This window comes from Oncorhynchus masou, chromosome 5 (genome assembly GCF_036934945.1).
Source record: "Oncorhynchus masou masou isolate Uvic2021 chromosome 5, UVic_Omas_1.1, whole genome shotgun sequence".
Classification (NCBI taxonomy): domain Eukaryota; kingdom Metazoa; phylum Chordata; class Actinopteri; order Salmoniformes; family Salmonidae; genus Oncorhynchus; species Oncorhynchus masou.
The window spans coordinates 40,910,098-40,982,186 of NC_088216.1; the positions used below are offsets into that span (position 1 = coordinate 40,910,098).

The 72,089-nt window shown below is 42.4% G+C and overlaps 1 long non-coding RNA gene across 2 annotated transcripts; it reads right to left on the reverse strand.

Annotated features, from left to right (window-relative positions):
• Positions 1 to 29,813: 29,813 nt before the first annotated feature.
• On the reverse strand, positions 29,814 to 46,836 carry LOC135526773 (uncharacterized). Of its 2 annotated transcripts, XR_010453351.1 has the most exons (6): positions 46,397 to 46,836; positions 40,506 to 40,557; positions 40,292 to 40,388; positions 30,860 to 30,898; positions 30,540 to 30,713; positions 29,814 to 30,438 (listed from the first exon to the last, which is right to left on the reverse strand). It is a non-coding gene; the product is annotated as an uncharacterized LOC135526773 (long non-coding RNA). The 2 variants fall into 2 exon arrangements; XR_010453348.1 differs by lacking the exon at positions 30,860 to 30,898.
• Positions 46,837 to 72,089: the final 25,253 nt, after the last annotated feature.

Genomic DNA, 72,089 nt, shown 5'->3' on the forward strand with positions numbered 1-72,089 from the left:
TCATCAGTCTCAAGTCAAAGTCTAGAAACAGCAGGGTTTCAAACTGTAGAAACCAGTTCCTGTATTTGAATACTAAAATAGGAATTTTTCAAACAAAACTATGCTACATTTTTATCTCTGGGACCCTCAGGATGACACATCGGATCAGAATTAATGTATAAAACCAGTTGCTATGATAAAAGTTTTTGTTGTTGTTGTGCACTCTCCTCAAACAGTAACATGTTACTTTTTCCCTGTAATAGTTACTGTAAATTGGACCGTGCAGTGAAATTAATAATAATTGAAGCTTTCTGCACATATAAGACATGTCTATGTTCTGGAAAGTTGGATTTTATGTACAACGTCATTCTAGTTACCTTAGCAACGTTAGCACGTTAGCAACAACCGTCCCGGTATAGGGACACTGATCCCGTAGAGTTTTTTGACCAGCATGGCTACCACAGCATTCTGCAGTGATACGTCATCCCATCTGGTTGTACTTAGTGGGACTATCATTTGTTTTTCAACAGGACAATGATCCAACACACCTCCAGGCTTTGTAAGGGCTATTTTACAAAGAAGGAAAGTGATGGAGTGCTGCATCAGATGACCTGGCCTCCACAATCACCCAACCTCAACCCAATTGAGATGGTTTGGGATGAGTTGGACCGCAGAGTGAAGGAAAAGCAGCCAACAAGTGCTCAGCATATGTGGGAACTGCTTCAAGGTTGTTGGAAAGGCATTCCAGGTGAAGCAGGTTGAGAGAATGCCAAGCGTGTGCAAAGCTGTCATCAAGGCAAAGGGTGGCTACTTTGAAGAATCTCAAATAGAAAATAACACTTTTAACACTTTTTTGTTGCTACATGATTCCATATGTGTTATTTCATCGTTTTGATGTCTTCACTATTATTCTACAATGTAGAAAATAGTAAACATAAAGTAAAAACCCTTCAATGAGCAGGTGTGTCCAGACTGTATTTACATATAAATATATACATTTACAAAAAAATATATGGGGGATTGAGAATGCTGCAGACAATTACCTTGATGGAAGCTACAATATATCTGCAATGTTAAAGCTAATCTACCCCCAATTTTTTTTAAAGATATGTGTGACATGTTGGGGGGGTCAAAAAAGCCAACATCCTGTTGACACCACCCTGTTTGATACTCGGCGGTTGGAAATGTGTGTTTCACACATTCATGGTAAACCTACGCACAAATGTACAATTATAGTCTGCAAGGATGAGTCACGATACACACTGTATAGTCACATTTCTAATAATCATTTACACTTCTCAGTAGTTACAGTAACTTCAAAATTAAGTTTGTGAGATGCTTTCAGTAGTCAAAAGCGGTCTAATGTTGAGTAGTAGTACTACATTAGGAAATAGTGTTTTAGTGTGGATGACAAGTACAACACCGTATGCAAACTGACAGGGGTTTATTGGCAGCACTGACACATGTGACTTGTTGTCATTCCACCATATTCCCAGCCTACTTCTGACCCCAGCCTGTGAAAGACAAAAATAAATAAATCTGTAATGCAGTATATGATATCACATATATCACAATTTATATATACTGAATATAAAATATAAATGCAACTATTTCAAGTATTATGCTGAATTACAGTTCATATAAGAAAACCAGTCAATGTAAATAAATTCATTACCCCTAATCTATGGATTTCGCATGACTGGGCAGGGGTGCAGTCATGGGTCGGCCTTGGAAAACTCATCCACTTGGGAGCCAGGCCCAGCCAATCAGAATGAGTTTTCCCCCCACAAAAGGGCTTAATTACAGACAGAAATACTCCTCAGCACTCCCCCGCAGGTGAAGAAGCCGGATCTGGAGGTGCTGATTACCACAAGTGTTATCATCTTTAAGAGAGTGTTTCATCTTGAGTGCACTATCTTACAAAGAATGTTTTCGTCACGTGTGTTATCCTAAGGAGTGTTCAAATACGAGTTTTCTATCTTACAAGTGTGAATATACTGTAAAGTTTGCATGTTTTCTCCTAGAAGTGCTTTACATGCCAGGCTTACATCCTATGTTCTTATACATATTCTCGTCCCGGTGCTGATTCATTTTGTGTGCTCTGTAGACCCTAGTCCTAGCCGGTGGGGGGATACTAGTGACTCTTTATAAATTCTAATTTATTGCTCTTGTTGTAATCAACCATGGCCCTTTTGTTAAACCTATTGATGTCAGTTATTTGACGTACATGTGTTTAACTTGTCCTCAGGACCTCCCACTCGTGTGACAAAAAGGTGGCGTTGTACAGTTCACGCAATTATACACAGCATTACAGGTGTTGCTTTTAACAACCTCATAGGATTGAATTATAAATCGGATGGATATGTACTGAATAATATACCTGCTCATCGTCTACTCCTTTCCCATCCATCTTTGCTTGCCCCGTGTGTACAATGTTAAAATTGTACAAATTAAACTATAGATATATATGAAATAATGACACAATAATGATGAGAGATCTGTTCAACATAACCCAACATGTCTTTAGGCAACTGCATATTTCATTAAGTATACATTTTAAAATAAAATAAAATATTTGCGTAAGAATGGAGCAGAGTAGTTGAAGATAGTTACAAAATCTACAAATACATACTTTGTATTTATTTAATCATATACAGTATTAAACTTTATCAATCATGAATAAGCAGTGGTCAAACCCCAATTCTTCCAAATAAACCCAGGACAACATGTGCATGCAACAAGTACATAAAACATCTTAGTCAAAAAGCCATACCTTTTCATTTGTAGATCCAACAGGCACCGATAGAGGAGTGCAGGGCAGCCATAGCAAAGATGACATAAAGGGGACAATATAGCCACCATCACTGATCAGAGGAAGGGGGTAGCTAAAGACAGGAAGAGCATCAATAGATTGAGAAGGGGAAGGTGTCTTTGACCCCCTGGATTGATCTGTTTCAAGGAAATACACTGAATAAACAATTGAATTGATTGTCTTGTCTCATCGAGCGAATCATAGAAATAGTGTGAAAGCTTAAAGGTCCAGTGCAGCTGTTTCTATCTCAATATCAAATCATTCCTGGGTAACAATTAAGTTCCTTACTGTGATTTTTTTGTCCATTAAAATGGACAAAAATAATAAAAAATAGCTACTCCGCAAAGGGCAATTTCTCAAGCAAGGATTTTGCTAGGAATGTCTAGGAGTGGGGAAGAGATCTGAAAATTGCGCATTTTGTTGTGTTACAGCCTGAATTCAAAATTGATTAAATATTTGTTTAAATCTGACTCATCTACACACAATAACCCATAATAACAAAGTGAAAACATGTTTTTAGAAATGTTTGCAAATACATTGAAAATGAAATACAGAAATATCTCATTGACATAGTCTCTAAGAGCTTTCCACACCGATTGTGCAACATTTGCCCATTATTCTTTTAAAAATTATTCAAGCTCTGTCAAATTGATTGTTGATCATTACTAGACAACCATTTTCAGGTCTTGCAATATATATTTTTAAGTAGATTGAAGTCAAAACTGTAACTCGGCCACTCAAGAACATTCACTGTCTTCTTGGCAAACAACTCCAGTGTAGATTTGGCCCTGTGTTTAAGATTATTGTCCTGCTGAAAGGTGAATTAATCTCCCAATTAATCTCCCAATGTCTGGTGGAAACTGCCGAGTCCTTAACAATTACAACATCTGCTAACCATGTGTACGTGACCAATAAAATGTTATTTGATAACCATAATGTGATGCAACCACCACTATGATTGAAAATATAGAGAGTGGTACTCAGTAATGTGTTGTATTGATTTTGCCCAAAACATAACACTTTATATTAAGTTAATTGCTTTGCCACATTTTTTGCAGTTTTACTTTTGGAATATTTCTATTCTGTACAGGCTTCATTTTCATTCTTGTCAATTAGGTGGAGTAACTACAATGTTGTTGATTCATAATCAGTTTTCTTCTATCATAGCCATTAAACTCTGTAACTTTTAGTCAACATTGACCTCATGGTGACATACCTGAGTGGTTTCCTTTATCAGGACAAGACCCAGATGCAGACAGTTTGAATCACAGATGTTTATTACAAAACAAGGGGCAGGGAAAAGGTAAGTAAAGGCAAGCAAAGAGTTGTAAATCCAAATCAGAGTAAGGCAGGTACAGGACGGCAGACAGGATCAGGACAGGCAGAAAGGTCAGAGCTGGGAAGACTAAGAAAAACTACTGCACAGGAAACACGCTGGTAGGATTTGACGGGACACAACGAACAGGCAACAGACAAACAGAAAAAGCAGGTATAAATACACAGGAGATAATGGGGGACAAAAAGTGAGACACCTGGTGGGGGGTGAAGCTAAGCATCACACAGGTGAAACAGATCAGGGTGTGACATCCTTCCCCTTCGGCAACTGCGTGACAGCTTTATCTTTGTAGTGACTGGGTGTATTGATACCCCACCCAATGTGTAATTAATAACTGCTCTAAGGGATATTCAATGTCTACCAATAGGCGCCATTCTTTGCGAGGCATTGGAATACCTCCCTGGTCTTTGTAGTTGAATGTGTTTGAAATTCACTGCTCGACTGAGGGACCTTACAGAGATGAGATAGTCATTCAAAAATCAGAGCGAGTCTTATGCAACTTATTATGTGGCTTGTTAAGCACATTTTTACTCCTGAACTTATTTAAGCATGCCATAACAAAGGAGTTGAATACTTATTGACTCAAGACATTTCAGCTTTTCATTTTTTGTTCATTTATAAAAATGGCTAAAAACAATACCGCTTTGGCATTATGGGTGGTTGTGTGTAGGCCAGTGACCAAATCAAATCTATATTTATCCTATTTTAATTCAGGCTGTAACACAAAAAAAATAGTTTAAAAAATCAAGGGGTGTGAATACTTTGAAGGCACTGTATATACAGTAGGCCTACTAGTGATTGCCATTGGCAGTAGAACAAAAATATAGCAAGTCAAAGTTGCCTAATAAGTAAAGTACTCTGTGCATTCTCAGATCACCTTGTCAACAACATATCAACAATGTGCTAACAAAAACAAAAATCATCAACGTCAACATCAACATCTCTCGCCACTTTAATAATTAAGAATTGGGTGTAATAAATGTATCACTAGTCACTTTAAACAATGCCACTTTATATAATGTTTACATACCCTACATTATTCATCTCTTATGTATATACTGTACCCTATACCATCTACTGCATCTTGCCATCTTTATGTAATACATGTATCACTAGCCACTTTAAACAATGCCACTTTATATAATGTTTACATACCCTACATTATTCATCTCATATGTATATACTGTACTCTATACCATCTACTGCATCTTGCCTATGCCAAGCGGCCATCGCTCATCCACATATTTATTTGTACATATTCTTATTCATTCCTTTACATTGTGTGTATAAGGTAGTTGTTGTGTAATTGTTAGATTACTTGTTATATATTACTGCATGGTCGGAACTAGAAGAACAAGCATTTCGCTACACCCGCATAAACATCTACTAACCATGTGTATGTGACCAATAAAATTTGATTTGAACATCACTATGTATGACGCTACAAGCTTGGCACACCTGCATTTGGGGAGTTTCTCCCATTCTTCTCTGCAGATCCTCTCAAGTTCTGTCAGGTTGTATGGGGAGCACAGCTATTTTCATGAATCTCCAGAGATGTTTGATCGGGTTCAAGTCCGGGCTCTGGCTGGGCCACTCAAGGACATTCAGAGACTTTTCCCGAAGCCACACCTGCGTTTTCTTGGCTGTGTACTGACAGTCATTGTCCTGTTGGACGATGAACCTTTGCCCCAGTCTGAGGTTTTGAGCTCTCTGGAGCAGGTTTTCATCAAGGATCTATCTGTACTTTTCTCCGTTCATCTTTCCCTCGATCCTGACTAGTCTCCCACTTCCTGCCTCTGAAAAACATCCCCACAGCATGATTCTGCCACCACTATGCTTCACCGTAGCGATGGCGCCAGGTTTCCAACAGACGTGACGCTTGGCATTCAGGCCAAAGAGTTCTTGGTTTTATCAGACCGGAAAATCTTATTTCCCGTTGACTGAGAGTCCTTTAGGTGCCTTTTTGCAAACACCAAGCAGTCTGTCATGTGCCTTTTACTGAGGAGTGGCTTCCGTCTGGCCACTCTACCATAAAGGCCTATTTGGTGGAGTGCTGCAGAGATGGTTGTACTTCTGGAAGGTTCTCCCATCTCTACAGAGGAATTCTGAAGCTCTGTCAGAGTGACCATCAGGTTCTTGGTCACCTCCCTGACCAAGGCCTTTCTCCCCTGATTGCTCAATTTGTCTGGGCGGCCAGCTCTAGGAAGAGTCTTGGTGGTTCCAAACTTCTTCCATTTAAGAATGATGGAGGCCACTGTGTTCTTGGGGACCTTCAATACTGCCTACATTTTTTGGTACCCTTCCCAAAATCTGTGCCTGAACACAATCCTGTCTCAGAGCTCTACGGACAATTCCTTCGACCTCATGGCTTGGTTTTTGATCTGACATGCACTGTCAACTGTGGGACCTTATATAGACAGCTGTGTGCTTTTCCTAATCATGTCCAATCAGTTGAATTTACCACAGGTGGACTCCCATCAAGTTGTAGAAACATCTCAAGGATGACCAATGGAAACAGGATGTACCTGAGCTCAATTGAGTCTCATACCAAAGGGACTGAATACTTATGTAAACAAGGTATTCAGTTCGGTTTTTTTTGTATATATTTGCAAACATTTCTAAAAAACATTTTTTTCACTTTGTCAATATGGGGTATTGTGTGTAGAATGATGAGGGAAATAAGCAATGTAATCAATTTTAGCTGTAACGTAACAAAATGTGGAAAAAAGGGAAGGGGTCTGAATACTTTCCGAATGCACTGTACATATGACCCCTGGGCTAAAGCTCTGTTGTAGCACAAGCAAGGATCTGGCGCCCTCCTGTGTCTCTCTGAATAAACAGCAAGCTGCATACCATTTTGGGGCACCATTTGGATAATGTCAGACAAATTCAGAACATTCTTACTGAAGGTATTAGACTGGACTAAGAAAGATAGAGAAAATTGAGAGCCACTCTAGTTTTGGAAAGCCCTGTCTTAAAACCGTCAATTAATCCTTTGATTAAACTGACATCATGGATGGGACCATGTTCATGATCTATAATAGTTACTATAATGGAAAGTAATTGCAATCTTTAATGATGTGTAACACCTTTCAGAAACATTTGCTAATAGCCTAGTATGTGAGTAGAGACTTCCTGTTATTTGTGATGCTCCCCTGGCTGGTTGGAAAGTATATTTTGGCTTGTGGTTTCACACGTTCCACATTCACACATTCAACAACAGATTTACCATTAACATATCATTGATATTTCTAATGAATATGTTCCAAGATTCCACTGAGTTTGTTTTATATACATTGCTATAAAATAAATGGTCAACTGCATTTTTTAACAGACCACAATCACTGGATTGTAGAAGACAACAGATGTGTGGTGACATAATAGTACAATCGAAGTATGCACTGACGAATGAAGTAGCTGAAAAGTATAGCGGTACAAACACAGGTCACGGCAGAATGCTGTAGATAGCCAATGCATTATTGGACTTCATAGGAAGAAACAGTACATTTTACAGGAGAAAACAGAGGTGGGACCAAGGTCACTATAATTCAAGTCACAAGGTTCAAGTCTTAAATCGAGTCCCAAGTAGAACTTGGGTCAAGTCTCAAATCAAGTCCAAGTTGTGCATTCTAAGAGCAAGTCAAGTTTTTTCAAATGAAGGTAAAAAAAATCTATACAGGCAATGACTTATTCAGCTACAAATCTTTGTCTTTTTATTGAGGCTACCAGACAGCCCTTTTTATTATTTTGTCTAGAACGCATTTTGATGATGTAATAATGAATTGTAACAGCAAATTCCAAATGCAAGCTTCATATGTAAATGATCAATTCCAAGCAATGTTGACATACCGAAAAAACAGTAGTCTTATGCGAGTAATTATTGCTTGATGCCCCCATTGCTGGTGAGCTTCCAGAGTAAACGGTTCATATTATTGATTACCAAACAGTTTTTGGAGCTGCATAATCATTTATGGTAATCATCTCTTCCCTACAATTTCGAAGTTTGCGCTGCACCCGATCATATAGCTAGCTGTATAGCAAATCAGCAATCTGTTCTGCTAGGTCAGTAGCTTTCAAATCAAAAAAGGTGTGGTTCAAAACACCCGGACACGGGTGCACAATAGCTGCGCAAATGTAATTCCAGCCATAAACGTCATGCGTTTCAAATCGCAAGATACAGAAATAAACTGCGTTTTACACCTGCATTTTGAGCTGCATGTCATTAATGTTAGCAGTCAATATCTACTTGGGATATCTTGTCACAGTGTCCATTCTCTGGAGTTCAATCCCATAAGTATTGAAGGTCGTGCGATTTGTTACAGCTATCTTCAGTCATATAGCCAGTAGCACCACTGAGTCTATATAATTATGACCCACTCAAACTAGGCCTATCTGAAATATGAAAATGATCAATGACATCACCAGGTAGCCTATTATTGTGACAAAGATGCGTCCGTAGTAGATTGATAGATGATATTTTATACGGATAATATTGACTTAGGTTGGCTACTCTGTTTTTGTCCAGGCAAAACCAGATAATATTGAACAAGCTCTTGCTCGTCACTTATGTGTAGCACTATATGTGCGACCACCTTTGCGCGCCAATGCTGATGACTGGTCATTGGTCAACAGTAAAGACGTCCTACTTTTTAGTTCTGAAGCACAGATTAGATGTTTTTGACACAATAACTAGCACATGAATGCGACATCTGTACCAGTGGTGTAAAGTACTCAATTAAAAATACTTTAAAGTACTACTTAAGTCGTTTATTTGGGTATGTGTACTTTACTTTACTATTTATATTTTTGACTACTTTTACTTCACTACATTCCTAAAGAAAAGTATGTACTTTTTACTCCATATATTTTCCCTGACACCCAAAAGTACACATTACATTTTAATTGCTTAGTAGGACAGGAAAATGGTCTAATTCACACACTTATCTGGCCAACCCTACTGCCTCTGATCTGGCGGACTCACTAAACACATGCTTCATTTGTAAATTATGTCTAAGTGTTGGAGCATGCCCCTGGCTATCCATAAATACATAAAAAACAAGAATGCTTAATATAAGGAATTTGAACGGACTTTTACTTTTTACTTTTGATACTTAAGTATATCTAAAACCAAATACTTTTAGACTTTTACTCAAGCAGGATTTTACTGGGTGACTTTCCCTTTTACTTGAATCATTTTCTATTAAGATATCTTTACTTTCACAAAAAATATAATTGGGTACTTTTTCCACCACTGATCTGTGTCACAAAATGAGTTACAAAAGTTACAAAACCTGGCTAGATAATTTCAAGTCACCAGTCACAAGTCAAAGTCAAGTCTTGATGCTCCAAGTCAAGTCTCAAGTTATTTTATTTGTGACTTGAGTCAAAGTCATGTGACTGGAGTCCACACCTCTGGGAGAAAATCTAACCACAACAACACAGTACCAGATCAACAATATCTGTACCAGCTGGTATACAAACTTATAGAAATATCACATCAGCATGTTCCAGCTACAACTGCAGCTGCTAAAAAATACATAGGATCACACTAGTTAGGTGTGTTTTCCTTTGCCTCTGCGATCTCCATTTGAGAAATGTAAGGCGCTGTAAAGTACTCCTTCCTCCCCTCCCTGTTAAAAATGAAAATAGCATAGGTTTGTGTATTCTACTATTACAGTACATTTTTAAACATATATACAAAATCCAAGGCCTTTGCATTTAACTGTTAAATAGACCTAGCCATTAGCTAGAATACAAAACCTTATTGATGTGGACCGAGCCTAGTTTTTGGACAGTACAGTTTAACATTGTGATCAATTAACAAGATCAATGATCAATTTACCAGTAATGTGTTTGCTTGTCCTGTTGTTTTCTGTGCTGCTATGCATATGCACATTGTCTGTTTGTATTGTAATTTCATTTGTTTTAAATGAGCTGCCCAGGCAGGGACTGCAGTTACAAGTTCGTCGGCTGGCTAAAACTGGCACTTTTACAATAATGTTGATTAATGTACACTGTCCCTGTAAAACTACATTTAGTAAAGTAAAGGTAAATACCTACATACCTGCACATCGTCGTTGCGTCGCTGATCTATTTTCTGTCTCTCCTGTTCATTGTTTCCTGTGGGTACAAAGATGTGATTCAACAATTTTCATACATTTTCATTTCTGTCAAACAACTGATATACTGTATTATTCAGTGGGGCCGGAACTATTGACACCCTTGATAAAGATGAACAACATTTACTGAATCAAATAAATAATTCAAATATTGAACAACAAAAACTAACCCTAATACAATTGTTCAGGGAAAGAGATGTTGTTGATTTTTCTTTTTTTTACCTTTCAAAAAATGCTTTAGGAGTTGGAGAACACATTGAGAGGGATCTTAGACCATTCCTCCATACAGAATCCTTTATGGAGAGAATCCTTTATTGATATCCTTTGACTGCACTTATGGACTGCGCTTATGGACTGCACTCTTCAGATCCAAAAATGTATTTTGTAGCCAGTTAACTATTTCTTTGTGGATTTTGATGTGTGCTTGAAGATCCACTTGCAGCCAAATTTCAGCCTCCTGGTAGAGGCAACTAGGTTTTTGGCTAAAATGTCTAGGTACTGGGTAAAGTTCATGATGTTGTTGACCCTAAAAAGAGCCCCAGGACTAATGGAAGCAAAATTGCCCCATAACATCAAAGATCCACCACTATATTTTACAGTAGGTATGGGGTTATATTCTGCTCATGCATTCTTATTTTGATGCCAAACCCACCACTGGTGTTTGTGGCCAAAAGAGCTCTATTTTCATGTCATCGAACAAATGTAAACGCCTGAAGTTTTCTAAACAGTATTGGGACTTAGATTGGAACCGGTGGTTTGGTCAGATGACATGAAAATAGAGCTCTTTGCCCACGCACACCAGTGGTGGGTTTGGTGTCAAAATGAGAATGCATAAGCAGAAAAGCACCCCATAGCTACTGTAAAATATTATGGTGGATCTTTGATGTTATGGGGCACACATGAAAATCCACAAAAACTGTTAATTGGCCACAAAATCAACATTTTGCAATGGCCATCTCAGTTTCTGGACTTGAAACCCTTTGAAAACTTGGTATGAATTAAAGAGGGCAGTCCATAAGCGCAGAAAAAGGATATCAAGGGTCTGGAAGGATTCTGTATGGAGGAATGGTCTAAGATCCCTCCCAATGTGTTCTCCAACTCATAAACCATTTTAGAAAAAGGCTCAATGCCGTTATTCTCGCAAGGTGAGTCATTGAAAGGTAGTGAAAATATGGGTGTCAATAATTTTGATCCCTACCTTTTTGAGAGAGCAAAAAATTACTGAGCAAATGGTATTAGCATAAAATAATATCATTTCCCAATTTTTTTTTGCATACTGTACAATATATCTCAGTATTTGAATTATTCATTTTATTTAGTTTATCTTTATCAAGGGTATCAATAATTTCGGAACCGACTGTATATATGAATAATATTGGTGTTAGGGTATAGTAGTAAAGTAAACTTATAGTTATATTGATTAACCAGTTAACAACAAAAAAACTATTTTTACATATTTGGTTAAAAAATATCTAAATAATACATAAAGGTTGTTTGAAGTTTTGAGAATGATTTTTTGCCTTTTCTGTGAAAAATACAGGTACAAATAAAGGTGAGCAGAGCAGCTACAGCAGCACTGAGAGAACACAAAATGCCCGTCAGCACCCAGCATTGCCCAGAAGACTCATCCAGTTTCTCTGTGTAAATGCAACACAACATTCACAATATTCATGCCTTTGTCTATAATTGAGAGAAGCAAACATGAAACCATAATGGGATGCTGAAGAAAACATACCTTCATCACTTTTAGATGCAACACTGGCATTCTTAAATGTAAGAACGTAACCAAAGACGCCCCCCCCCAACTCCTGAGGTACAATAGTAAAGAGCTAGCAAAGACCCAGTCATGTTGCAGATGATCAGACTAATGGAGCTGTTGTCTTCAAATTTTATGGTGAATCCAGAGGTACTGCCTCGATAGAATTTGTTTAGAACATCCTTTTGCCTTGATTGATGTCTTTGGGCTGAGATGATGATGAAGGGAAGCTTGTTGCTCTGTTGTCCATACCACACTGTCTGGTTCTTGTGCTTTACGCTGCAGGACAGAGTGACATTATCCCCAGGTTTGACGACTCTGGTCATAGTTTGAACGGAGGAATCCTGTGGCCTGGAGGACACTGTAGAGACTGGGAGAGAACAGTTATGATAGAGCCTACTGAAAAAAACTCTCAAAAGCCATTTTTTATATCATTGTTTTCAGGTTAGGCCTCTAACATCAAAACAACTCTAAATCTCACATATTTTTGGTAACAATTTACTAAACGCAGACAGGCCTAATGTGGTCATTATACCTTGTAAAATGTGTTATAAGTACCTATAATGTACTATTATATTGTAATAATCCTGAATAAATAACAACTATGTTCAGTTCATTGGATAATTGCCACATACTGTCAGGACCCGGTTACGAACCTGGGTCTCCGGAGTGAGAAACAGTCACTTAACCAACTGAGCCACGAATAGTCAGCAGAACCCAGAAGATGAGGCAGACACAGCAGTACTTAAGACGGTGTATTTAATAAAGTAAAAAAGGAGAAGTCCTTCAATACAAAAATGGTAAATCCAAAAGGTGGTAGGAATAGCACAAAAAAACCTAAAGAGATACTCAAAAACAGAATTCCACAAGAGCATCCACCGGAATCGACAAGAATACACAGAACACTAGGGCTGGGTGCTAACATACAAACACAGAGCACAGAACTGAGGGAAACTAAGGGTTTAAATACAATCAGGGAAAACGAGGCACAGGTGCAAATAATAATGGGGAACAAGGGAAAAAACATAAGGTCAAAAAGCACAATGGGGGCATCTAGTGACCAAAACCCGGAACAACCCAACAATAAAGTCCAATGAGATATGGGACCAGGGTCTGTGGGGAACAGGTAAAGGGTGAAGGAGTCCTTGAGGGCGGAGGTGAGAAGATTTGCCCTGGCAGCACACGGGACAGGCATTGACGAAAGTGGCAACGTCTTCTCTTATGGTAGGCCACCAGAACTTACGCTGGATGAACTCCAAGGTGCGACCTACGCCCGGGTGACAGGTGAGGCGAGAGGAGTGCCCCCACAGAAGGACCTGAGTCCTCACTGCCTTGGGGACAAACAACCGATTGGCAGGACCTCCTTTCGGGTCCGGTTCGCTAGCTTGAGCACGTCTCACGGTATCCTCAACTTGCCACGAGATCGGAGCCACAATCTTAGCAGCAGGAAGGACAGGCATGTCCGTGTCATCTCGAATGGCAGGAGCGTAGACTCGGGACAGGGCATCCGGTTTGAGATTCTTCGACCCGGGCCGATAGGTGAGGATAAACTGGAATCGATTGAAGAAAAGAGACCATCTAGCTTGTCTAGAGTTCAACCGCTTCGCCTGCTGGATATACTCCAGATTTTTGTGGTCCGTAAGCACTTGAAACGGGTGAGAAGCCCCCTCGAGCCAGTGTCTCCATTCCTTCAATGCCATCTTAACCGCTAGGAGTTCACGATCCCCACATCGTAGTTCCTCTCAGTCGGGGTAAGCCGGTGTGAGAAGAAAGCGCACGGATGAAGCTTCTTGTCTTCACCCCTCTGAGACAGGACAGCTCCAACACCAACCTCTGATGCGTCTACCTCCACCACAAATGGTTCATCCGTAGTTGGTAGTATCAGGATGGGAGCAGAGAACGCGCTGCTTGAGTCCTTGGAAGGCCGTCTCAGCTTCTCTTCCCCACAAAAACCTTGCATTGCAACCCTTGGTTAAAGCTGAGAGAGGGGCTGCCACCAAGCTGAAGTTCTTGATGAACTTGCGGTAAAAGTTTGTGAAGCCCAGGAAACGCTGAACTTCCTTAACGGATTTGGGGGTGGGCCAATCCGCTACCGCCCCTACCTTCCTGGGGTCCATTTGGACTCGACCGGGTTCCACTACAAATCCCAGGAATTGTACTCGGGATGAATGTAATTCACATTTTTCCGGCTTAACGTACAGATGGCTGTCCGGGAGGCGTTTGAGTACTTGTCTGACATGCTTAGTGTGTTCTTGAAGGGAGCTCGAAAAGATGAGGATGTCATCCAAGTAAACGAACACAAATATGTTAAGCATATCCCTAAGCACATCGTTTATGAGCGCTTGGAACACCGCTGGGGCGTTGGTCAGGCCGAAGGGCATCACCAAGTATTCATAGTGACCAGTAGGCGTGTTGAAAGCGGTCTTCCACTCGTCACCAGGTCTGATCCGCACAAGATGGTATGCGTTCCGCAGGTCAAGCTTAGTGAAAACAACTGCTTCCTGGAGCAGCTCGAAGGCTGTGGCCATAAGGGGTAGCGGGTAACGGTTACGGGCGGTTATGGCATTGAGTCCCCGGTAGTCGATGCAAGGACGTAATCCACCGTCTTTCTTGGCCACAAAGAAAAACCCTGCTCCCGCCGGGGAGGTGGATGGACGCATGAGGCCTGCTTCCAGAGCGTCCTTGATGTAGGTATCCATAGCAGCTCGTTCGGGTGGAGATAGGGAAAAGATCCGACCCCTGGGGGGCAAGTGCCCGGAAACAGGTCGATGGGGCAATCGTAAGGTCTATGGGGTGGTAGCATGGTGGCCCTCTGTTTGCTAAACACCAGTTTGAGGTCATGGTAACACTCGGGAACTCGGGTCAGGTCGATGGATTCTAAAGACTCGGGAGTAGAACTCGGGGAATTCTGGAAAATACAAGTAGCTTGGCACGTAGGACCCCACTGCTTGATAGTGCCCACAGACCAGTCGATGTGAGGGTTATGGCTGTGAAGCCAGGGGTATCCAAGGACGAGAGGGAACTCGGAACAGGAGATCAAATGAAAGTTCATCAATTCCTGGTGTTGTGAAACTGAAAGTCGCAAGGAGGTAGTGACATGAGTGACAAGTCCAGATCCCAAAGGGCTTCCATCCAATGTAGTGACCCTCATGGGTTCACTTAGAGGTTCAGAGGGAACGCCATTCTCCTTCGCCCAGACACCATCCATGAAGTTACCTGCGGCTCCAGAGTCTACCAAGGCTTGAAGGTGAAGCTTGTGGTTGTCCCAGGAGAGGGTGACTGGAATGAGCAGACGGGAGTTGGACGGATGGGAGGAGGTTATGTTTCCCGTTACAGTTCCCCCCGGTCTGTACGGGACAGAGCGTTTCCCTGGAGCCCGGGACACGTGGAACGGAAATGGCCCGGTTTGCCGCAATATAGACAGCGTCGCTCCCTCATCCGGCGGTCTCTCTCAGCCTGGGAGATGCGTCCAATCTGCATGGGTTCCGATGGAGCCAGCGAGGATAAAGGTGGGGACTCGGAGCTGGGACTGATAGGGGCTAGAGGTCTACGGTTGAGTTCTCTCTCTCTCAGACGCTGGTCAATGCGTGAGGCCAACTTGATCAGGGACTCGAGATTGTCCGGTGGTTCCCGAGTGGCCAGTTCATCTTGGATAGTGTCGGAAAGGCCTTTCAGAAAGCACACCGTGAGCGCCTCGTTGTTCCAGCCACTTGCTGCTGCCACCGTGCGGAACTGGATGGCATAGTCCGTCACGCTGCGCCAACCTTGGTGGAGAGTCAGGAGCTGTTTGGCTGAGTCAGAATCACTGCTTGGGCCTTGAAACACTCGTTTGAATTCCTCAGCAAAGGCAGAGTAGCTGGCACAGCAGGAACTATGGGCATCCCACACAGCAGTAGCCCAGGCCAGGGCTTTTTCCGACAGCAGGGTGATGATATAAGCGATCTTAGACCGGTCGGTGGGAAACGACGAGGGTTGTAGCTCAAAGGAGAGAGAACATTGGGTGAGAAACCCTTTACAAGCACTTGGATCACCTGAGAACCGTTGGGGAGGTGGAAGACGAGGTTCAGCCAGGGGGTTAACTGCCATGGGTACGTGAATCTGAGGTACTGGGACGGGAACTGTTGCCGGGGTAAGACGATCAGATATTTGCTTAATGGAAGTCAGCGTCTCCGACAGAAGATGAGAATGTCTAGCCATTAACCTCTTGAAACTCCCCATCCCGGATCCGGGATCGTGACTAAAGCCTCAGGCTCATTAGCATAACGCAACGTTAACGATTTCTGAAAATCGCAAATAAAATGAAAATAATGCGTCTGCTCTCAAGTTTAGCCTTTTCTTAACAACACTGTCATCTCAGATTTTCAAAATATGCTTTTGAACCATAGAAATGGACTAATTTGTGTAAGAGTATGCAAAGCTAGCTTAGCATTTTGAGTAGCATTTAGCACGCAACATTTTCACAAAAACCAGATAACCAAATAAATAAAATAATTTACCTTTGAAGAGCTTCGGATGTTTTCAATGAGGAAACTCCCAGTTACATACCAAATGCGCAGTTTTTCCTGAAAGCGTCTGTGTGTAGGAGAAATCGTTCCGTTTTGTACATCGCGTCTGGCTACCGAAACGAACCGAAAATTCAGTCACCTACAACGTCAAACTTTTTCAGAATTAACTCCATAATATCGACCGAAACATGGCAAACGTTGTTTGGAATCAATCCTCAAGGTGTTTTTTCACATATCTCTTCAATGATATATCGTTCGTGGAAGCTTGCATTCTTCTCTAAATTCCATGGAAAAATACTTGCAGCTGACTTTTGCGCACCAATTTCGGCGCAGGACACCGGGCGGACACCTGGTAAATGTGGTCTCTTATGGTCATTCTTCCAATGATATGCCTACAAATACGTCACAATGCTGCAGACACCCTGGGGAAACGACAGAAAGGGCAGACTTACTCCTCTCGCATTCACAGCCATATAAGGAGACAATGGAAAACAGAGCCTCAAAAATCCTGCTCATTTCCTGGATGCCGTCTCATCTTGGTTTTGCCTGAAGCTCACGTTCTAGGGCACGCACAGAAAATATCTTGGTAGTTCTGGACACGTCAGAGTGTTTTCTTTCGAAAGCTATCAATTATATGCATAGTCGAGCATCTTTTTGTGACAAAATACCTTGTTTAAAACGGGAACGTTTTTCATCCAAAAATGAAATAGCGCCCCCATAGCATCAAGAGGTTAAGGCCTCTTGCTGAACCAGGGCAGCTTCGTGGCGTTGGACAGTCTCCTGGTGGTGGGACAGCATGGCAAAAAGGTCCTGGGAACTGGCTGCCTCTGGGTTCATTTTTGGCTCTGTGTTTCTGTCAGGACCCGGTTACGAACCTGGGTCTCCGGAGTGAGAAACAGTCACTTAAACAACTGAGCCACGAATAGTCAGCAGAACCCAGAAGATGAGGCAGACACAGCAGTACTTAATACGGTGTATTTAATAAAGTAAAAAAGGAGAAGTCCTTCAATACAAAAATGGTAAATCCAAAAGGTGGTAGGAATAGCACAAAAAAACCTAAAGAGATACTCAAAAACAAAAACAGAATTCCACAAGAGCATCCACCGGAATCGACAAGAATACACAGAACACTAGGGTAGGGTGCTAACATACAAACACAGAGCACAGAACTGAGGGAAACTAAGGGTTTAAATACAATCAGGAGAAACGAGGCACAGGTGCAAATAATAATGGGGAACAAGGGAAAAACATAAGGTCAAAAAGCACAATGGGGGCATCTAGTGACCAAAACCCGGAACAACCCTGGCCAAATCCTGACACATACAAATGCATGATAAGATAAGACATTATAAGGGTTTATACATGCTGATACCAAGTAATAAAGAATTAGGTCAATACAGGATTAGGATTATAGCCGTGTAGATAGGCAGGGTACTTACAATGTAGGACAATCAGGACAATGAATATTCTCCCCATATTTACAGATGTTAACTGTGAGGTGAGTGAGACACTTGCGTTTTCTACCCAAGGGTCTTTCATTATGGTTACCATACATGGACAGATACACAGAGCAGCTAAGTTATTGGTTCACTGTCAGAAATGCCCCCTCCTCTTTTACGCCCCACCTGATTATGAGTAGATTCGTACAAAAAGCAAATGCCAACCACCAAAGTCTTACGTTTTTCTAATGAACCCAGCCAAACCAACCAAGATCACTGGACGTACTCCATAATTGACGCTGATGGCATAGCTGAAATATGTAAGTGTGCCATGTTTTAGAACACCCTTGTGGACATACCAATTTAAAAATAATGGTATTATACCTTTTACTGAATTACTTTTCAGCAAGAACCCCTCCAAAGAGCATCTTCTAAATTATTTTCTGCCTCACAAAAGCAGCCATCCTGCCATCCCACCACCGGCTGTACCATTTAGATAGTGACATGGTGCTTAGACAGATGATAAACAATACATTTGTTAGATCATTGTAGCTAAAGTATTAACTCTCTGTGTCACTAACTAAGACCATGTCACGTTTTTACCCCTCAGTCAGTTGCAGTGCTCATAATAGGTCAAATAATGGTAAAACAGTGACCTCTATCAGTGTTTTTTGGTTTTGCACAGATGTTTCATTGCAATACAGGGTAAAGCATCAAATCAAACTTTATTTGTCACTTGCGCAGAACACAACAAGAGTAGACCTTACCGTGAAATGCTTACTTACAAGCCCTTAACCAAAAGTGCAGCTCAAGAAGAGTTAAGAAAATATTTACCAAATAAACTAAAGTAAAAAATTATAAAAAGTAACACAATAACGAGGCTATATACATGGGGTACCGGTACTGAGTCAGTGCGCGGGGGTACAGGTTAGTCAAGGTAATTTGTACATGTATGTAGAGGTGAAGTGACTATGCATAGATAATAAACAGCGAGTAGCAGCAGTGTACAAAACAAATGGAGGGTGGGGGTCAATGTAATAGTCTGGTGGTCATTTGATCAGCAGACTTATGGCTTGGGGGTAGAAGCTGTTCAGGAGCCTTTTGGTCCTAGACTTGGCGCTCCGGTACCTCTTGCCGTGCGGTAGCAGAGAAAACTGTCTATGAGTTGGGTGACTGGAGTCTCTGACAATTTTATGGATTTTCCTCTGACACTGCCTATTATATAGGTCCTGGATTGCAGGAAGCTTGGCCCCAGTAATGTATTGGGCCGTACGCACTACCCTCTGTAACGCCTTACGGTCAGATGCCGAGCAGTTGCCATACCAGGCGGTGATGCAACCGGTCAGGATGCTCTCGATGGTGCAGCTGTAGATGTTAATGGGGGCCTGTTCGGCCCGCCTTTTCCTGTAGTACATGATCAGCTCCTTTGTTTTGCTCACATTGAGGGAGAGGTTGTTGTCCTGGCACCACACTGCCAGTTCTCTGACCTCCTCCCTATAGGCTGTCTCATCGTTGTCGGTGATCAGGCCTAGCACTGTTGTGTCGTCAGCAAACTTAATGATGGTGTTGGAGTTGTATTTGGCCACACAGTCGTGGGTGAACAGGGAGTACAGGAGGGGACAAAGTACACACCCCTGAGGGCGCCCAATGTTGAGGATCAGCATGACAGACGTGTTATTGCCAGGATCCAGTTGCAGAGGGAGGTGTTTAGTCCCATGGTCCTTATCTTAGTGATGAGCTTCGTGGGCACTATGGTGTTGAATGCTGCGCTGCAGTCAATGAACAGCATCCTCACATAGGTGATCCTTTTGTCCAGGTGGGAAAGGGCAGTGTGGAGTGCAATCTGTGGATCTGTTGGGGCGGTATGCAAATTGGCGTGGGTCTAAGGTATCCGGGAGGATGCTGTTGATGTGAGCCATAACCAGCCTTTCAAAGCACTTCTTGGCTACCAACGTGAGTGCTACGGGGCAGTAATCATTTAGGCAGGTTACCTTCGCTTCCTTGGGCACAGGTACTATGGTGGTCTGCTTGAAACATGTAGGTATTACAGACTCAGTCAGGGAGAGGATGAAAATGTCAGTGAAGACACTTGCCAGTTGGTCCGCGCATGCTTTGAGTACACGTCCTGCTAATCCATCTGGCCCCGCGGCTTTGTGAATGTTGACCTGTTTAAAGGTTTTGTTCACATCGGCTACCGAGAGCATTATCACACAGTCATCCAGATCAGCTGGTGCTCCCGTGCATGATTCAGTGTTGCTTGCCACGAAGCGAGCATAAAAGGCATTGTGCTTGTCTGGTAGGCTCGCGTCACTGGGCAGCTCGCGTCCGGGTATGCCTTTGTAGTCCGTTGTAGTTTTCAAGCCCTACCACATCCAATGAGCATCACAGCCCCGGTGTAGTAGGATTCAATCTTAATCCTGCATTGACGCTTAGCTTGTTTGATGATTCATCTGAGGGCATGGATTTCTTATAGGCGTCTGGATTAGTGTCCCACTACTTGAAAGCGGCAGCTCTAGCCTTTAGCTCGATACGGATGTTGCCTGTAATCCATGGCTTCTGGTTGGGATATGGTCACTATGGGGACGACATCATCGATGCACTTATTGATGAAGCCGATGACTAAGTGGGTATTTTCCTCAATGCCATTGGATGAATCCCTGAACATATTCACATATTCACATACTCGGTGAAACATAAGATATTACAGTTTTTAATGTCTCGTTGGTCTGATAATCGTAAATCATCAATTTTATTTTCCAATGATTGCATGTTAGCAAGTAGAATTGATGGCAGTGGGTGTTCACTCGCTCGCCTATGGATTCTCAAAAAGCAGCCTAATCTGCGTCCTTTTTTCCTCTGCCTTTTCTTCACCCAAATGACGGGGATCTGGGCCTGTTCCCAGGAGAGCAGTGTATCTTTCTCATCGGACTCATTAAAGGAATAAGGTTCTTCCAGTTCATGGTGAGTAATCCCCGTTCTGATGTCCAGAAGTTGCTTCGGTAAGAGATGGTAGCAGAAACATTATGCACAAAATCAGTAAAAAAATAAGTTGCAAACAACGCAAAAAAAAAAAAAAAATAGCACAATTGTTTACAGGCTTGGAAAACGTCAGCTATCCACTTCAGTGCCATCTTATCCCAACATTGAAGTGGACATTTACAGTGCATTCGGAAAGTATTCAGACCCCTTGACTTTTTTCACATTTTGTTACATTACAGCCTTATTATAAATTTTATTAAATCCTTTTTTCCTCATCAATCTACACACAATACCCCATAATTTCATTTTTGAAAAATGTATAAAAAATAAAAAGTTAAATACTGCATTTACATAAGTATTCAGACCCTTTATTTGGAACTTTGTTGAAGCACCTTTGGCAGCGATTACAGCCTGGAGTCCTCTTGGATATGACGTTACAAGCTCAGCAAACGTGTATTTGGGAAGTTTCTCCCATTCATCTCTGCATATCCTCTCAAGTTCTGTCAGGTTGTATGAGGAGCATCACTGTACAGTTTTTTCAGGTCTCTCTGGAGATGTTCGATCGGGTTCAAGTTCGGAATCTGGCTGGGCAACTCAAGGACATTCAGAGACTTGTCCTGTTGGAAGGTAAAACCTTCCTGAGGTCCTGAGCGCTCGGAGAGCAGGTTTTCATCAAGGATCTATCTGTACTTTGCTCCATTCATCTTTCCCTCGATCCTGACTAATCCTGACTCCCACAGCATCCCCACAGCATGATGCTGCCACCACCATACTTCACCGTAGGGATGGTGCAAGGTTACTCCAGGCGTGACGCTTGGAATTCAGGCATTCGATCTTGATTTCATCAGACCAGAGAATCTTATTTCTCATGGTCTGAGAGTCCTTTAGGTGTCTTTTTGCAAATTCCAAGCAGTCTGTCATGAGCCTTTTACTGCCTCGTGATGTCACCAGGCAGAACAAAAGTCAATCCTGCCAAAACAAAAAATTCATGCAGGTTTTTTGAACAGCTCTTACACTAAAAGAGCATTATTATAATTTTCAATTTCACAGTATTATTCCAACCTAATAGTGTGGAAATATATATAAAGCACAGGGAAATCACATTTTTGACTGAACTGGGCCTTTAATTGAAAGCACAGTGCACAATTTAACATATAGCATCATTGACTACCATGACATAGGACACTTAAATAGGTCAGAAATATTGATTTCAACATGAATCTGTTAGTCCAGACCCCCCTTCCTACTCGTACTCAACCTCGTCAACCTGCACAGCAGGCACCACAGGGTTAGTTATGATTTCAACAGGGTGGCAAGTGACTGTAGTGTTAGTTGTCTCAGTTACACAGTCAATGATGTTGGTAGAACCAACTCTGTGGCAATACTACCCCAGCCTAACCCAAGAAATGACAAACGCTAACAAAGTAGCCATTCAAGTCTTTGACTTTGCACAGCATTGAATGACAAGTAACTTACTTTACAATGGGCCAAACTTTCACACAATCTCCCTCTCAAATCGGATCAATACATCAATACACAGCAAACACCCAATATGACAAGAGATCGATAATCAGCCAGCGAACAGAGCACGCCCGGTTTAAGTGTGCCAATCCAATAGATTATTAGCATCAACATCAATCTGCTGTACCATGTGACCGAGTCTACTGTTTTTGTCTACTAAATAACCTTGAGAATGACAGTGGCGAGATGTACCAGTGGGCCTAGGCTGCGCCAATAGCCTGCTCAGGAGACCTATTAACCTCAGGGAAACAGGCTACTAGAACTACAACAAACAGGCCATTAGAACTACAGGGAGTTGATACAGATAGTTCTCACAACCAGGCAGTCATACACAGTCAGGGCTGCGTTTAGTACCAAAAAAAACATACTTAAATGGAAATGGTGCCGTACTGAACGACCAGTTGAAAAACTAGGTGTTGGGTTGTGGTTTGGGAAATGCTGCCAGCATAGTTGCTCGCTCTTTAAATACGTAATTGAATGAGTTTATTTTGCATGGCCCGCTGCCCCCAGGTGGGTAAAGTTTTCACTGTAGGTGTAACAATCTTCTTCATCTGAGGAACAGGAAAGATCGGACCAAAACGCTGCTTGGTAAGTGTCCATGTTAATTTAATATCACTGAACGCGAAATACAATTTTATGTATTATATACATTATATGAATGATCCACACAGTAATCCGATCTAAGGCTTTGTGTCCTTGTTCCCCTACAGATGTGGTCAAGTTTTCATCCACCTGACATTTTGTAAGGGGTTTGATGTCCTCACAACTGTCCAGGAGAATGCTACATCTCCCAACTCAAGCCAGCCACATGGTGTTATGGCTATGATGTAGCTTTGAAATATTCAGTTTCTTTCTCAAACATGTTAGCTCAACAGATATCACTTTTAATAAGACTGTCTCAGTACATATATTTGACAGGTTTTTGTACCGTGTCAAAACAAATGTTTTATTTTTGCATGGCCCCTCAGATTTGTAACATATCATATGATGTGTTCTACCACATTGGTTGACCTGTTTGTGTGACCTTTTATAAGAAGGCAGAGCTTTAGCCCATATACCTACATTTCATTGCTGTCTTTGGATTCTGATGAAACAATGAAAACGTGTTTCATCGAGGGGCATGAGGTCAATTACCCCTAAACAAAAGGATAATGGATTGTTCATCAAATATTCGGTCTCTAGGGCCTCCCGGGTGGCACAGTGGTTAAGAGCGCTGTACTGCAGCGCCAGCTGTGCCACTAGAGACTCTGGGTTTGTGCCCAGGCTCTGTCGTAACCGGCCGCGTCTGGGAGGTCTGTGGGGTGACACACAATTGGCCTAGCGTTGTCCGGGTTAGGGAGGGCTTGGTCGGTAGGGATATCCTTGTCTCATTGCGCACCAGCGACTCCTGTGGCGGGCCGGGTGCAGTGCACGCCAACCAAGGTTGACAGTTGCACAGTGTTTCCTCCAACACATTGGTGCGGCTGGCTTCTGGGTTGTGCGCTGTGTTATGAATCAGTGCGGCTTGGTTAGGTTGTGTATCGGAGGACGCATGACTTTCAACCTTCATCTCTCCCGAGCCCATATGGGAGTTGTAGCGATGTGACAAGATAGTAGCTACTAAACAATTGGATACCACAAAATTGGGGAGAAAAGGGGGTAACATTTTTTAAAGAAAAAAATATATATATATTCGGTCTCTGTAGCCTAAACTAATCAAGATTGGGATGGAGGGGTTTTGGCGGTGTACCTCTGGGTTGCCAGATGTACATACCCACAAGGCATGCACAAGTGTTTCATATACTGTTCCTTGGATACGGGATAAGCTGTAGTTCTGTTTACACATACGTTCACCGACACACAACTTATCTATTTTTTACTTAACACTTATTTTTTTCTTAAAACTGCATTGTTGGTTAAAGGCTTGTAAGTAAGCATTTCATTACAGTGTAAGATTTCATTTGAACTGTCTGGCCAATGGGAAGCCATTTAGAGTTCAGACGTTATAGCCCATTCATAACTTCACTATCAATTTAGAGAATAGAAGCATGAGACTTGAGCAAGAATCCGTTAGATAACTTAGGAGGTGATAACATCGTATGCGAGAATGGTGTGTTTATCTCAAAAACCTTGGGCTTTCAAAAGCATGTGTTCCCATGGGTCACATAAGTGTGAAACAACCCAGTGACGGAAGACTTTCTCCTGAATAACTCTGTGAATCAACATAACGAGGGGGAGGAGGGGTGTTGCCCCCTGACCCCCTCCACCTCCCCAGCATCTCCTTCTCTTCCTCTCACCCCGGCTCAGGCCTATCTAGCTCTTCTCACTCTGTTGAAAGGCAGAGTTGGCATTCAGAGGGGTAGTCTGAGAGCTGGATGAATGACTCAGTGTTTCGGGGGGCATGAATGCAATGTGTAGCCCCTGACAGACAGGCGCGTTCATTCACACACCCAGCTTTCCCCTTCCACCGCACCTCCCTCTGTCCCCCTGCCATGAATACTAGCCTGTGCTCACACATACACAGGGACAAACTAGTGGGGACTAAGAAAATACTCCACCATCCCACTTTCTCTGCCCCCCCCCCCCACACATACATTCTCTCTCCCCTTCTGTTTATTTATTTTTAATCAATTTTCATGAAGTTGTTTAATTTCTCACCCCCTCTCCCTTGTTGCTTCATTAGCCTATTTCTATCCTCTTATTTGCATTTCTAGTTAGAGGGGGGTTTAGTGGCTTTTGGGGAGTGGCGTGGGGGGTGGGAATTGAGGCAGGGGAATGGTGGGGGGCTTTGAATCCTAGAACTGACAACTCATTACAGTGTATTATGTTTAATCTGCATTGAATGAGAAGTGAGGGGGGAGATAAAAGGTTATTTTCTCTGAGAGAGGAAGATTGAATGGCAGAGCGAAATCCTCTGTTAGAATGACGAGTGTGTGCTGGGGGTTTTGTGTTCTGTGTGTGGTCTTGAATGATATGCATGGGGTGTCCGTAAATTGAGGCATTTCTATACTCCTCAAACAAGATAGAGGAAATGACATCACTTCAGACTGACCAAAGACGACAATATTGTAATATAGAGCCACAAGGACATGGTAAATATACTAAAAAGACACATTTTAGTACAGAAAAGTAAAATTAAATTGTGAGAACGTAGTTTACTGTATTCTTACATGTTTGGTCCAGTAACACTTGGTGGCGAAATGATGGCAAAATCTGGATTGAAATATTTACCTTGTTAGGTATAGGTTGTTGATCCCTCTTCCAATTTGTAAGTCGCTCTGGATAAGAGCGTCTGCTAAATGACTTAAATGTAAATGTTAAATGTAATAAAGCACAGGCATTCAAACCATAATTACTCTCTCAGTAGAGCCATTGCATTGCAAATCTAGGCCTAGCTTCAATCAGATCAAGCATTAACCTGCAATAGCAGACACCCGCATAGCGGATGTTTTGGCAGCACAATCATTATCATGTAGAAAGCCATAACGCCGTAAGCGTCTTTCTTTTCCCCAACGCAATTAAAACCAAAACCATGTTTTAAACCAAAACCACGCTCTCCATGTCCGGAAGTGAATATGACATAGCGCAAAATTTCAGTCACTGATTAATAACATTTGCAGTTTTATTTCAAGATTGAAAAATATAATAACATAATGTCGTGGACCGAGCTAGCCAATATTATCCCTTATTAACGCTCAAAGACAGATTCAATGGCTGTAGCATAGTGTATTCGACTGAATGATTAGCTAATAACTATTTTAGAAATTTGGAATAAGCATATGCTTTTACCTGATAATAGACTACTAATGATAATATAACAACTTCAGATACCGAATCTAGTAATGTTAAGAAGCTAGGGGACACTATTTTTATTTTGGAAAAATAACGTTCCCAAAGTAAACGGCCTATTTCTCAGGACCAGATGCTAAAATATGCATATAATTGACAGCTTAGGATAGAAAACACTCTAACATTTCCAAGACTGTAAAAATATTGTCTGTGAGTATGACAGAACTGATATTGCAGGCGAAAGCCTGAGTAAAATCCAATCAGGAAGTGACTCTTATTTTGAAACCCCTGTCTTTCTATGCATCCCTATTGCCCATTGAAAGGGATATCAACCAGATTCCTTTTTCTGTGGCTCCCCTAAGGTGTCTACAGCCTTTAGACGTAGTTTCAGGCCTTTATTTTGAAGAATGAGCGTAAAAGTCCACATTGCGTAAGTGGTCAATTGTTGGCTCTCAGTGTGATTTTTGCGCAAAAGGTAGCCATTTCTCCTCCCGGGCCTAGTGAAAAGCCAACTGTCCCGGTTGATATATTATCGAAAAGATATATGAAAAACACCTTGAGGGTTGATTATAAAAAACGTTTGCCATGTTTCTGTCGATATTATGGATATAATTTGGAATTTTTGTCTGCATTGTTGTGACCACTATTTCCGGTGGATTCCTGTGCATAACGCATCAAACTAATGGAGGTATTTGGATATAAAAAAATATCTTTATGGAACAAAAGGAACATTTGCTGTCTAACTGGGAGTCTCGTGAGTGAAAACATCCGAAGATCATCAAAGGTAAATTATTAATTTGATTGCTTTTCTGATTTTAGTGACGAAGTTACCTGCCGTTAGGTGTACATAATGTTTTGTTAGTATATCGATAAACGTACTCAAACGCTTGTATTGTTTTCACTGTAAAGCATCATTTCAAAATCTGAGACGACAGGGTGATTAACAAAAGGCAACAAAAAAAAGCTGTGTTTCGCTATATTTCACTTGTGATTTCATGAATATGAATATTTTCTAGTAAGATTATTTGAACGTAGCGCTATGCTATTTAGCGTAGTTGATGACAATTATCCCGGATCCGGGATGGGTGGTTCCTAAGTAGCCTAGGTTAACTTAGCTGGCCTTCAATTGAGGGAATTCAGCAGTCTGAGACATTTTTACAACTCATTCAAACTCTGAAAATAAATACAAGGGCAAATGTTACCAAACATGATAATAGGCCTGCATTACGGTAGGCAGCTAATTGTTAAATTACACTTTCCATCCTTTCCTTGGAAGGTCACTGTGAGTGAGACAACGTTAGTTAGCCAATGGGAGTGTAGTAGAACGCTACTCTGAATAACGGGACGTGGTTTTAGCTTAACTGCATTGGGAAAAGGAAAGATGCAGAAAGACACACCCACTCCTCTCTGGTTAGAGGTTCAGAATGAGAAAGGGTAGGCCATATACAAATAATTACGCTCAAATAGAAAAATCATTAGATAATAATACTGAGGATTTACTATATCAAGGGCAAAAAGGTGGTGTAGATATTGCCATGGGGCAGAGAGCAAAATGTGCAGTTTTATAATGCTATTCTACACATTTAGTCATAAATCTGAGATAACATTTGGCCATTTAAAAGCTATTTTCCTGCAATGCTACAAATTTTCCCATGAGGTAGATAATTTAAAAAAAATGTTTTATAGATTATGCTATTCTTCACATTTTTCCTTGAGGATGAGAGAAAATGTTGCAGTTTTAAAGCCAATTTCCTGCTATTCTGCACAAGTAACTCCAGTGAAAATCAAACTTTGTGGCCAAATCATAAATATGAGAGAAAAAACACTTGCTATTTCATCACAGAGGATGATGTCATCCTCCTGAGGAGGAGAAGCTGGTCAATCAGCGGTCTAGTCTTATTAATATTTTGAATGACCTGTATAAGCCTACACCATTCTGATGTTGGGGTACGCCCACACCATTCCAACACAGAAAGTCTGCTTTTAAAAGAATTCATAAATAAACAAATTGGAAGGAAAACTATTTCACTCATAGTGTAATTAATTATTGGTCCTATTTCATAGAAATCTGGAATGACTGGACAGATACTTTAGGCTACAGAAGTGCCATTTCTTACTGATCTCTACAGATTCTGTCCAAAAACAAATCCTGTTTAATTATGTCAATACATACTGGAGGAGTTACTTGCTAGCTACAAGTGGCTAGCTTAGCTAACGAACTAGCTACATCGATCGCGGCGTGCATGACCAGAAAGACACATCGATGAACCCCCAAAGGCACACCCCATTTCTATTTTAAATATTTAGAAAGAGGAGTTGGACCGTTTTTCGTCGATTGTCGATTGTTAAAGCTGCAACTTTTTGGGCGACCTACCAAATTCACATATAAATGTGTGTTATAGATCTGCCATTCTCATTGAAAGCAAGTCTAAGAAGCAGTAGATATTTTCTATGTGCACTATTTCTATGCTTTTTGCATATTTTACTTTCAGTTTTGTACACCAGCTTCTGAAAATGCATTATTTTTGGTTATGGAAAACATATTACACAGCGGTTTAGATGGTACAATTGTGACGACCCTCCCACTCTGTCTGCCAAATTCTTTCTCTTTGCCCTTGTTTTCTTTAATAGGATGTTGGTGGGCAGAGCTGGGAGTGGGGTTGTCAGTGAAATGGGACACACCTGGGTTCGGGTGTGTCCCAGGATAAATGCACCTCTTACCCATTCACTGAGGAGACTCTCTCCATGCAGACACAGATTTTGGTTGTGGCATTTTTGTGGCTGTTTGCGTTGGTACCTTTCAACACCCGTCATTATCACATTTATGCACGCAACCACTCACTTACACTACTGATTACTGACTACACACACCATTGTTAAATATATTTAGTTTACTTTAGTTAATAAATGTATTTTGTTAATCCTTATCTCCATGTTGTCTCCCTTTTTGTTACGCACTTTGAGCCAGTTCCTGACACAATGATTTTCTACACTACATTTGCTCGTTTTATCACATGAACTGAAATTAAACAAACTATTATACTTTTAGCAAGGCAATTGAAATGCATTCCAGGTGACTACCCCATGAAGATGGTTGAGAGAATGACAAGAGTGTGCATAGCTGTCATCAAGGCAAAGGGTGGCAACTTTGAAGAATCTCAAATATAAAATATATTTTGATTTGTTTAACATGTTTTGGTTACTACGTGATTCCATATGTGTTATTTCATAGTTTTGATGTCTTGTTCTACAATGTGGAAAACAGTCAAAATAAAGAAAAACCCTTGAATGAGTAGGTGTTCTAAAACTCTTGATGGGTAGTGTAGAGGAGGTGGTTGCTGTGGGTGGGAGGCTCTGCATAGAAAGTGGAACTTGAAGAGGAAGACTGCAAAGTCCAGGCATTTCTGCTCACTTTGTTCTAAGTGTTTTTCAGTGCTAGAACCTCTAGGTCCTGGAGAACAGGAGCAGAGTTAAAGGGAACCGGGTAGGAGGCAGAGACGTAAACAAGCAAACACAAAAGGTTACACTTTCCTGTGAGAAACAGTTTTGGAAGGTATTGTAACGGCTTTCTTCTGTTGAAAGAGGAGCGGACCAAAATGCAGCGTGGTATTTTTGAGACATGTTTAATGAAGAACGAAAAAACACGAACAATACAAAAACAACAAACGGAACGTGAAAACCTAAACAGTCCTATCTGGTGAAGAGACAGGAAAAATCACCCACGAAAACACTCAAAGAATATGGCTGCCTAAAATATGGTTCCCAATCAGAGACAACGATAATCACCTGACTCTGATTGAGAACCCCTCAGGCAGCCATAGACTACGCAAGACATCCCACAAAACCCCAAGACAAAAACACACCACAATAACCCATGTCACACCCTGGCCTGACCGAATAAATGAAGAATAAACATAATATATTTTGACCAGGGCGTGACAGGTATAGCCTAACTCAAGCTGGTCCCCCTCTGACTTAGAGCACAGAGAATCAGACTGATCCGAACTCACTGGCTCTGGTGGATGGGATAACTCCTAAAGTCATTTGGAGCGGTAAATTGAAGAGGTACATTTTAGTAAGCTTATCATAGCCATTTCTTGCTTTATCAAATGTCAACCAAAGCTTAACATTCTTTGTCTATCTATGTAGGTTGTCAGGGCTTGCAGTGGTCGACCATCCAAATACTCCAAATGGGGAAGATTGTTGGCTTCCATCGAAGTAACCCTAGGAAGAGAAAAATATAAATGTTAGGGAAACTAAAACTAACTTCAGGTTATTTTGTGTGCAAATGCAAATAGTTATTATCTGAGATGTTTTATATTCACCTTAACAGATGTTGACGCCAGCTACGAGCGAAAGAGCAGCGAAGTTTCCCAGGTCTCGCCTTCCCTTTGTCCTTCTTCCAAACCAAGTAATTTGCCCAGATGTCGTAGCACTTGGGACCCTTCTTGATTCTGCTCCGGTAGCTCTCCTTCTGTTTCTCCAGTGCCTTGTCTCACCTTGATTGATAACAGGAATAAATGCAATTATATCTCATATTACAAATAAATGTCTTACATATCTCTTGGAGGGTCAGAAAATAAATTAATACTGATGCTGGCTTTCCACTGAAATTAAGCCCAACTCAAGAGAAGGCCAGACTTACCAGGACAGGACATTGTGGTGGGGTTTGACACACACGCAGCTACAAGAAACAAAGTTAAGCCTTATTCAGCCTTGCTGTAATCTCAAAACACAAAGCCCCTGTTGTGGAGTTACAAACAGACTATACAAGTAGCGAGTGGAGTTACAAACAGACCAACTATAAAGAAATTTGTATTGGACTCGCGGAAGCACTGTAACGCTGGCTAGCGTATTAGTTCAATTTGGGCCTACTCCCACACCAAAGCTATTTAGCGTTTCTAGCTAACAACTCGGAATATAATGGCCATAGTCACTCCTGGATGTGTCAATTGGCAACAATTGACCAAGAAAATCACTGAATTGGAGGGTAAAGTGTCTATTCTTCATAAGATTAAAGAAGATGATCAGCTGATTGACTCTTTGCTTGAATCCGCCAAAAACGTGGTGAACGAAGCCACTTGCCCATGGCTTGTCACCACGGCCTTGGATTAGCCTGCAGCTGTGAGACATAATTTGATCCCGCTAGAAGAGCCTTGGCCATTACCGGGAGCTATACTCAAGCGCCCGGTCTGCTCCACTCCCTCTGCTCTGCCTCAGGAGCCATGGATTACTGTACGGAAACAAACAAAAAATCCTTGGCAGGAAAACGTCAAGGCAATGTGATGCCTTGGAACTGGGAAACAGATACCGGGTATTAGAAGAGTCTGAGTTTTCTGCCATTGGTCCCAAAGGAACAAACAACTCTGCCCGGAAGCAAGTGGATCCCTGCCATTTAAAGAATTTACAACGAAACAGCCCAACAACTAGCCCCAAACAACTTTCTAGGAGGAAGAAAACTCAAGAGAGACACAATTTTAAAAATGTACCAAGCAGCAGTCCCACTGTCCTTATTGTGGGCTCATCCATGATCCAAAATGTTTCTATTCGGAAAGCAGAGACCATCTGTTACCCGGGTGCCCAGATTCAGGACATTGACTGTATGTTACCGCTATTCATTAGTGAATAGCTATTCACCTGACTACCTCAGCTATCACTGTCCATGTAGGGTCAAATGATATTAAACTCTACCTAAATCAGGTAACCAATGCATTATTCAGGTCCAGTCCTGGCTCCACGCTATACAGATAATAAGTTCAGTCGTATGTGCCAGCTACACATCTGGCTTAAAGGCTATTGTTGTTCAATAAGCATACAATATGTGAACAATTTTACAGCTTTCCTACATCGACGAAATGTATTTCTCCGGGATAGAGTACATCTGAATATGTACGGTACAAGCATTCTCTCCTCAAACCTGGCTCTCACTATAGCCCTCATACAGAGCATGTGAGAATTGACAATATATAGCCATGGGGGTTGATACTCGGAATTGGTCGATTACCCATCAGACTATACTCATTGCTCCCCCCACAGCTTTAAATAGCTCTACAGGTGCTGCTAACATGGATTGAACTTTTGATGGACTTTATGGTATTGTTACACTACTGTCAATGTACCGTGTTGCCACTTCCTCGCACAGGCAGAGGGGTATTGTTAGATGTAATCGTCTCCATCCAACTCAGGCCTGTCAGTAGCTACACGAGGAAGCGTCGCTCATCTAATATTACTTTGAATGCTCCATCTGATATTAGCTCTCGAAACAGTGGCCTTGGAATGATTCATTATAATGCTAGAAGCTTGATCCCAAAGTAAAATTTTATTGAAATACTGGTCTCACAATCACATGCTGACATATTGATTACATCTGAATCCTGGCTGTGTGTGTCTGTTCCAGACTCAGCTGTTCTGTTAGCTGAGTGGGTGGAGCTATTGACATATATATCAAATATAACCTAAAAGTCACGGTGTCCATTTCAACTTCTGTTCCGAAACAGTATGTATGAATGCTTAGTTCTAAATGTGGTCCTTGATCATAATGCACTATTAACGCTAGTGGGAGTTTATCGCCCACCCTCAGCTCCGGTATCTGTTCTAAGCAAATTGTTTGAGTTAATGTCTAATTATGCAAACTAAATTATTTATTGGAGAGCTCAATCTGGACTGGCTGATGCCAGCATCATTTAAGACATTTATAACAAACTAAATCTTACTCAACTAATAACTATACCGACCCTTCCTAATCCAATAGACCTGAAAAAAATACATTAGACCTTATCTTAACAAATACACAGTTAATGGGTTATTTGCAAATGATAATGACACAGGGGAACCCAAGAGCAGACTCACACCAAGAAACAGGGATGAATGAACCAAGGTAGTTATTGTAACACAGGGAGATATGGAGTGCAGATCCGGGGAAGCTTGGATGAGTGGTAGGAAACTAGGAGGCTAAGGTTGGAGTGAGCTGGGTTGGAACAGGGTAAACAGGTCCAGAGAGGAATCCAATGGAGTGGTGGTGTGGTGAATCCAGAACAGGGTGGTGAGATGTGGAACAGGAAACAAGACTGGAGCGACTGGTTTCATCAAAGACATGTGGAAGGTGGGTAGATTTTGAGAGAGTCCGGGAGTTTCAGATGCACAGCAGAGGGGTTAACCTCTTGATGCTATGGGGGCGCTATTTCATTTTTGGATGAAAAACGTTCCCGTTTTAAACAAGATATTTTGTCACAAAAAGATGCTCGACTATGCATATAATTGATAGCTTTCGAAAGAAAACACTCTGACGTGTCCAGAACTACCAAGATATTTTCTGTGCGTGCCCTAGAACGTGAGCTTCAGGCAAAACCAAGATGAGACGGCATCCAGGAAATGAGCAGGATTTTTGTCTCCTTATATGGCTGTGAATGCGAGAGGAGTAAGTCTGCCCTTTCTGGTGTTTCCCCAAGGTGTCTGCAGCATTGTGACGTATTTGTAGGCATATCATTGGAAGATTGACCATAAGAGACCACATTTACCAGGTGTCCGCCCGGTGTCCTGCGCCGAAATTGGTGCGCAAAAGTCAGCTGCAAGTATTTTTCCATGGAATTTAGAGAAGAATGCAAGCTTCCACGAACGATATATCAATGAAGAGATATGTGAAAAAACACCTTGAGGATTGATTCCAAACAACGTTTGCCATGTTTCGGTCGATATTATGGAGTTAATTCGGAAAAAGTTTGATGTTGTAGGTGACTGAATTTTCGGTTCGTTTCGGTAGCCAAATGCGATGTACAAAACGGAACGATTTCTCCTACACACAGACGCTTTCAGGAAAAACTGCGCATTTGGTGTGTAACTGAGTCTCCTCATTGAAAACATCCGAAGCTCTTCAAAGGTAAATGATTTTATTTATTTGGTTATCTGGTTTTTGTGAAAATGTTGCGTGCTAAATGCAACTCAAAATGCTAAGCTAGCTTAGCATACTCTTACACAAATTAGTCCATTTCTATGGTTCAAAAGCATATTTTGAAAATCTGAGATGACAGTGTTGTTAAGAAAAGGCTAAACTTGAGAGCAGACGCATTATTTTCATTTTATTTGCGATTTTCAGAAATCGTTAACGTTGCGTTATGCTAATGAGCCTGAGGCTTTAGTCACGATCCCGGATCCGGGATGGGGAGTTTCAAGATTAATGACATGATCAATCTCAAATGGATCAATGAATCAGGGCGCTAGTTTTCTGGAAGCCACTTTCAAGGGTAAGTCCTTAGACGAGAGCCATACTTTTTGGCCTGGAGTGTAGACTGGAGCTGAAGCACGGCGACAGTTATCTTGAGATTGGGTCTGGTGGAGGCACGAAGAGCAGCCTGGGCCCTCCTCCAGGTGCGATGACAACGGCGCATGTGGTCCAGTACCGAGGGCTCCGTTACCTCGACCTCTTGGGTAGGGAACAAGAGGGGTTGTAACCCAGGGCACACTCAAAGGGTGACATACCAGACAAGGCATTGATGAGGGTATTGTGGGCATATTCCACCCAGTGTAACTGGGCACTCCAGGAGGAAGGGTTAGCCAAAGTCACAGTGTAGGGCAGTCTCCAACTCCTGGATGTACCGCTTGGTCTGGCCATTGGTCTGGGGGTGATATCCAGATGAAAGGCTAAAATGAATACCAAGTGCTGTGCAGAAGGCTCTCCATACCTGGGAAGTAAACTGGGGTCCCCTGTCAGAAAAGATGTTAATAGGGATGCCATGCAGCTGCAACATATGGAATACCAGCAGGACCGCAGTCTCCCTGGAGGAAGGAAGCAAGTGAGCCGCTTTTTTTTTGGGGGGGGGGGTGAGTCAATAATAGTGAGGATGACAGTTATCATTAGATGGGGGAAGACCAGTGATGAAGTCCAGAGCTATGTGTGACCAGGGGCGACTGGGTATGGGAAGAGGGCGAAGCAGACTGGACGTAGGTATGGTGGAGGTTTGGTTCCGGGCACAGACCGAGCAGACAGAGAAGAATACTTGGGAATTCATCTATGGTGGGCCACCAAAATTTGTTGAAGCAGGAAGGCGATAGTCTGGTTCATGCCAGGGTGACAGGTGAGGAGAGTAGAATAGACCCACTGAAGAACTTCTGAGTGAACTTAATCTGGCACAAACAGAGCCTTACTATGACCGTTTCCTGGATCAGGCTGGTTCAGCTGAGCCTGGCGAACATGGGAATCAATCTCCCAGGAAACAGCAGCAACAATGCAGGAGGATGGTGTTGTTGTTTCTGGCTCGGAACCTGTGTTGTCTGCGGTGAACTGACGAGAGAGGATACACAACCCGCTACTGGGGAGAGGAGCTCCAGGCTGAAGCTCGATAGCACAGTTGTATGGCCGATAAGGCAACAGAGATGGGGTGGGGTGCTTATTGAACACAGGAGCTAGACCGTGATATTCTGAAGGAACAGAAGACAGGTTCGGGTGTTCTGGAATGGACTGGGATACAGACAAGGCAGGTGTAAGGACAGAATGTAGACAATGGGAATGACAAATGCACTCCAAGTAGTTACCCTCCCGGTGGCCCAGTCAATCTGTGGGTTGTGTAGTTTTAACCATGGATGATCCAGAAACAGGGGAGTGTAAGGACAATCAATTATGTGGAAACTGATATTTTCCTGGTGATCTCCAGAGAGATGCAGGATAACAGGAACTGTTCACTCACAGACACAGGAGAGGAGCTTTCCATTGAAGCCTTGGCATCCACAGGTGAATGAAGTGGAACAGTGTCCAGGCCTAACTGGTTAACGACAACTCGGTCCAGGAAGCTCTCGTTGGCACTTGAATCGATGAGAGCAGACAGAGGAAAAGCCTGGCTCTGCCACACAAGGTTGGCTTCAAGCAGGGGTCTGGGAGATGGGCAGGTGATTTCGCTCAACAGTATATTCCCCACTACTGCTGAGCCCCCTCTTGCTGGACGCAGGGAACACGTGGAGACCATGTGACCAACCTGGCCACAGTATAGACAGCTCCTAGTACTGATACGCCGCTGCCTCTCCTCTGGAGATAGACGGGTCCGGCCGAGCTACATGGGTTCAGGAGAAGAACATGCCTGGGGATGTGATGCAATCGGAGGAGGAAAGCAAGGCACTGAAGCAGATATTATGGGACATGCAATCCTACCTACCCTCTCCCTCCGACACTCACGGAGACGGTTGTCAATGCGGATAGTGAGAGAAATTAGTTTGTCAAGTCCAGCAGGCTCCTCTCTGGACACCAACTCGTTCTTGTGAGTCTGAGTGTTCCGGAACGCTTCCTAAAGGGCCTCCTCATTCCAGCCGCTCTCTGCGGTGAGGGTGCGGAACTCACATGCCATTTCAGCCACACTCTGGAAGCCTTGACAAAGGGACAGGGGTCATTTAGCAACATTCTTTCCACAGACCGGGTGGTCAGCATTGCCCTTTTTCACGTTTGACCTTATATCCTTTTCATCACCTTTCTGCCTAATTGATCAATAGCTGAATAGTCTCTAACGTTAATTAACTGAATGAGATTTGACACAGTGGTGGTGGGTGGTAGGCTCGGTCCAGGGGTGGTAGAGGAGTGTGTCTGGCTCTGGTTCGTCTGGGACCTCTATGGTTTTGGCAGCACCTTAATAGAAAACACACCCATCGTGTCTGTCCCGGTCCTTTGTAGTCCGAGGGTGTAAGTGCCTGCATCAGAGAGCTTAATGGTTTTGATGGATCGTAGGATTTCATCACCTTTACAGAGTTCAACAGTGCTCCCAGGTTTCCCCCATATCATGGAAAACCTATCCACCTTTGTGGGATCCCCTATGCTACAAGGATACCCTCTTCTCCAATCCCAGAACTGTCCCAAGTTGGCTATCATGAAATCCCCATATCGACACCCTCCCCCATTACACAGGTACACTGGCACTCCTGTACACAGGTGTTAAAACCAAACACAAATATCTCAATTTCTTCCCTGCCCTGTTGGCTCAAAATATGTCCCAAATAGTTAACATGAGTCTACCATCATTAAGACCTCCCTCATCTCTTCCGTTAATCTACCGTAGGAGAAGCAGATGGGGGACTGCCTCACCCACACCAGTGGCCCAGGAAAGCGCTGCTCCATGGAAGGACTCCAAAAGGCTCCAGGGGCAGAGAAGAAGGACTTGGGACTGGTTGTGAGCTCAGGGCGAAGCTTCAGACCTGTAGGTCAGACAGACTCCGGGAAAACTCCTTGATGTTCTCCAGAAGGTCTTGGTCATGTTGTTCGAGCAGGGCGCCTTGACCAACGAGAGTTTGGTGGAGAGTATCCGAGTCTGCTGGGTTCATATCTTGGCCAGATCATACAGTTAGGCGGAGCAGCACAGGGGAACCCAAGAGCAGACTCAGACCAAGAAACAGGGATGAATGAACCAAGGTATGTATTGTAACACAGGGAGATATGGAGTGCAGATCCAGGGAAACTCAGATGAGTGGTAGGAAACTAGATGTGGAGGTTGAGGTTGGAGTGAGCTGGGTTGGTACAGGGTAAACAGGTCCGGGGGTGGAATCCAATGGAGTGGTGGTGTGGTGAATCCAGAACCAGTTAGCAGGGTGGTGAGATGTGGAACAGGAGACAGGAGCCAGAGTCAGAGCAGCAAAACTGCAGAGCAGCAAAACTGCAGTAACACCTGCCTCTGATTGAGAACCATATCAGGCCATACATAGAAACGGACAAACTAGACACACAACATAGAATGCCCACCCAGCTCACGTCCTGACCAACACTAAAACAAGGAAAACACAAAAGAACTATGGTCAGAACGTGACAGTGAATTGGATAATTATCAGCCCATCTCCAAGCTCTCCTGTTTGGCTAAAATTGAATAGGCAACTACAATCATTTGTAACTGTTAACAATACTCTTTCTCGCAATCAATCTGACTTCAGACCTAAACACAGTATGACTACTGTCATGTCCTGACCTTAGTTCCTTTTTTATGTCTCTGTTTTAGTGTGGTCAGGGCGTGAGTTGGGGTGGGCATTCTATGTTTTGTAGTCTAGGTTTTGTATTTCTATGTGTTGGCCTGGTATGGTTCCCAATCAGAGGCAGCTGGCAATTGTTGTCTCTGATTGAGAACCATACTTAGGCATCCTGTTTTCCCACTATGGGTGTGGGTAGTTGTTTTCTATCTCTGTACCAGACAGAACTTTCGTGTTGGTCTATTTTTGTTATTTTGGTCTTAGTGTTCTGAGTTATAATAAATATGAACATGGACACTTACCACGCTGCATATTGGTCCGATCCTTCCTACTCCTCCTCGGATGAAGAGGACAGCCGTTACAACTACGGCCGCTGTACATGTTGTCAATTATATTACTAATGCCCTAGATAATAGAAAGTATTGTGCCGCCTTGTTCATAGATTTGTCTAAAGCTTTTGACACTGTAGACCATGCAATACTTTTGTGAAGATGTCGTTAATAGGACTGGGATCGGATGCCTGTCGTTGGTTTCATGACTATCTAAAGAACAGACGTCAGGCTTTTAGAGTCGATGGCATCCAGTCGGAGCCATTGGATTTGGGTAAAGGGGTCCCACAAGGTTCTATACTCGGTCCATTACTATTCACTCACAATATCAATATCGGTGATGAAATAAGTGTAAAATTACACTGTCACGTACTCTATTGCTATATTGCTTCAACGGCTGACCAAGCATTATCACAATTGGAAACAGATTAAGATATTACCAGGGCCTTGTATATAGCTGAAACTTGTTTTAAATGCAAAGAAAACACATTTATTTTTATTTTTAATAGGTTTAAAAAGTTGGTTGAAAATACACTTGCATTTACGACCTTAGATGGCTCTCGAATTAATCAGGTCTCTGCATATAAATACTTAGGGATATGGTTGGATGATAAACTGTCTTTAAAAATGCATGTTGACGAACTTTGTAAACGGCTAAAAATCAAGCTAGACTTCCTCCATAGAAACAGGGCATGTTTCTCCTCTACAAATAGAATACAAATTGTGCAAGCTACTTTTATGTCTGTTATAGATTATGGGGATATTATCTACATGCATGCTACAGCATCCACACTTAATCGCTGGATGCTATTTATCATTGCACACTTTGGTTTTTTACGAGTACTAGCTATAGAACTCACCACTGTGTTTTATATCAATGTGTGTGATGGACTTCGCTGTCCATGAGACGAGAACAACATGCTCTCGTGTTTGTCTATGAAGCACTTCTGAATAAACAACCTTCTTATTTATCATCACTCATCAACATGAAAAACCAGGTCTGAAGCATGGATTATACTTGAGGCCCATGCGATCTCCACAGATTTGGGTCTGGCTGCCTTTTCCTGTTACGCTCCTTGCTTATGGAATAGCCTGCAGACTAAACTTAAACTTGAGACTCTTGTCCCCCTGCCGCCCATTTTAAACATTTATTGGAGGATTTTTATTTTTGTATTGCTTGTAACTGTTTCAGGTAAATCAAGTTATTGTGCTGTTAGGGGAATAACCTGTGTGTAAATGTAACAATCTGCTGCCGTATTTTTTTGTGTTATCTGTGATCGTTTTGTTTTGTTTGTCTTGTGTAGTTTCTTAATCATTGTGTCACGCCCTGGCCATAGTTTACTTTGTATGTTTCTATGTTTTGGTTGGTCAGGGTGTGATCTGAGTGGGCATTCTATGTTGGATGTCTTGTTTGTCTATTTCTGTGTTTGGCCTGATATGGTTCTCAATCAGGGGCAGGTGTTAGTCATTGTCTCTGATTGGGAACCATATTTAGGTAGCCTGGGTTTCACTGTGTGTTTGTGGGTGATTGTTCCTGTCTCTGTGTTTTGCACAAGATAGGGCTGTTTCCGGTTTTCGGACGTTTGTTATTTTGTTAGTTTAATCGTGTATAGTTTCCTTATCAAATAAAATGAATCACAACTACGCTGCATTTTGGTCCGCTCCTCCTTCCCACAACGAAAGCCGTGACACATTGTACCTCAACTGTATGTATAAACATGTATACGCAGGGCCCTGATGTAAAAGAGACCTTGGTCTCAGTCTGTTCCTTGTCTGAAATACAGGTATAATAATAAACACTAAAGGACAATCATTTTTACCTGTTCAAAAACCTCCACATCCTTCTCAGTCCGTGCCTGAAGGTGGTCCTCGAAGGCGTTCTGATCTGGTTTGACAACTTCCACCACATCAGGTGGGCTATCAGGGATCGGAAAGTACGTTATACAAAAATATCAATAGACAAACACTAAGTCAATCACAAATTTGAAAGATTACAGTATATGCAATAATTGTATATACAATTACATTGTTTACCTCAGTCAACAGCTGCGGCTTCTGTCCGTACTCGTCGGAGGCCTGGACGCTGCTGTTGTGTGCAAAGATTTTTTTTTAAATAGCTTTTTTAAAAACATTTTTACCCCCTTTTTTCTCCTCAATTTCGTGGTATCCAATTGTTAGTAGCTACTCGGGAGAGGCGAAGGTTGAAAGTCATGCGTCCTCCGATACACAACCCAACCAAGCCACACTACTTCTTAACACAGCGCGCATCCATCCGGAAGGACAATGACCCAAAAACACACCTCCAGGCTGTGCAAGGGCTATTTGACCAAGAAGGAGTTTCATGGATTGCTTCATCTGATCGCCTGGCCACCACAATCACCCGACCTCAACCCAATTGAGATGGTTTGGGACGAGTTGGGCTGCAGACTGAAGGAAAAGCAGCCAACAAGTGCACAGCATATGTGGGAATTCCTTCAAGACTGTTGGAAAATAATTCCTCATGAAGCTGGTTGGGAGAATGCCAAAAGTGTGCAAAGCTGTCATCAAGGCAAAGGGTGGCTACTTTTAAGAATCTCAGGTATAACATATTTGGATTTGTTTAAAACCTCATGACTTCAAGCCTATCAACTCCAGAGATTAGCCTGGCAATACTAAAGTGCCTATTAGAATATCCAATAGTCAAAGGGATATGAAATACAAATGGTATAGAGAGAAATAGTCGACACGTCATAATTCCTATAATAACTGCAACCTAATATTTCTTTACTGGGAATATTAAAGAACTGGGAATATTGTACCACCAACTTTCTGTTCTGAGCAAGGAACTTAAACGTTAGCTTTTTTACATGGCACATATTGCACTTTTACTTTCTTCTCCAACACTGTGTTTTTGCATTATTTAAACCAAATTGAGCATGTTTCATTATTTATTTGAAACCAAATAGATTTTATTTATGTATTATATTAAGTTAAAATAAAAGTTTTCATTGTTCATTCAGTATTGTTGTAATTGTCATTATTTCAAATATATATATAAAAATAGGCCGATTAATCAGTATCGGCTTTTTTTGGTCCTCCAATAATCGGTATCTGCGTTGAAAAATCTCAATTTGTCACAACGCCTGCAGTGGTGGGTGCGGAGTCAAACGCAGAGAGCAGAGGACACTGGGGAAACCGGACCTTTATTAGGTCTCCAAAGCTAACGCCCAAAACAACAGGCAAAATTAGTCACAAAATTGTCCAATCCAACACAGGGCACAAACAGACAGGAACACAACACGCACAACCTGACAAACAGAAAACAAGCCCGCACAAAAAAGGCGGGTCTAACAGGCTTAAATAGACTGAATCAAAAAACAAAATAAGAGACAGGTATAACCAAGGGGATCGGTGGCGGATAGTAGACTGACGAGCGCCGAGCACCGTCCGAACAGTCAGGGGAGCGAGAGAGTTGTGACAGTACCCCCCTCCTGCAGCGCGCCACCACCGGCCTCGAGGGCGACCCGGGGGGCGAGGTGCAGGGCGATCCGGGTGGAGGCGGTGGAAGTCCCTCAGTAGTGATGGGTCAAAGATGTCCCCTACCGGTACCCAGCACCTCTCCTCCAGACAGTACCCCTCCCTGTCCACGAGGTACTGTAGTCCACTCACCCGGAGTCTACAGTCCAGAATAGAACGTACAGTGTACGTCACCTTCCTGCAGGGGACCAGCCACCACCGGCCTGAGGAGAGACACATGAAACGAAGGGTTAATACGATAGTAAGGAGGAAGCTGTGACCTATAACGCACCTTGTTTATCCTCCTCAGGACTTTAAATGGCCCCACACACTGCGGCCCCAGCTTCCGGCAGTGCAGGCGGAAGGGCAGGTTTCGGGTTGAGAGCCAGACCCGGTCCCCCGGTGCGAACATTGGGGCCTCACTGCCGTGCTGGTCAGCGCTCCTCTTCTGCCGTCCACTAGCTTGTTTCAGTGATTCCTGGACGGCTCTCCAGGTCTCCTTCGAGCTCTGCACCCATTCCTCCACCACAGGAGCTTCGGTCTGGCTCTGATGCTATGGAGCCAGGACCGGCTGGTAGCCTAACATGCACTGGAATGGTGATATGTTAGTGGAGGAGTGGCGGAGGGAATTCCGCCGCACCTCCGTACCTCGCCCATTCACCAGGCCGGTCCTGGCAATACAACCACAGAAACCTACCCACATCCTGGTTCACTCTCTCCACCAGCCCATTACTCTCGGGGTGAAAACCCGAGGTCAAGCTGATCGAAACCCCCAGCCGTTCCATGAACACCCTCCAAACTCTGGACGTGAACTGGGGACCCCGATCAGAAACGATGTCCTCAGGCACCCCGTAGTGCCGGACGACATGGGTAAACAGAGCCTCCGCAGTCTGTAGGGCCGTAGGGAGACCGGGCAACGGGATGACGGCAGGACTTAGAAAACCAATCCACAACGACCAGGATCGTGGTGTTTCGCTGAGACGGGGGAAGGTCAACATTGGATCATTCAGAGATCCTCACTGAACTTCTGGAGAGAGTTTGCTGCACTGAAAGTAAAGGGGCTGAATAATTTTGCACGCCCAATTTTTCAGTTTTTGATTTGTTAAAAAGTTTGAAATATCCAATAAATGTCGTTCCACTTCATGATTGTGTCCCACTTGTTGTTGATTCGTCACAAAAAAATACAGTTTTATATCTTTATGTTTGAAGCCTGAAATGTGGCAAAAGGTCGCAAAGTTCAAGGGGGTCGAATACTTTCGCAAGGCACTGTATGTATCCATAGCCACTGTCTCCTCCTGAGACAATGGGTACACGTGACTCCTGGGAAGTGCAGCGTTTACCAGGAGGTTTATCGCGCAATCCCCTCGTCGATGAGGTGGTAATTGGATCACCCTCTTCTTACAGAAGGCGATAGCCAAATTGACATATTCAGAGGGAATGCGCACAGTGGAAACCTGGTCTGGACTGTCCACCGTCGTCGCACCGATGGAAACTCCTATGCACCTCCCAGAACACTCCTCTGACCACCCTCTAAGAGCCGCCTGTCTCCATGAAATCTCAGGATTGTGATTAGCCAGCCAGAGAATTCCCAGCACCACAGGAAACGCAGGTGAATCAATCAGGAAGAGACTAATCCGCTCCTTATGATCCCCCTGCGTTACCATGTCCAGTGGTACCGTGGCCTCCCTGACCAGCCCTGACCCTAATGGTCGGCTATCTAAGGAGTGCACGGGAAGGGTTGGTCTAGCGGCACCAGGGGAATCCCTAGCCTTAACGCGAGCCCACGATCCATAAAGTTCCCAGCTGCGCCTGAATCGACTAGCGCCTTATGCTGTAGAGAGGGAGAAAACTCAGAGAAAGAAATTAGTAGGAACATATTACCAACACGGAGCTCTGGGTGAGTCTGGTGCTAACTCACCTGTGGTGAACGAGGAGTGCTCTGCCTGCCCTCCCGACTCCCAGACCAGCTCCTCCAGCACCGATCGGCAGTGTGTCCTCTCCTACCATACCTGGTGCAGGAGGAGCCTCCTCCGCCGGACCCCTCGATCCGGCCCCTCCTAACTCCATGGGGATTGGAGCGGGAGGGCCGGGAGGTGGAACCAACAGGGCCCGTTCTGGACACCCGCGGGAAGCCAGCAGGTTGTCTAGTTGGATGGACATGTCAATGAGTTCGTCGAGGGAGAGGTTGGCGTCCCGACAAGCTAGCTCCCTGCGGACGTCCTCCCAGCGATAGTGGTCAATCAGGGCCCTGTCGTTCCACCCCGCCCCAGCGGCGGCCAAGGTCCAGAACTCCAGCGCAAAGCCCTGCGTGCTCCTCCTGTCGCAGGTGAAACAGCCGTTCACCCGCCGCTCGGCCTTCCGGTGGGTGGTCAAACACGGCCCGGAACCGGCGAGTGAACTCGGGGTAGTGGTCCCTCACCGAGTCTTGGCCATTCCACACTGCGTTGGCCCACTCCAGGGCTCGACCCATCAGTCAGGAGACAAGGAAGGCTCACGCTCTCCTCCCCCAAGGGAGTTGGACGAACGGTAGCCGGGTACAGCTCCAGCTGTAGTAAGAACCCCTGGCACCCAGCCGCCGTTCCATCGTACTCCCTGGGGAGCGCCAGCCGCAGAGCACCGGATCCGGACGCTGTAGGAGGGGTAGGTGGTGCTGGCGGTTTCACGCCCTGACCTTAGAGCTTTTTATGTCTCTATTTTGGTTTGGTCAGGGTGTGATTTGGGTGGGGATTCTATGTTCCTTTTTCTATGTTTTTATATTTCTTTGTTTTGGCCGGGTATGGTTCTCAATCAGGGACAGCTGTCTATCGTTGTCTCTGATTGGGAACCATACTTAGGTAGCTTTTTGTAGGTAGTTAATTTCTATTTAGTGTTTTGCACCTTTCAGGACTGTTTTGGTTATTCCCTTTGTTATTTTGTTATAGTGTTCAGTTTTAATACAGAAAGAGTGAACACTTACCATGCTGCGCTTTGGTCCAATGATCCCTCTTCTTCAGACGACGAATACCGTTACAGGCGGAGGAGGAGCTGGGGGTGAGGTAGGGAGGCCACTCCTCTCCCATCGGTCCATCCTCCTCATCATTTGGTCCATTGCCGACCCGATACGGTGGAGAATGTCCTTATGATGGTGGACTCACTCCTCCATGGATGGGAAAGGAGGTGCAGCTACTCCTGCTGACTCCATGAAATGGTGCCGGCTTCTGTCACAACGCCTGGAGTGGTGGGTGCGGAGTCAAATGCAGAGAGCAGAGGATACTGGGGAAACCGGACTTTATTAGGTCTCCAAAGCTAACACCCAAAACAACAGGCGAAATTAGTCACAAAATTGTCCAACCCAACACTGGGCACAAACTGACAGGAACACAACACGCACAACCTGACAAACAGAAAGCAAGCCCGCACAAAAACAGGCGGGCCTAACAGGGTTAAATAGACTGAATCAAAAAACAAAATAAGAGACAGGTGCAACCAATAAGACCAAACAAACAGAAAATGAAAAGGAGATCAGTGGCGGCTAGTAGACCGGCGACGACGACCGCCGAGCGCCGCCCGAACAGGCAAGCGAGCCACCTTTGGTGGGAGTCGTGACACAATTGGGTTGAGGTCGGGTGATTGTGGTGGCCAGTTAATCTGATGCAGCACTCCATCACTCTCCTTCTTGGTCAAATAGCCCTTACACACACTGGAGGTGTGTTGGGTCATTGTCCTGTTGAAAAACAAATGATAATCCCACTAAGTACAAACCAGATGGGATGGCGTATCACTACAGAATGCTGTGGTAGCCATGCTGGTTAAGTGTGGCTTGAATTCTAAATAAATCACTGACAGTGTCACCAGCAAAGTGCCCCTACACCATCACACCTCCTCCATGCTTCATGGTGGGAACCACGTATGCGGAGACCATCCGTTCACCTACTTTGCGTCTCACAAAGACACGGCGGTTGGAACCAAAAATCTCAAATTTGGACTCATCAGAGTAAAGGACAGATTTCCACCAGTCAAATGTCCATGCTCATGTCTCCTCTGAACAGTTGATGTTGATGTGTCTGTTACTTGAACTCTGTGAAACATTTATTTGCGCTGCAATTTCTGAGGCTGGTAACTTTACGGAACTTATCCTCTGCAGCAGAGGTAACTCTGGGTCTTCCTTTCCTGTGGCGGTCCTCATGAGAGCCAGTTCCATCATAGCTCTTGATGGTTTTTGCGACTACACTTGTTCTTGAAATTTTTCGCATTGACTGACCTTCATTTCTTAAAGTAATGATAGACTGTCGTTTCTCTTTACTTATTTGAGCTGTTCTTGCCATAATATGGACTTCTACCAAATAGGGCTATCTTCTTTACACCCCCTTACCTTGTCACAACACAACTGGTTGGCTCAAACACATTAAGAAGGAAAGAAATTCTACAAATGAACTTTTAACAAGGCACACCTGTTAATTGAAATGCATTCCAGGTGACTACCTCTTGAAGCTGGTTGAGAGAATGCCAAGAGTGTGCAAAGGTGTCATCAAGGCAAAGGGTGGCTACTTTGAAGTATCTCAAATATAAAATGTATTTTGATTTGTTTAACACTTTGATTACTACATGATTCCATATGTGCTATTTCATAGTTTGGAAGTCTTCACTATTATTCTACAATGTAGAAAATAGTAAAGAAGACAAAAAATCCTTTGAATGGGTAGGTGTGTCCAAACCTTTGACTGGTATTGTATATCATCCTAATCTCGGTGTAGATTACATTCCAGTGTTGAACTTGTAAAAAAGGCTGCATGGGATTTTTCTTAATGCAACTCCGTGCAGCCAATGTCAATGTCCACTTTAGGTATAATGCCGAGAGTAACTTGTGGATTTGACAGCTCTAACGCAGTTCCACCTTTGACACTGCCAAAACAAAACAACTTCTTCTTCTTTGGTATCATGGTGTTCTCACATTTTGTTTGTGCATGCTGCCACCTACTGGGGGGAATGTAGGCTCGATCACGTGACATTTTGTGACACAAAAAATAAAAAGGGAAAGGGGAAAGGAGCAAATTGCACCACCAGCAAACCCTACACCTACGGAGCCTTTGCAATGTATTCACACCCCTTGACATTTTCCACATTTTGTTGTGTTGCAGCCTGAATTTAAAATTCATTAAATTGAGATGTTTTGTCACTGAGCTACACACAATACCCCATAATGTAAAATTGGAATAATGTTTTTAGACATTTTTACAAATGAATTACAAATGAAAAGCTAAAAATGTCTTGATTCAATAAGTATTGAACCGCTTTGCTATGGCAAGCCTAAATATTGCTTAATTAACAAGTCACATGGACTCACTCTGTGTGCAATAATATGTTAAACATGAGTTTTGATCGACTACCTCATCTCTGTACCCCACACATACAATTATCGGTAAGGTCCCTCAGTTGAGCAGTGAATTTCATACACAGATTCAACCATAAAGACCAGGGAAGTATTCCAATGCCTTGCAAAGAAGGGAAACTTTAGGTAGATGGATAAAATAAATTAAAAAGCAGACATTGAATATCCCTTTGAGCATGGTGAAGTTATTAATTACACTTTGGATGGTGTGATAGGAGAAAACTGAAAATGGATCAACAACATCGTAGTTACTCCGCAATACTAACCTAACAGACAGAGTGAAAAGAGGAAGTCTGTACAGAATAAAAATATTTCAAAACCTGTTTGCAACAGGGCACTAAAGTAATACTGCAAACAAAATGTGTCAAAACAATAAACTTTTGTCCTGAATACAAAGTGTTATATTTGGGGCAAATACAATACAACACATTACAGAGTACCACTCTCCATGTTTTAAAGCATAGTGGTGGCTGCATCGCGTTATGGGTATGTCTGTAATCATTAAGGACTGGGGAGTTTTTCAGGATAAAAAATAAACAAAATCCTAGACGGAAAAAAAACCTGGTTCAGTCTGCTTTCCACCAGATTTAATTTTCAATGCATTTGCAAACATGACTAAAAACATGTTTTCATTTTGTCATTATGGGGTATTGTGTGTAGATGGGTGAGATTTTTTTTTTCATCCATTTTGAAATCAGACTGTAACACAACAAAATGTAAAATAAATCAAGGGATATGAATACAAGCAAATCTGATTTAAAATACAGATAAAAATACACCTTATGGAACAGCATGGACTGTGAAGAGACAGACACACAGGCACATGCATACACACATGATAACATACACACTATACACACACATACACATGGATTTTGTGTTGTAGATCATGTATGTATCCAGGCTGTATCACAACCGGCCGTGATTGGGAGTCCCATAGGGCGGCGCACAATTGGCCCAGCGTCATCCGGGTTTGGCCGGTGTTGTAAATACGAATTTGTTCTTAACTGAATTGCCTAGTTAAATAAAAAAAGGTAGTAGTAGAGTGGTACCCTGAGGGCACACACTTAATGTGATGTGAAATCTGTTGTGAAATGTATTGTAATGTTTTTAAAACTGTATCACTGCCTTAATTTTGCTGGACCCCAGTAGGAGTAACTTCTGCTTTGTGCAGCAACTAACGGGGATCCACAATAAATACAAATATAAATACAAAATTAGCACCATTGTGGAAAGTGGCGAAGGGATGCTCTGGTGTGTTCTGGCAGCACTACATTCCTTTTCCCTCTACACTGAATGAGCTAATTAAAGCGCACCTACTCTTTTGATAAAATGTGTCTGTTATGAAAATGTGGGAATATGTGGCCATGAAAATATTTCTGGCTGGTCTCAAGTAATGTAAAACAGTTGGGAGGGGAGACTTTTGAAATGGGATTGAGTGAAGTAGAGCACATATTTTGAATGAGCATTACCTTATAGCCTCGCTTTCAGTCTAATGCAGCTATTTACTTACTTTTGTAGTCTTGCACAGAATATCAGTCCTGTGTTCAGTATGTTTTTTACATTGAATGGAATTGGTGAAAAACGGAGAGGGTTTGGGGAAGCTGTCAGCATGGCCACTGCCCTTTAAATACGTCACTCAATGCTTCAAGCCACACCTTGATACACCCACCAAATGGGAGCAAAAGTACCTCAAAGTCTGTTCAAGAAAGTTCTGAGTAATGATTCGAACACACCGAGTGTCATTGCATTTTGGTACACCAGAATTACATGAATTTCCAATGAAACGCTGCGTTTGCCTTGCAGCATTGAAGGTGAATGTTGAACTTTTGTTGCATACATATCCAGATGATGCTGCATACTATTTTGCGCAATAATGCTGTCGGTGTGATCGAAGCATTATGATATACAACTTGAACGCAAGAGACAGGTTGGAATGTTTGAATGAAATACGGGACATGTATATAAAAAGACATTTTTTTTGTGGTGTTTGAATTTGTTGATAAAATGTGGGACATGATTGTTTGGTTGCGGGACGTGGGACAAACGGACAAAATGCAGGACTGTCCCGCACAAGCTGTGACATGTGGTCCCCCTACCTCTGTTCTACGCTGACCCTGGCAACCTCAACCTGTCTCTGTCGCACAGACACTTCTGATCCCCAGCAACATGGGCACCCCCACAATTCACAATTTTTTTCCCACCAATACTACACATTCCTTTGTCCCATGCCCTCCTGCATACTTCTCACAGCTCGCAATCTCCCTCCTAAACACTGCTGCAACACAGCCTGGTCTTATTGACTAGACATAACGTAGGATATGTAAATCCGGGATATTGAAATGAGTATGATATGTTACATTTGGTATGGTTACATAACACAGGTTACTTAAGGCAAAAACAAAAGGATGGTGGTTGAGTGGGCGTATTTACTTATATATATTTTTATTTACCTTTATTTAACTAGGCAAGTCAGTTAACCCTTTAACCCTAAACCCTAGCGTAGCTAAAGTTAGCCAGTTAGCTAACATTAGCCACAACAAATTGGAATTTGTCACATATCATACGGTTTGTAAATTTGGAGCATATCGTGCCTTTTGCAAATTCCTAACATACTGTATATTTTGCAAATTCGTAACATTCACAAATTAATGCATACCATACATATCATGGCAAACGGAGTAGCTCGGATTTAAGTACAGAATAATATGAAATGCTCTGAGACCAGGTTGTGCAACATGACCATAAACACTGCATCTGAAACACCTTCGTGGGTTCCTGCAAAAACAACTGCTATGTGGATGAGGCTAAAGCGGATCTGAATCAGCCGCTAATCTGTTGCCCGTTTAAAGGGGTAATCTGCTGATACTACAATTACATTTTTGCACTAAACATGAATTGTACATACCCATTGATTCTTGAAGAATAACTTAAAAATGCCTGATGGGCTTAGTTCAAATGTCCTACCCCATCCCACCAGACCCACAAATATAAGATGTTGTAAACAATGTAGGCTAATGGTAAACAAACACTGTATAGCCTCAAATCATGGTGAAATGCCAATGTTGGTCTGTTGGATGGTCAGTCCATGCATCCATACTGTAGCTCTGTCAATTAATTTGAGAGTGGTTACATTTCTCTAGCTCCATCCCTGAGCTGTTTACTAAATCAGTGGCGGGGTGTCGTTTTTGTTGTTGTTGAATTGCAGACTGCCCCGTTAAGAGAACGAAGTTGGTTGGCCAGGAGGGGTCCGCCAGTCACCAGGGCATTTCAGCAGTCGATGTGACCAAGCCCCTTTAAAACATTACGCATATCGGGGGCTGGTTTATCTAGGGCTGTCGTGAGGTAATCTATCCATTCTCGCCGGGCAGGCCGACATGTGGTAATCGTAGAAAGCGCACAGTGCAATATGAGAAAAAAGCAATAACAATAAGAGCGCGCACGAGTTGCTTTTAAACCGGGAAATGTACATGGAACATTGCAGACTTTACTAAAGCTAAAGATTGTTTGATCTCGTGAAACAACCTTAAACCAGCAGAAAACTAATACTAACCAAACGCAAGTTTTCACGACAATGGAATTTGCGTTCTCCTGACCCCTGGGAACCGTTGTGATTTGCCTGGATTTAAAAGCACAAGTTGCTGACAAATTGGATAAACTTGCCCTCCAATTCGGCCAGCCGACGGTACTGAACTCACTTTCCTTGTATCCAGAACGAAACGGCGGGTCGTGGAATTAAACCTGATTTATAAGAATTGAAGGTGAGTGAAGGAGGGTTTATCCCCTAAATACGTGGAGTCTAGTGCAAGTTGCATGCTGATTGTGGCCAATATTATTTAATTAAAACGGGTTTTATTGGCACGAGAAATATGTTCACATTGCCAAAACAAGTGAAATAAACCAGCAAAAGTTAGAATAAACACATTTAACATCAACCAAAAAAACATTAGAAATGAACAGTAATCATTGCACTCAAACGTTTTAAAAATATATACATTTCAAGGGTTTTAGCAATGTGAAAATAGTTGGTAGTACGAATAGTGGGGTACTTCTATCTTAACGTTGGAAGCCGATACCAATAGTTTCTGTATGGAATCCAGATTTGCCATGTAAAATGAGTCTTCGTTTTAATGTGTAAATGAACTTATGTAATACGGAGGCTACTATTACTATTACCCATCAATTGTATTTTCATTAGGCTATCTGGGGGGATAAACTTGACCACACTGTAGGTTAGCTTTCCAAAACCACATCGGGAGTCTGTGCAAGGGCGAAATTGTGATGTAGATATTGGTGGGGACTAACAGTAGACTGGTTGTCCTGGGGTCCTTCCATTGAGTTTTTTTGGGGACATTTAAAATTATATTTCCTGCAACTTTGCACAGTTTGACAACTTATTATGCCTCTTGAGGGGTAATTTGGAAACAGTGGAAGGATAAGTATAATTTTATTGGGATAACATTTTTTACTATTAAAGGAAAACTGCTAACTTCCTGCATTTCACCACATTTTGCCATGGGGCAGGGAGACAAATGTGCAGTTTTATAATGCTATTCTACACATTTATTCATGAATCTCAGAGAAAATGTTGTAGTTTTAAAACTAATTACCTGCAATGCTACACTTTGTCATGGGGCAAAGAGAAATGTTTTTATAGCTCATCTCATGCTATTCTTCACATTTTGCCATAAGGATGAGAACATTTCAGTTTAAAGCTAATTTCCTGCTACTCTTCACGTTTTGCCATTAAGCTGAGAGAACATGTTTTAAAGTAACAGTCTAGTGAAAATCTCAGCTTTTTACAAGTTCATATTCTGTTAACTCATACCCAAATAATTTGGACTCATTCTATACTTATATTTGTGGCCAAAGCATAATTTGGAGGGGGAAAAAACACTTCAAAAACCACATCTAAAATTTGCATCTCAAACAGAACTTAAAAAAAATGCTTGCAATTTCCTCACAGGGGTTGATGTCATCTTCCTGAGGAGGAGGAGCTGGCCAATCAGCAGTCTACTCTTATTAATATTTTGAATGACCGGTATACGCCCACACCATTCTGTTGGGGAACGCTCATGCTATTCCAACACGGAGAAGTAGCTTTTTAGCATACTTAATCACAATTTTTTTGGGAAGGAAAAATTTCACTCCTGTTGTAATTAATGATGGGTCATATTTCATAGAAATTTGGAAACATTGAACAGTCACATTAAAGTTAGACCCTGGACAAAAATACATTTTAAACTGAATAACTGATTAATGCAACATCATACCAGGTAATTTAATGATTACATTTTTTTTATTAATAAGATATTTGGCTAAAGAAGTGACATTTGTTACCAATCTCTACAGCTTCCACCCAAAACAAATCCCGTGAAATGACTTCAGCACATCCCGGAGGAGTTATGTTTAGCTTAGCTAACGAACTAGCTAAGTCAGCAGCATTACCAGAATGACACATTGATGAACCATCAAATGCACAGCCAATTTCTGTTTAAAAATTGAGAAAGAGTTTAACCGTTTTCCCTGCTGGTTAGCACATTTTTGGAGATGCAGTAGTATAGTAAATGGAAGGTTTTTTCCAACGTCACTGCTGTTTAGCAGTAGTTCATTGAACCACAGCAGGTGGTGGGTCATTGGAGTAGGACTGCTTGTTCTGTTTTAAAAGCCCATTTTATTTATTTAAAAAAATGTACCCCCTTTTCTCCCAATTTCATGGTATCCAATTGATAGTTACAGTCTTGTCCCATCGCTGTAACTCCTGTATGGACTCGGGAGAGGCGAAGGTCAAGAGCTGTACGTCCTCCGAAACACAACCCAGCCAAGCCTCACTGCTTCTTGACACAATTCCCACCTATCCCGGAAGCCAGCTGCACCAATGTGTCGGAGGAAACACTGGCAAACGTGTCGGCATGCATGTGCCTGGCCCGCCGCAGGAGTCACTATAGGGCGATGGGGAAAGGGCATCCCGGCCTGCCAAACCCTCCCCTAACCCGGATGACGCTGGGCCAATTCTGCGCCGCCCCATGGGTCTCCCGGTCAACAGCCGGTTGCGACAGAACCAGGACTCGAACCAGGATTTCTAGTGGCACAGCTGGCATTGCGATTCAGTGCCTTAGACCAATGCACCACTCGGGAGTCCCTGTTTTTACAGCCCGTTTTGTCTCTCTCCGGCAGGTGTCGTTTCTTTACGTTGCATTCTTTACATTACTTTTCCAGTGTTATTTTGTGTATTGCAAATACTTTAATATCAATATCTGGTTTCTATGTTCTATGTTGAAGATGCACATTAAGAAATCGTCTTTCCAGCGATCGCAAGAATAGACTACACGCCTCTTCAGTTCTTTGACGAATTGATCCCTAACAAATTCACATGTTTGATCTGTTCCACTGTTTGCGCCCCAGTTTGTCTTGACAGATGCAGTTCTGTGGAAGCTGTCACAAGCTGAGCTACGGTCATACACCCCCTCTCTGTCCACACACACACACAATCCACTCAATAGCAGCGGCCTGCCCATTATAGCGTTATACATTTTGTTTAATACATTTTTTGTTGTTGATAATTCATGGATTATGTTTAAAATGCTTCTAAAAGTTAGGTAAATGTGTACATTATCCTGTTTTCAAAAAAATATTGTTCAAAACAAGCTGTTCCGTTATTTACTACTCTGCTCCTCAGTGACTATCAGGCAGCTCCGCCTCTGTGGGCGCATCTACCAATGCGAACATTGCTTTGATTGCTTTGCAGGCTATTTGCTATGACGGGGAAATACCCCAATGAAGTTGCAGGATTTCGTAGCATAAATTATAATAGCACAAAGTAAATGGACCATCCTGGGGTGCTCAAATGTGCGTTCAGTCAGAACTTCTGGGTGTGCTCTAGTTTCCTCCCAATGATTGTCTCGCGCCAGACGGCTTACTTCCGCACGTGAGATGTCTGCTCTATCAGGTACAGATGGCCTAAAGCAAAAAGGTAATTGTAATTAACTTGTATATAAATACTACGTCCAATAAGAGTCGAAGGACAGAGGGATACACTAGCTAGAACCTTCTCATCGCGGATCTGGTAGGATAAAAAAAAAAGCATGGCCAATTTGTTTCCCGCCATGTTGTTCACCAGGTTCTACTGTAGATGACAGGGCGACATGTTGTGAGGACTAAAACAGCATACAACTGTGTGTATCACAAAGCATGATCAAATTAATTGGCCAACTACAGTAATTTTGAGAAACATTGGTAAATAGTGTGGTTGATTTTATTTTGATGGCAAATTTAACCAGTTATCTACCTTTTTTTTGATGAGCAGCTAACTAGCTGATAGCTTGCTGGCTAGTTAGCTCTCATGCCAATTTCAAGTCTAAACTAATATTTGATTAACTCGGACATATGAAGTTATTTCAGAATAAACGGGCTAGCACATCATGCTTTGTGACAAACGCAACCTGACAAACGATTTTCTACCACTGTCTGTGTGTATTGATATTCAGCTATCCAACATTGTCATCCATGGCGGACAGAAGAGCCTTCAGTGAGAGTGACTGCCTCGGTGGCCACAGACTGCCTCTGAGTTGTACCATTCCTCAAATGATAGCCAACTGCTCTTCTTTTTAAGCTCATAGCCGCCCTTATAATTTAAGTGACAGATTAAGTTATCGCAAAATCATAATCGCAGAAACCACATGGAATATCCCATCCTGATGCTGATTGCCCATTTGATTTGCTTCGTAGTTTGTCAGACCTGGCATCTAATAACTGGGTCATTCCTCGTTGTTTTAGTTATTGAACTTTTCCTGAATAGTTTTTGGCAGTGGCTGCCCCCCAAAAATCCTTTAGCCATGGCATATCGGGTTTCCAGAAAATCCGGAACCGCATTCTCTTTTTTTTTTAAGCTCATCCGCAGATTGTCATTTTTGTGTGCTTTTTTTTGTCTTAGGCTGCACGGCATACACAGCTGTCATTTTTGGTTACTAAGGTCTAAAGGCCTAAACTCCCTTGATAAGCTACAAAGACTAGATAAGTATTTGGCACAATCAGTTTCTCTATAAAGCATCACTTCTTTTGTTTTGGGTAGCTGATTAAAAGGTTTTGAGATGTTTATGGCTGTATTTCGGCAGCATGGAGATCAGAAGACTAACAGAGCATTGTCTTATGGACGGCTAAATTTGTCTGCAGTCATAAATTAAATAAATAAATAAATAGGAAGTTACCTTTTTAAACAGAGGAGAGAAAGCTGCCAATTATGTCCCTTGGCTGTGGAAGCTCAAATAAACATAGTTCAAGCTGGCCACTGTTGTAGGAGGTTGCTGAACAGCACTGCTGTTCTCAATTGTGACTAATTGGGACAGATTTTTACAGAGTGTGTAACAGTCACAAAGAAAGCAGTTACCGAGGCTCAAATATGTGGCAAGTTTGCAGACGTGGTAGCCGGCAGGCACAATTTTTCACTTCTACCTGGACAGAGTTGGACAAGACAGATCTGTCTTGACTTGTAAAATGACCCTTGGTTCCATGTATAAATGGGACCATTGTGTTCACTGTGTGACCTTTTGAGATTTGACCTGTCATTAACTGAGCCAGAAATGCAATTTTGGAAGGGTGCTAGATGAGTTGGGCAGTAACGATACCAGTATAGCAATATTGGTCATTTTAAAAACCTGCTGTATGTCAAATATTGTGTGCTATAGCTTGAAAAATAAATCAATGTGACTGGATGACAACATGATGATTGTTTCCAACATTAGGGCTGTTTTCCTAAAGAAGTGAAATCCGCCCCGTGTTTTGTTTCCTTCCCACGATATGTATCGCAATACTGGTATTGTCCCGGCACTACAGACGAGGGCTGAGGAATTATGATTTTCTCCCATTTTAACCTTATTCCCTAGATTCACTGGGAATTGTAGTGGAATTTATATTGTAATTTCAATGACTGTTGATTATGTCCATATTATTCCATTGCAATTTAGTCCCTCACAAGTTTGGCTTGCTACTCAAAGAAATTGTACGTTAATGCCCTTACAACTGCTATCACCATAACCCCACTCCCATATTCTGAATAGATTCAATATGGGTGGTGATGTATAGGCTACTGAGGCTGGATTAATTTGAGATTAAACCACAGTGGTATAATATGCATGACTGACTACACTAATTGCCTCGAGTTGAGTTAAAAGGGAATCCATACTTAACAGACTTCTGTGAAAGTTAGTGAAAGAGAGGGCTCCAGTGATAATGACCCAATTGGGCAGAGCACTCCTCACCTCTCTGCCAGTAAATGGCGCTTGTGTCACCTCAGACACCCTGTAACTGTTAGTGTTAATGTCTGAAGGGGGATGGGTGTTGGCCATTCTTGTTCTCCATGGCTGGCAGCTGTACGGGCTAGCATGGACATGTCGTGTCAACACCTTTCATCAGTCCTACTCCCTCAAACTTTTGATATATTTTATTCAACTAGGCAAGTCAATTAAGAACAAATTCTTATTTACAATGACGGCCAAGCCCTAACCCGGACGACGCTGGGCCAATTGTGCACCGCCCTATGGGACTCGCAATCACGGCTGATTGTGATACAGCCTGGAAACGAACCAGGTTCTGTAGTGACTCCTCTCGCACTGAGATGCAGTGCCTTATACCGCTGCACCACCCAGTAGCCCAATCAAACTAGTGAGCCTCAGTCCTTCAGTCAGTCTGTCTGTCCTTTTGTCAAGTCGTCCCCAGCAAAGGCAAGTAGGCGGGCGGATGCTGTCTGAGGGGCTAGACACTTTCGTGATTGGTCTTGTTTAGCTTTCATCGTGACATTTATCCTGCCAGCCTGGTGATTAACAGGTGGGGAGATGTCAAGGACGGGGAGATTTGATAAACTGTGACTGGGTGGCGATGGCTGTAAATCATCAGTGGTGGTGTTGATTAAATTATGTCTTGCAGCAGCACACTCAGTCAGGCCAGAGGTGTCACCACAAAGTGCCATATCCTGTCATGATACATCGGCGCACACTTGCAGCCCTGAAGAGTTGGAACGGCTTTGGGCTACCAGAATAGGCCCATGTTGATAACCCTAACCCTGCAATGAGGGAAAGACGGACACCACTTGCAACGAGCTGGCAGGATGGTCGCCTACTGACTGGTTTTGGAGGATAATTGCTCTGGTGTGTATCCCCTCTTAGATATGGTAAAGCCCCTTATCCATCCAAGACTGGAAGGCAATTCCAAGGTAACGGAATTACGCTAAGACTCCGATTTTAACATTTAAAATGTATACCAGTTTAACCTCAAACAAAATAACTCTATGCACAAGGACTACCTTCGACTATTTACACTGAAAATTTTACAAAAACACATTTACGGGAAGAACTGTGCAGATCCAAAGTTTGGATAACATAATACAACTGAGGGAGATATTACCGTAATTCTGTAACTTTGTATCTGCAGTTTTTCCAGTAAATGTAACTTCATAAATTGTTCAAAGTAGTCGTCATATGGTTTGTTAAACTTTGAAATCAATGGCTATTTGGCGTAATTCCTTTTATTGTGGAATTGCCCTGGAGCAAATCTGTTTAACGTGGATGGAAGTACGTGTTGGGAAGGATGGCCAGCCTTGCATGATATGTGAAGGCTACACTTGCTTTAAAGTGGTCTTACCCCTCAACAATCATGGCCAGATTAAATACTCTAATTTAATTATATCAGTGGGCATTAACTCAGTAGCCTTATCAGAATGGTCTGGTCTTTTAATGGGGCTTTTCAAGCCAACAGACGCAAACAGATTAAGAAGAATATACCGGTGGCAAAAAGCGCAATCCCCCTAAAAGAGGGGGGTCGGGTGGGTTTCAGGATCAGATACCCAGTGCCACACTGACTATTTAAACCATTTGAGGTCTTTGGATCAGGTTAGATGGCACTATCTGACAAATATATCTCTAGATATCAATCAAAGGCTGCATTTTTTTTTTTTTTTTTTTTTTTTGTAGCAAATAAGGTTCTGAGAATGACGGAAGACAACGGGCTTCCCGCTCTATTACATCACAGTGAACATATTATTGTATGTAATGTGCGTAGAAACAAAATAAAATGGTTGTTCCAGTTAAACACTTGCCCCCCCAACCCCCACCTTCCCACATAAATTGTGCTTTCCTGTATTATACTTAAGATACATATTTTTATCATATTATACGGAGCCATTTACTTTTTTCGTATTCTTTTTATTATTTCTTATTGTTGTTTTGTTAATTTTTGTGGGGAATTTTACCCCTTTTTCTCCCCAATTTTGTGGTATCCAATTGTCTTAGAAGCTTCTATCTTGTCTCGCCGCTACAACTCCTGTACGGGCTCGGGAGAGACGAAGGTTGAAAGTCATGCGTCTTCCGATAAACAACCCAACCAAGCCGCACTGCTTAACATAGCGCGCATCCAACCCGGAAGCCAGCCGCACCAGTGTGTCGGAGGAAACACCATGCACCTGGCAACCTTAGTTAGCGCGCACTGCACCCGGCCTGCCACAGGAGTCGCTGGTGCCCGATGGGACAAGGACGTCCCTACCGGCCAAGCCCACCCTAACCCGGATGACGCTGGGCCAATTGTGCGTTGCCCCACAGACCTCCCGGTCGCGGGCGGTTACGACAGAACCCAGAGTCTCTGATGGCACAGCTGGCGCGGCAGTACAGCGCCCTTAACCACTGAGCCACCTGGGAGGCCCTTATTTCTTATTGTTGTCATGAACTGCAAATATGCATTTCATTGGACTCTGTATACCATGTGTATCCCGTACGACTAATAAAACTTGAAACTTGATCGAGGCTTAATCGTAATTCCCATCTTCATTCATTATTTGGCTGCGGTTCCGGCCATAGAAACAGTGCAAGGGTGCCAAGTTCTTATTTTTTTATAGTTTTATTTTGCTGTTACTTCTTATTAAGGCGTCCGCATGCTTCCCAGCCAATACCGTTCAGAAGAGTTCTTGCATATATCAAGACAACATATTTGTTTGTTTTGGACTTTGGTCACACTTCTTTTTTTTTGTGGGAGGAAAGCTGAAGTTTTACGCCCCTTTGTCGGTGATTGGTCAACAGTAGGGATTCTTCAATATAGTTGTCATTCAACGAGAGACAACCTGTAATTATGCAACAATTTTATTTATTTTTTTTGTGAAAAACTGCACCAAACATCTTAGTCACGCGATTTTATGTCTAACTAAGATCCTCGGCAAAAACGTTAACATTTTATAGATGAACTCGGACTATTTTGAGGAAGTGTATACTGGCTACGGTGTCTCAAAACGGACAAACAACACTTGATTTTCAAGCGAAGGTCTTTTAAGGGGGTATGCGAGCAGACTGTTTCGGCTAGACGCAAGCCGAATTGAAGCATGCTTAACGCCTTTAGTCAGTTAATTTAATCAAATTCAGACCCACAAGGGTGAACACTGTCCAAGAGGCCCAACTTAACACGTTACCCACACCCTCCAGACATGCCCTTGATTCTAATCAGTAGCCTAACCCCATGGCTGTATGTTGAAATGTCTGTAATTTTTTTTAGATAACTTGACTTTAGTCTTAACTCTCATAGGGTTTAATTAGACTGGAAAGCCTGTTCATTATTCAAATATGTAAATAGAGACCTAGATCGTATGCAAACTATGAAAACTATGCACTGTGCAGTATCGGCATTCCTTTGAAGCACAACTGAAGTGCCCTAACGGAGTGTGAATTATTAACTCCGAAGGGCACCCTGTGTGCTTCCTCCGAATGCAGCTTATGAGTATAAATGGTATATGCGTGTGAGCTCCCTCGTGAATGGAGTTGGTGTGTGTCTCCTGAATCCATGTTAAGATTCAGTGACACGAGCATTGTCTTTCTCCTGTTTAGCACATGGTAGGGTAGAGGCAAAGTGTAAAGCAGTTCCTGGGTTGTTGTTTTTGTTTGCGTGGGGTGTTGTTGCTCTCTCGCTCCTTCTCGTCATCTTTTTATTTATTTTTTTATTTTCATTGCTCTTTCTCTTCCTACTGAATGTGTCAATTTCCCATATCGATATTTTGCTATCTCACTCTCTTCCACACTCTCACAAGTTCAAGCAGCCCCTTAGAGAATGAAGCCCTTGTGGTGAGATGGTATAGAATGACATGGCTGAGGAGGTTTTTGTCAAAGCCCCAGATGATTATGAGAAGATAAGACCCCCACCTAAGGCAGGTGAAGAGAGAGAACTGGAGACAGGGGAACAGACACAAACACACAAGCACAACTAATCGGCATCTGTCTTGCTCACTCGTGCAGAGCAAAGGGCATTCCTTTGGAGGCAACGTGTAGAACGGTACATGATCTGCAGTTTGTCGGGCTGTAGTCAAAATAATGTTGACGTGCTCACAAAAGGTGTGCGGGTGTTGTGTTTGTGTGCATATTTTATGCAGGCCATATGTGTTAGCATGTTTTCAGAAGTCCGTGTCCTCGTGGAATGATGTGTGTGTTAGCACTGTGGGTCTGTGTTGTTGTCTGTATGTTGTCAGCAGCATGAGTTTGCATCCACGCACATGTGTGTACTTGTGTAGATGTGTACATGTGCCTACAGGTATGTGCATGTGTGGAGTTTATTGCTGTGCTTAGCCTTTGCAGTCCCAGTACTTCTCTGAAAGGGTGGCCTGGTCTCTCTACTCTTTCTCTCTCTCTGTACTGGCTCCTTTTGTTTCTTTTGTTGGCTAAGGTTGAAAAGGCCAGCCAACAAGAGGGAGAACTGGGAAGGGGTGGGGTGGAGGGGGGTGTGGTACATGTCTGGATGCGGTAGGATGGGGGAGGGATGTGGAAGAGAAGGAAGGATTTGTGTTGCTTTGCTCTGAACTGTCTGTCTGTGGGAGAACAGCTGGTGTTGACTGGCTGCAGACTTTAGTCCTCCGCCGAGGGATAGGTAGGTGAGGTGGGTGTGGTAGAGGGGGAGTGTCCACCATCTGGAACCGGACCCAAAAACTAGGGCAGAACTTCTCCAGAAGACTGAACTTTGAAACTTGCAAAGTTCTGAGTTTTTAGTGTTCTTCGGCATCTGTGCACCTTACGATAAGTATTTTGTGGTTGTGGTAATTTTGATATTAGTGTGGGATTTATTTTCTTGTTGACTGGTTCTAGTTTTTTGCCAAAGCTAGATAGCTAGCTGGCTATTCACTTGAATATTATGGATATTAAACTGCTCTTGAAATAGAATATCATCTCAATAACATCAGGGGGCTTTCTGTGGCTTTTGACTCCCGGAAAACAATACACGGGGCATCTGTTATGGTGACATTCGCCAGGTTTTTGTGTTCCTGTGCGGTTTTGGCAGGCCGAAAGGCAGGCGGTGTTCGCAATACCGATGCTTCTGGCTGTTGCTAAGTAGGAACTATGGAGTCTTTGGAAAATGGGGAGCACTCGGTTTCCCCAGAAACACCCTTTTTTTCTCAAGACAACTGCCAAAGCTGGGGCAATCACCCTTAACCCCCCCCCCACCATATCCCCCCTGGGGGGGGATGCGCTCTATCCTGGGAAAGGGGGGTTGTCATGGACAGGAAAGGACCAATGTTGGACTGGACTGTTAAAAGTTTTATACTTTGATGGAGGAAAGATGGATGAGGGGAGGGTGTGTGCGATTTCTTTCGCTGGTCCCAACTTGACCTATTCTGAAATTGACTTGAGGTTCTCTATCTTAATTTGTTCGATCTATTTCGGTCAGGCTAAAGCTTTCTTTTCTCTCCCTATGTTTAACGTAACTGACAAACAAGGCTAGGCTTATTGAACTATGAACATGGCAGCAGAAGAAGCAACATTTTAACTTGGACTGTCTTTAAAAATAATATGCATGAGAATTAATTACATGGATTCTGGTCTCTACTCTAGGCATACTGGATTTTGAGTTCCGTGTATGTGGTTGTGTGTGCTGAACACAGGGCTGATATGTGCTGTGATGATTGGGTACCAGGGGCAGGACATTATTTTTTACAGCCTGTATGTGGCTCCCTCCATCACCATGACACTTCCTGCTAATTCACACTTCTAAATGGTTAAAGGTGAAAGGTTGAGTGTCATCCCTCCAAAGACATGTTACTTTGCTGACAGGGGCTTTCCTCCTGACTGGATTTTTTTTCAACACATCAAGAGTTAAATACAAAGCTCCAGTTAATACACTGAAGTGTGTGCATGTACCCCGGACCCCAGAGAGCAAGGTGTTTCCTAGCAACCTTTTGCCACTTTTTCCCAAGCTAGGACATACACTGTTAAGGGAACGGTCTCTGACTGTTAGGACATGGCCTCTTTTTAGTTTGGGGGGCACTGCATTCCCTACTCTGGGGTGGAGGTGGGGTGGGGGGGGGGGGCTGGCACAACTACTACTATTATAACCATGTAACCGACAGTTATGGATGAAGACTGTCGTGAAAAGAACCATCATAACTGTAAAAAAAACACACTCACACAGAAAAACAGCTGGCTGGGCAGGCTAGGCTGAGCAAGGTGATGAAACTGATGCTCTTTGCTGAAACATTGTAGCAGCACACATAAGTGCATTTGTAAATCTACTCTGGAGTGCCAGAGTGTGCATTCATATATTGAGAGCGTTGTCAGATTCTGTTCGTAAATTCAGAACGTTTAGCTCTCGGCGCGTTCAGTGCGTACACTGGACGCTCTGGCCGAGGAGTGGGTTGATCCGAGCGTTCTGACCACACAATGGCAGTCAAGCACCCAATCGAACAGGCTAACGTTGGCTAGCTTGCTAGCTACTTCCAGACACAAATGAGAGAACACTTCACTCTGGCCAACCATTTCGTTCACCCTAGCAGAGCTGGTTATGCTGTTTTCATGTTATTCAGAGCATTGGTGACTAACTGTGCTGCTGGCAACAATGTAAATGTTTTTTTTGCCGACGTTTACCGTCACCTGCCAATTTCAACTGGTGTTGAGCGTTTATAAATTCATCAGTTATTCTGCGCTCTGGCACGCTCAGACGAGTGCTCGGAAATCGGAGTAGATGGCCAGAGCACATTTACGAACTCGCCCATAGACAGGCAATTAATAGAAAGGGCTTAGGACCTTACCCTGGCAATTTCCCTGAGAAACTCATGGGTACACTCACAATGGCTACCTTGTATTGTGATACAATAATTTCCATGTTAATGTACAATGTTCGTTCAAATTATGTTAACTGATGTGGCTCGTGGAATGTATTTTTTTCCTCGTAATGTCAGTTGCGTTGAATCGACAAAATCACACAACATTTTACTCCCTGCTCCTCCTATAGAGGGCTTGCAGTTGCCTCACAAATCATCTAGCAACCACACCAGTCTGTCTGTTGGAACTCCTCCAATCATCCACATGGCTGGCTGAGTTTTGTTTCCACTGGAAACTTCGGGAAGATTACCCATTATTTTGTTTAAGGACCAAGAAAACTGAGGGAGAACCTATTCAAGTAAGCAAATATATTTAGAAAATGATAATGTATCGCTAGCTAGAACTTACTGTACAGGCTAACTCAAATTAGCTGCTAATGTAAAGTTAGCTAACTGTACATACTGTATAGCGAGCTAAGTGGATTAAATTTCATTAGCTAGTTAGCTATCTTGGTGTATTTACCGTTGTAATTCGAAATGGATTTGTAGTTAAGTACAGTGCCTTCAGGAAGTTTTCCCATCCCTTTACTTTTTCCACATTTTGTTGTTACAGCCCGAGTTTAAAATGTAACTGGCTTACACACAATACCCCATAATGCCAAAGTGGAATTGTGTTTATTTTTACTTTTTATTTTTTTAAATTTTTTACAAGTGACTTAAAAATGAAATCCTTTTGTTATGGGAAGCCAAATAAGTTCAGAAGTAAATATTTGCACATCAAGTAACATAAGTTGCATGGACTCACTCTGTGTGCAATAATAGTGTTTAACATGATTTTTTGAATGACTGTAATGTAGTCTGTGTGTAGCTGGTGTAGAGGAGTCAGGCGCAGGACAGCCGATATGAGTAAATAAACGTATTTTACTCAAAATAGACAAATACAATACAAAATAAGCAAGCCCACATAAACGGACCGTATTACATAAACAATCACTCACAAACAAACATGGGGGAACAGAGGGTTAAATAATGAACAAGTAATTGGGGAATTGAAACCAGGTGAGAAAGACAAAACAAATGGAAAATGAAAAGTGGATCTGTGATGGCTAGAAGGCCGGTGACGTCGAACGCCGTCTGAAGGAGAGGGACCGACTTCGGCGGAAGTCGTGACAACTACCTAATCTCTGTACCCCACACATACAGTTATCTGTAACGTCCCTCAGTCAAGCAGTGAATTTCAAACACATATTCAACCAGAAAGACCAGGGAAGTATTCCAATGCTAAGCAAAGAAGGGCACCGATTTGGTAGAAGGGTAAAAAGAAAAGCAGACATTGAATATCACTTTGAGCATGGTGAAGTTATTAATTACATTTTGGATGGTGTATCAATATACATTTTGCTTCTGAAGCTAAGCAGGGTTGGTCCTGGTCAGTTCCTGGATGGGAGACCAGATGCTGCTGGAAGTGGTGTTGGAGGGCCAGTAGGAGGCACTCTTTCCTCTGGTCTAAAAAATAATATCCCAATGCCCCAGGGCAGTGATTGGGAACACTGCCCTGTGTAGGGTGCCGTCTTTCGGACGTTAAACGGGTGTCCTGACTCTCTGAGGTCATTAAAGATCCCATGGCACTTATCGTAAGAGTAGGGGTGTTAACCCCGGTGTCCTGGCTAAATTACCAATCTGGCCCTTCAAACCATCACGTTCACCTAATAATCCCCAGTTTACAATTGGCTCATTCATCCCCCTCCTCTCCCCTGTAACTATTCCCCAGGTCGTTGCTGCAAATGAGAACGTGTTCTCAGTCAACTTACCTGGTAAAATAACTGAAAAATAAAAAATACCCAGTCACTACAAAGATACAGGTGTCCTTCCTAACTCGGTTGCTGGAGAGGAAGAAAACCGCTCGGATTTCACCATGAGGCCAATGGTCACTTTAAAGCAGTTCGAGTTTAATGGCTGCGATGGGGAAAAACTAAGGATGGATCAACATTGTAATAACTCAACACTAACCTAATTGACAGCGTGAAAAGAAGGAAACCTGTACAGAATACAAATACTACAAAACATGCATCCTGTTTGCAACAAGGCACTAGAGTAAAATGTGGTAAAGTAATTCACTTTTTTAAGAATAGTGGTGGCTGCGTCGTTATGGGTATGCTTGTAATCGTTAAGGACTGGGGAGTTTTTCAGGATAAAAAATAAACAGAATGGAGCTAAGCACAGACAAAATCTAGAGGAAAACCTGGTTCAGGCTGATTTCCACAAGACACTGAGATTAATTCACCTTTCAGCAGGACAACCTAAAACACAAGGCCAAATCTTCACTGGAGTTGCTTTCCAAGAATATGGTGAATGTTCCGGAGTTACAGTTTTGACTTAAATCTACTTAAATGTATGGCAAGACCTGAAAATGGATGTCTAGCAATGATCAAAAACCAATTTGACAGCTTGAAGATTTTTTCAAATAATAATGGGTAAATGTTTCCCAACCCAGTTGTGGAATGCTCTTAGAAACTTACCCAGAAAGACTCACAGATGTAATCGCTGCCAGGGGTGTGAATACTTATGTAAATGAGATATTTCTGTATTACATTTTAAATAAATCAGCAAAAATGTCTAAACATTATTTCACTTTGTCATTATGGGGGTATTATGTGTGTGAGAAATCAATTTAGAATTTAAGCTATAACACAACAAAATGTGGAATAAATCAAGGGGTATGAATACTTTCTGAAGGCACTATAGCTAGCAGTTCCAGCTGTCAGAACGGAGAGTAGGCTACTCTGGATAGGGCAGGTAACTTTGTGGGGGGACAGTATGAAAATGTTCTCCAGTCCAGCACGAGAAACCAAGGACAGAGATATAGTATCATCATTTTCAGTGCTGTCTAATTTGAGTATAATGCGGCCTGTTTCTTTTGTCTTTTCTGTACTCCGATACAGAGAGCTGTGAATCCCTTTCTGCATGGACTTTTTTTTTGTTCACGTGAAATGTATGCTTTAGTAATGAATAATAGCCTACGTGTTACTAAGATGTCTAACCTTTTCCATATGCGTTAGCTTACTTGTACACTGCACAATTCTATTAAATAGTGTTGATTATTTGAAGTGAAGTGTTTAAACTTGTGTTAATTGTTAAAACTATTCAAAATGAACTAGTGTCAATGTTTAATCACAGATCACAATCCTGCAATAAAGAGTGAAAGGAAATCTGTCTCTAATTTCTGTGTTGTATACTGAAATGAACTTGACTTTTTTTTCAGTTGTAAGCTCTCCTATGAGTTTTATTTGATTGTCATTCTTTTTTTCAGAATATCAGCCATGTGAACTAGTGATGCACCGATATTACATTTTTGGCCGATATCCGATATTTTCCTTGCCAAAAAACAACCTGATATCCGATATTTAAAATTTGTGCAGTGTTTTTAAGCCTTCTAGTACAGTTAAATAGGTTACACACACACACACACACATGGACACAGCGGTCTAAGGCCCTGTATCTTAGTGCAAGAGGCAGTCCCTGCTTCGAATCCAGGCTGTATCACATCCGGCTGTGGGAGACTTGGGAGACCCATAGGGCAGCGCACAATTGGCCCAGCATTGGCTGGGGTAGGCCGTCATTCTAAATAAGAATTTGTTTTTAACTGAATTACCTAGTTAAAGGTTACACACACACACCACACTGACCAAAAAGTTATTTTGTTTCCATTTACACATGTCCCCATTACCAGAAAAACAATCAACCAATTTCCTTCACTTACTTGCTGTGCTGTTTCGTTGTTGATTTGTTCAGTTTCATTCTCAACCAGGATTTCTATAGAATGTTATTTGGGTCTTTTGCTATGGAACGCCGTTTGGGTCTTTTGCGTGTAAAAAAAAGATACACGCTACATGTGCATAGTGTTAAATAGTGTTATTTGATGTGTCAAACATTGATTACACTATCACTCGTGTTTCATATGTCACAACGATTCATCAATATGTATGCTATGATGCTGGCAAAATTGTCTCGCACACCTATAGTGCTGCTCATAAAAATAAAAAAGCCAGCTAGCTCATGGATGCAAACAATGTTCATCCCCAAAAACAAATGACATCTGTTTCAGTAGCTATAGAGTTAGCTAGCTAACTCTATAGCTAGGAGTCATCTAAAATGACCCTTATTTATAAGACGGGTCCGACTGCCATTAATCAAATAAGAACTATGTGAAGCAATCCACAATATGGATTAGCCACAATAGTGGACTTTGCGTTTAGCCTTCAAAATAAAAGTATGGCATAATTCTACTATTTGTATTAATTTGCATCACTGTCAATGACACTTTTATTTTGAAGGCAAACCGCAAATTCCACTATTGTGCCTAATCCTTATTGTGGCTAGCTTCACAACATATAACCCGGTCAGGTCGAGCCTCACTCGCCAGATGAAGCTAGCTGGCTACTTATAACGTTAGCTTGGAACAACCGGGTTAAGTAGCTGTCTAACTGTTTATTTTCATGAACTAAAGTTCAGTTTCAATAGGTGAACAAGTGGTTACCTAGGTAATACTTACAAGTATTCTTAAATCATTGCTAAGAATAATGAAAATTACTGCAGTTTCTACTGGTCATTGTTTTTAGGCTGGTTGTATTGGTGCTTGCTAGGTCCAGGCTACTCCAGAAGTTGCAGTCGAACAAATGTGATGCTTTATTACCAATGTGGTATTGTAAACACATTGTTCGTGGCCTGTGTTTGCAGTCTTTTTTTGTACAGCTTTGACAGTGCTACTGTATCTTTTTTTAACATGCAAAGACCCAAACAACGTTCCATAGTATGTATGCGTGAAGCTAATAGCAGTGACGCTATTACTGTGTAACTCTGTTAGGGCAACACCTGAAAAATAGCACACTTGGCTATGTGTACCGGTGCTCGGCCAGTCGGCGAAAGCCAACATCACCCATGACAGAGAACTGTTGCTTGTCAAGTGCAAGGAATTCCATTATCTTGGATTTCGTGGATTTCGCCTTTTGAGTTGTCTCGCTGAAATGTTCTTACTCTTTCAAATGACTGCTCGACTTATTTGACTTGAGTGCTTGATCCACACAGCAGACATTGTGGGCTAGGTTAGGAATGCTGTGTTGCACATGTAGCGCTAAATTTTACATGGCGTCACTACGTCATGTACCTACGTTTATATAGGTATGCACATCGGTCTTGCAATTCTGCGTTAAACTAGAAATCGGCCGAACCGATGTTGCCATTTTTTAGCTAATATCGTCCGATTTCCGATATATCGTGCATCCCTAATGTGAACCCATTTTGCAGCTGATAATGGCATGCAACACCAATGCAGCCAATAGGCCTACAGCAGTGGTTCCCAACTACAGTTGTTGAGTACCCACAACGGCACACATTTTTGTTGTAGCTCTAGACAAACATGATTCAAACTCATTGAGTGCCTGATGATTAGTTGACAAGTTGAATCAGGTGTGTTTGTCCGGGCTACAATAAATATGTGTACTGTTGAGGGCACTTGTGGGTTGGGAACCACTGGCTTACAGTATGACGTCATTTGCCTTATGGGCATATGCATTGCACCCGTTGCATTTGAAGAAGAGAATAGCTTAACTCCCACATTCACATATTGTTGAGCTATATGTTCTCAATTTTAAAATGATACCAGTAGACAATGTATATGAGGCTAATCATTATACAATATTTTGTACATTTTTTTAAAATTTCATTTAACTAGGCAAGTCAGTTAAGAATAAATTGTTAGCAAAAGGCCTCCTGCGGGGACGGGGGCTGGGATTTAAAAATACATTAAAATATAGGACAAAACACCGATCACGACAAGACAACACTACAAAAAGAGAGACCTAAGACAACAACAGCGTGGCGGCAGCACAACATTGTAGCAGCACAAAATAGGGTACAAACATGGTGCATGCCTTGTGCTGACATTACACATAACTACTACCACCAAGTTCAATGCCAGATACTTTTCTCCCAAAATGTCTGAGTGAAACTTTGAGGTGCTACTGTGTTCATGAAGATGATTTGCCTAAGACTACCACAACAATTGCATTGTTTAAATGGTTACATAAATTAGGCTATAAGAAATACATTTTATTCAAAGGGATCAGGCAAAGCAGAGATTACACAAAATACTTAGAATTACAACAATATAGCATATTATTGAAATACAGTATGTTTACAATAGTCTTTTACATGTTACAATTTATACATACATACATACATACATACATACATACATACATGCTTTAAGGGGGCACTTTAGTCATGACAAGGTGCGCTTTACTCAAGTGTCACAACAGAATCATTCAGATTGACCACAGCATATGACAACCATCTTGTAATACTGAGGGATGTCTCCTGTTCATATCTGGAAAAGGACAAAATAGTAAAGGAGAAACTGCTGCACCAGGAATCCAGTCGACATGGGTGTCTTGATAGAAGTCAGCTGGTGAACCTACAGTACAGAAACAAATGAAAGGCACACCTGATGTTAGAACATCACTTCTTCAGGTCTCCTATACCATCAGGGCTCTTGCTTGTTTAGTTGTGTTTAATTCCTTCAGGTGTTTTAGTGTCATAAATATTAAATCTATTGTTGGGCTGGAACCACCAATAGTCAACACAGCAGGTTGTCCTATCCCATTGAGGCCTTTGTCCTATGCTCTAATGTCCATACATTTTCCCTCTTCTTATGAATAAAGTTCTCAACAAATTATCATTGGGTCAGTACCACTGGAGTTTTAGACAGTGTAGCTGGACTGGATGTCATATTGTACAATTTGTGTCTCCCTTTTTCATGGTTATGGCTAGAAGGCATCCAGTTTTGGTGAAATTTAACATCAGATTTGACTTTTTGTAGCAGGTCAGGAGAATTTTAGATTAAGGTTTCGAACTTTTGAAGTTAATTTTACAATTGGATCCCTTCTAGCCATGACCTATTTTCATAGGCCTAGATTACATGGTTGCATTCAAGATGAGGTAGATTTTAGTGATCTGTTATCAGTGTAAGCAGAGATGGCCTATTCATATTAAAACGATTCTGCTAATGTCTCCAGTCGTGTAAATGTAGTAGAATTTCATGGAATGATTATCAAAGGTTATCAAAGAATTTCATGGAATGATTATCACATTTTCCTGAGTAAAGAAACGTCTCTGATATAGCCTACAGGCCTATGCCTCTACATGCTCAGTAATAGCCAAAATTACTATCTAATCTACTCATCACATTAGGAATAGTTGACTTGCATTAGGCTGCAAATGCAATGATAGATGCAAGCAATCCTTTGTTATAAAGGTGCATTTTATGGTGAAAAATTTGCTTCGCCCAAACTTGAAACTCGCATACTGCCTATGTAAGAGACAGCTAGATATGCTCATAGTTAGCTTGTAGTCTAACTAACGTGGGTTAACTTGTAGTCTTGTTAACACTTGGTTAGCATAACAGCTAAACTAATCTCGAAATCTGACTTACCAGTGGGTTCAGGTCTTGACAGGCAAAAAGGTTTCTAAGCTTTCTGACAGTTGAGTTTTATAATTGCGGGTAATCTATAAAAAAAATAAACCAGGGATTTATCTTTTGTGCCTTGTTAGAGCAGTCAAATACTGCACAGAAATGGACTTTGGTGATGGATCAACTAGTTTGAGGCACCGTTATCATGCAGTTTGGGGTAGCCACTCAGCTGTTGTTGTCGAAAGAATTGATGCGATGGTCTTCCAACATGGCCGCCACGAGGCGTTATGCGCCAACTGGCAACCCTCTATGGGTACACCAGGCTGACAGTCGTACCATTAAGCCATCATTGACTTGAATTCCAGCGCATGCAGTCAGGAGGAGAAAATGTGTGTAATAAATATATCTATGTTGCTATTCAAACAGTTATTACAGTGACTGCGGTCGTTTGCCTGGCCAATTACTATCATCCAAAATTCCATGACTGTCAGAGCCGTAAGAGAATATTAAGGCTTTTACGTTACTACAGTTGTAAAATAAAGGATTTAGTGTTTTTAAAATATGGTATGCAACATTGTTTCTCAATGTATTTGAACAGCATTCAAGGTTTCTCTGGTAGGCAAACAAATTACCTATAGGCCTATTTTATTGATTTAACCTTGATTTAACTAGGCAAGTCAGTTAAGAACAAATTCTTATTTACAATGACAGCCTACCGGGGAACAGTTGGTTAACTCCCTTATTCAGGGGCAGAACTACATTTTCTTACCTTGTCAGCTCAGGGATTCGATCTTTCGGTTGCTGACCCAACGCTCTAACCACTAGGCTACCTGAGGCTGACAATATTTGTAGAGTGACAATGAGTCCTTCATCTCTTGTGATTGTTTTGGATTTAGGGAACATTTCACCTGTATCACACTGTATCATGTCTCTGGAAACTTGTCCCACTCCCTTTAAACCACACCATAATCTAAGCCTGGCCTATATCTGATACCTCTGGAGATGTCATCACGTGTGTATTGTAGTGACAGATCTTTGTCAAACATTTCTCTCAATACGAAAACAAATGTGTGTTCATAACCCTCAATCGGCAAGGGCCTCTTGCGTATATGCTGAACTCTGTGTGTATGTTGTTAGCTAACTTGGCATGCATGGCTAACAGCAGACTACGGCCCTGTATGTCCACGACACCACAGCAGAACCTGCAGGCTGCTTCATAAATAACTCTCTATATGT